The 66,289-nt window shown below is 37.2% G+C and overlaps 4 protein-coding genes across 7 annotated transcripts; 2 read left to right on the top strand and 2 right to left on the bottom strand.

Annotated features, from left to right (window-relative positions):
* The first annotated feature begins 4,600 nt into the window (after positions 1 to 4,600).
* On the top strand, positions 4,601 to 15,858 carry LOC105051552 (PHD finger protein ALFIN-LIKE 8). 2 transcript variants are annotated; one of them, XM_073243879.1, is made up of 6 exons: positions 4,601 to 4,965; positions 5,092 to 5,124; positions 5,253 to 5,300; positions 5,946 to 6,174; positions 15,094 to 15,220; positions 15,324 to 15,858. In XM_073243879.1, the coding sequence occupies exons 1-6, from the start codon at positions 4,866 to 4,868 to the stop codon at positions 15,597 to 15,599; spliced, it is 813 nt and encodes a 270-aa protein (XP_073099980.1). In that variant the 5' UTR covers positions 4,601 to 4,865; the 3' UTR covers positions 15,600 to 15,858. The 2 variants fall into 2 exon arrangements, with proteins under 2 accessions (XP_073099980.1, XP_073099981.1); XM_073243880.1 differs by lacking the exon at positions 5,253 to 5,300 and having other exon boundaries at positions 4,605 to 4,965.
* A 4,092-nt stretch (positions 15,859 to 19,950) lies between these two features.
* On the bottom strand, positions 19,951 to 21,533 carry LOC105051644 (putative clathrin assembly protein At1g33340). The gene is given in 2 exon segments (XM_010932166.4): positions 19,951 to 20,629; positions 20,632 to 21,533. Coding segments are annotated over 2 exon segments (1,191 nt in total). The 5' UTR covers positions 21,359 to 21,533; the 3' UTR covers positions 19,951 to 20,165.
* A 6,344-nt stretch (positions 21,534 to 27,877) lies between these two features.
* On the top strand, positions 27,878 to 46,086 carry LOC105051553 (protein STICHEL). 3 transcript variants are annotated; one of them, XM_010932053.4, is made up of 9 exons: positions 27,878 to 28,157; positions 28,260 to 28,433; positions 28,572 to 28,663; positions 37,449 to 39,506; positions 40,091 to 40,310; positions 41,258 to 41,830; positions 43,696 to 44,476; positions 45,494 to 45,563; positions 45,638 to 46,086. In XM_010932053.4, exons 4-9 carry the CDS (start codon positions 37,521 to 37,523, stop codon positions 45,737 to 45,739), a joined length of 3,732 nt encoding a protein of 1,243 aa, XP_010930355.1. In that variant the 5' UTR covers positions 27,878 to 28,157; positions 28,260 to 28,433; positions 28,572 to 28,663; positions 37,449 to 37,520; the 3' UTR covers positions 45,740 to 46,086. The 3 variants fall into 3 exon arrangements, with proteins under 3 accessions (XP_010930355.1, XP_010930356.1, XP_029122441.1); XM_010932054.4 differs by lacking the exon at positions 28,572 to 28,663; XM_029266608.2 differs by lacking the exons at positions 27,878 to 28,157; positions 28,260 to 28,433; positions 28,572 to 28,663 and adding an exon at positions 30,373 to 30,499.
* Positions 46,087 to 48,525: 2,439 nt separating this feature from the next.
* Positions 48,526 to 57,342, bottom strand: LOC105051554 (potassium channel KOR2-like). Its single transcript, XM_010932055.3, is given in 14 exon segments — positions 48,526 to 48,980; positions 50,154 to 50,448; positions 50,543 to 50,618; positions 51,347 to 51,535; positions 51,643 to 51,752; positions 51,755 to 51,863; positions 52,659 to 52,757; positions 52,872 to 52,952; positions 53,384 to 53,679; positions 54,750 to 55,089; positions 55,203 to 55,266; positions 56,310 to 56,331; positions 56,334 to 56,530; positions 57,083 to 57,342. Coding segments are annotated over 14 exon segments (2,184 nt in total). The 5' UTR covers positions 57,289 to 57,342; the 3' UTR covers positions 48,526 to 48,880.
* Positions 57,343 to 66,289: the final 8,947 nt, after the last annotated feature.

The raw sequence follows: 66,289 nt of genomic DNA, 5'->3' as shown, positions 1-66,289 counted from the left end.
ATATGAGTGATATATAAAATTAATTAGGATTATAAATAGAGTCGGATATATATAAAATCAAATAGGATGACAAATACAATTAGATATTTGGATATGACTTGCGTAGTTGTCTATCCATATCCATATTCATATCCATTTTTCTTCGATGGATATGTATGCGGATATGGATATTAGTTAGATGGTTGAATGTTTTATTCATATCTGGATAGATTCAAATACAAAAATCGATTCGGATGGATATTATCTAATCCATTTTTACCCCTATCCTCATGTGTGGCATTATTCTTATGAGTTACAATAATTTCCTTGCATTTCATGGTCAAAGAAATTTTTATTCATGCAAAAGATAAGCCATATCACATTATTCTAGTTAAGTTCATGCAGTCTTTCAAGATGTCTAGACAACATCCTTGTTTGTATGATGCCCTAGACATTGCTAAATAATATTGCATAGGGAGAACTAAGAAGTTCTAGATATCTCACAATTTTTAATATATCATAAGTCATATCTAAATTTGATATCTTTGGAGATTGAGATAGCAAAAATCGTCCTTGGATAGATTCTCAAATGTAGATGTGGGAAGAGATTTATTTATTATATAATATCTCAAGAACACTATAGTAAGGCATTTGAAAAGTTTTCTGTTAATATTTAATCTCTGTAAATAAAAAATGTGAGCTTCATTCAAACATTTGAAAAGAGGAATATATTTTTGGTGAGATTTTTATTTTCCAAACTTTCGTGTAATAGCAAGAACCTAGAGGCATAGTGGGGTTAGTTGAAAAAAATCATGTGGTGTAGGCACTAGAGAAAGAAATATGGGTTGGGCTTCCTATTTTGCCATCTTAATACTAATCTCAAAGAAAAAACCTAAAAATTAAAAATTCTTTTTGCTAACAGAGTCATCAGTCTCGTAATTAAAAAAAAATATGATAATTTTTTTCTTCCTAACTTTTAGAACATAGTTTTATCGATCCATATTATATGCTTATGTGATACACACCAAGCAAATTAAACATTAAGCAAGTTTATATATACATCTAGATAAATTGATACATAATTTTTAAAACATAGAGTTGATCAATGCACAATACACGACCAGACGATATATACTTAGTAAATTAATTATATAGTAACCAATTATATATCTCCAAGCAAACTAATATATAGTTTTCGAAACATTATGTTTATCGGTACATGCTATATAGCCTAGTGATATATACTCATCCACTTTCTAATGCATATTGCAAGCTTCTTTGGTACACATCCAACAATACATATCTAACAATAATTCAATACGTACCTTTGAATAAATTGATACATAGATTTTTGAATATGCTTTTTACCTGGATATATATATTGAATTACTAATGAGTATACATCAAAAAAACTTGCGGTACATATGAGGAAGTCGATGATATGTATTGCCCAGCAATATAGTATGTACCAATGAATATGATATTTCAAAAACTATGAATCATTTTCAAGCATTCTCTTTTTTCTTCATTTTCAACCATTCTCCTTTTTCTTTCATTTTCAAAATATATTTTTTACTAGTATATACTAATGGTTAAGTGATATATCTTAGCAAATTAATCATCAAACAAGTCAATATAGACATATATATAAATCGATGCATGGTTGTAGAATATAGAATTTATTGACACATAGTACACGACTAGATAAGTACACACTTAATAAATTAGTCATCTAGTAATCTAATATATATCTTCAAATAAATTGATATACAGTTTTTTGAATATCATGTCCACTAGTACTCGCTACATGGCTAGATAATATATATTTGTCGACTTTCTAATACATACTATGAGATTTTTTGATATATTTTTTATAGTAACCCAATACATATCTCTAGGTAAAAGATATATTTTGAAAATTATATATCAATTTATTTAAGATGAGTATTAGATCACTATTTGGTGTATCAAATAAGCTTACAGTGTATATTGAAAGATTGACAAGTATGATTATTTAGCCATATGGTGTGTACTAGTAAACATGATATTCGAAAATTGTATATCAATTTATTTGGAAGTGTGCATTGAATTGTTAGATAATGAATTTACTAAATATATATCATATTGCTTGCATTGTTTATTAATAAATATAATATTTTAAAAACTATATATTGATTTACTTAGATGCGTTTATTGATTTGTTAAATAGCTAATTTGTTTAGTATGTATTACTTAATTATGAAGTATATATCAATAAAAAAAATATTTTAAAAATGAGAAAAAAATATATATATATATTTTTTAATTATGGGACTGACGTCTCCATTAGTAAGTGAAGATCCTAACTTTTTAGATTTCTACTTTAAAAAAAAAATAATAATAAAAGAAAATAGAAAGCTTGCTTCACATTTTCTTACTTGGTGCCCATTTGAGTTAGTGGTATACCAAAAGCATTCATGCTAAAACATTTACTATAAATTAAAGTGCTGATATATTCTCCATAAATAATATATAAATGGAGGATGTAGAGGTGTTTTCCAGTGATTTGTTTTTGCAACCTTAATTATCAACTTCAAGCCGGTTTGAAACTTCTCGATCGGGATGATTTGGAGGTCCCATATTTTGGTTCCACCTTTCAATTTTATTATTATTATTTTTAGAACACCATGTCTTTAAGCAAACAAAGATCATACTATGATAAAGAATTCCCTGAAAAGAAAGAATTCTCAAGTAAAAGTTACCATAATTATGATATTCATTGTATCTTGATGTTGGTTTTCCACATAGTTGTCACCATTTATCCTCAAGTTGTGTTCTTTTAAATATATATTTTTTATTTTTAACCCTTTGAGAGTTCTCAAGCACGGTAGTTTGACTTCCACCCTTGGGCTGCCAATAACGATCAATCTATCTCCTACCCAGATCTTATGGATCCAGTGAGTGGTCCCCATCCATGGGCCCACATCTCTATGTCACAGCTTTTGGTGACGTTTCTTGTGGGGCTTCAATCGCTGTACGCTAGTCCTAATAATGTGATAAAATGATACAAATAAAAAAAAAAACAAAAAACAAAAAACTTTGATTAACTAGACGGACTAACCGAAGTGGACGGTGAGCAGACCGCGCTCCTCCTCCAATCTGATGGAGATCGAGCTGATATGATCCAAAAGTTTCAACTCGGCATTGCATTCGGTGAGCAGACCCAAAGTTTCGAGTAACGACGTTATTCACAATTAGCGGACCCCACTGACCCACTGATACCGTTACGACCGTTGTTAACCGATCAGCCATACATCGGATTGGTTTTTTATTTTTTTTTATTTTTATTTTAAACACATCGGATGGGGTTTATCTAAAAATAAAATACTTGTTAGCGTCACTTTAGCTGATCATATGATCAGATATTTTAACAATACTAACTACTGTAATAGTCGTTATCGATTAGTAGAATAAAAATAATATCATTTATTCTTAATTATTATGATAATAAATAATTTTTAGTCAATTCAAATTTAAGGACCCAACCGGTTAAGGAATATTTTTTGTTTGGTTGAAATGTTCAAAAGGAGATTGAAACATAATATTTTTATAAAAATAATTTTTTTATATTTTATAAAAAATAAAGATCCATCTGATATATAGATTTTTGTTTATCTATAAAATTAATTTTTTTTTCAAAAATTTTCTTAAAGTGAGGAATAAAATAGGATAAAATATTTTTTTATTAAAAATATAATAAATTTTTTTAAAAAAATAAATATTCAACTAAATATAAGCTATTTTTTTATATTCAGTCAAATATATCAAAATTATTTTTTGAGACATTGACTATAATTTTAATATTTTGATTTGATGTTTTACAAATTTTCATCAATTTTTATCTTATTATCTCTTTTTCCAAAATTGTATCTTATCTTTGTTTACAAAAATATATGAAAATAGTAAAAATTGTTAATATCGATAAAAATAATATTAATGATAAACATTATTAGATGGAAGATATTATAAACCCATAAAAAGATCACGGGGATAGCAAAGATAATATTTAAAATTAAATTTTCATAAAAAATATAAAAATATCTTTCAAATATATAATTTTTTACTGCTTTTATTATAAGAAAAATATATCAGTATAAATAAATTGCTCTTGCAACATCAATATTGCTTCTTTTGTATAACATTTAATTTTTTTATAGATTCACTTCATTTATCTTAACAAAATAAAATACAAATCCTTTAGACCGAACTGCATTAAACAACATAAATATCATTATTTTTAATTATTTGAGAATTATTTAAAATCACCGCATAGAACATGTGAAATATTGTATTAGTACTACTCAACAGGTGGGGACAGTACTGTCAGCTACAAAATCTTTACAGCATCCGTTATTTCAAACTTTTGGGTCCTCTCAACACCCCCGGTCACATAACCTCCCAGTAGAAATTAAAGAACCAGCCCCCATCGCACCCACTCCGACCAATAAAAAAACCAGATCACCAACTGGAGCGAGACGGCCAAACTAAGGAAGAGAGAAGAGAACCAAAAAAAAAAAAAAAAAGAGAGAGAAATAAAAACCAAACCAACGAAGGGAAGTAGAGAACCCTTCGAAACCCTCTCTCTCCTCTTCTTCTCTCCTCCCCCCCCCCCTCCTCCTTCTCTCGCTTGCGCTCGCTCTTCGTCTTTCTTCTCCTCTCTTCCCCTCTCTCTTTCCCATCTTTATTGGAGGGATTCCAACCCTAACTCCAACCCTAATTGTTGTCTCTTCCTCTCTCGTTCGCTCTCTCTGTTTTTGTCTGCGGGATTTCTCGGGCGAAATCCCTCCTCGTCATCGCCATTAACGAGTTCGCGAGGTCTCCATTCCTGCTCTCTTCTAGTGTAGGTCATGGAAGGGATGCCGGGGGGGTACCATCCGCGGACGCCGGAGGAGGTATTCAGGGATTTTCGAGGCCGCCGGGCTGGAATGATCAAAGCCCTCACTACCGGTCCCGCTCTCTCCCTCTCTCTCCTTCTATATTGTTGGAAGAATTGGGTATTTTTACCTATTTAAGCTAATTCTAATTGTATTTCTTCATTATTGCGATTTTTTGTTTCTTTTTTTGGTGTTGCAGACGTGGAGAAATTCTATCAGCAGTGCGATCCCGGTGAGGTTCAGACTCATGTTTGATTTGCTGATGCTAGACTTGCCAGCTTTTAGGGTTTTATGGTGTGGGTTCTTCCGTTTTGGGAATTTAAACGGTTTTTCCCTGCTTTTTTGTTTGTTTCTGTGGAGATTCGTTGCGGCAGAGAAGAAAGAAGAAGAATGAAAGATTTTTTTTTGGCAAGTCAAACCCCGCTTTTGGAGGATAGTATGCTTATTTGTTGCTTTTTGTTGGATTCTTTTTGTTGTCCTTGGATTTTGTTTTATTTTTTAGGGTGTTCTCAGGAATTTGAGAAGGATAATTTTTATCGTACAATATATTGATGTGTAATGCATGAGTTCTTTATTAAGTAATAGCTGCACAACTTTCATTTAGATTGCGGCAACATAGAAGGGCTTGCCTTCAATTGGACTATTATTTTATAGTTTTAAGATAAATACTTTGTCTCTCTCTTTTTTCTTCTTTTTTTTCTTTTTTTTTTTTGGCCTTTTGATCTGATTCAAAGCGTGCAATCTGAGCATACATTATTTTTTTTTTCTGGAAAGCTATTTTTTGCTGTATTATGATTTTTTTTTTTGAACTGTTGCGAATATATAAGTTCTTCGTGAATTCTTTTTTTTTTTCCTTTTAATTTTTGGGAGAGTTTTTTTTTTTTTTTTGTTGGGGGGGGGGGGGGGGGGTGTGGGGGTGTTGTGGTCTGGTCATACAGTTAAAAAAAAAAGGGTTGTCACATAAATTGTTGAACAGGGTTATTTGTTGGCTTGATGGGTAACTATCTGGGATTAATATTTCATGGTAATGTGGTGATATTGTTGCATGTACAGAAAAGGAAAATTTATGCTTATATGGTTTTCCAAATGAAACATGGGAAGTAACCTTGCCTGCTGAGGAAGTTCCACCTGAACTTCCAGAACCAGCATTAGGAATTAATTTTGCTCGAGACGGAATGGATGAGAAGGATTGGTTGTCACTTGTTGCAGTCCACAGTGATGCATGGTTATTGTCCGTCGCCTTCTATTTTGGTGCCCGTTTTGGGTTTGATAAAGAAGCCAGGTAGTTATTTTCTATTCATTTCCTTTTTCTTGTACCTGTTTTGATTGTTTCTTGTTGGCATTTGGAGATAGTAGCTACCTTCAAAGCATATTTACTTTTGGCTTTTGCTAAATTATGCATCAGTGATTTACATAGACGTGCGAGAATTGGTTGACTTTTTAGTTCTAGGGTACATTGATTGGAGAATTTTAGTAGCTAAACATGGCATTCCTGTTTCGAGTATCATGTTTTGTGGGTGTAGTAAATTGAACTGATTCAAAAGTCCTAGATATTTCAGAATGACTAAGAAGTCTGATCATATTCCCCTAGTTTTATTGTTTCTTTGTTAAGATGTTTATGTTTTTCATGTTTTGGTTTACAGAATTAGATATTTGTATCTCTTCATCCTTCTTATTTGGATGCAATTGATATTGATTAAATGATTATTTGATGGAGTTGCTTATATATGCATGTATTGCTATGAAGATTGCACTACATTCATCTTGTGCAGCTATCATATTTGTTGCACTTTGGAAGCTTGGCATTTGCTACCTATTGATGAAAATCCATTTTTAGATGAAGTATATACATTGTTCATTGAGTGAAAAATATGACTGCTAAGTATAAATTAGTTTCATATTTGATATAAGATTTAATTGATAGTTTGGTGTGAGAAAAAAAAATGAAATGATATAGAAGATAAAAGGAGGATGAGCAATTTAGCAGCCTAGACACCATAATTAACGTTTGTTTCTGATTCTAAGTAGAAATTAAAGCATTTCTTCATCTGTTCCCTTCGGGTATTCTTGATTTTCATTTGAATATGCAGGTGGGCATATAGATGCACATATCTAGTATTTTGCTTGCATTGATGTTATTCATGCAGTACGCTGCTTTTGAAAATGGATTTTTTGTAGCTATGTCTTCTTTTTCTGTACTTGGTAAAGTTTCGTAACACTGTGTGAGGTTGCATTCTTATTGCTTCATTCCAGCCTTATACTCTTTTATGTTTAGCATGTTTGAATATAAATATTTAACTGCATCATTCTAAACAGTAATATATTTGGTTAGTTGATCAACATATTATGAATCACTGAACTGATGCAACACAGCCCTAGTATGTACCAAAGACGGGCTCATGGTGGAAGTCTTAAGAATTTGGTATCAAAGGATTCTTCTTGAGTGGTGATTAGAAATTGATTTTTGAGTCAAAGGAGGAGCCCTTTTTTTTTTATTAATTGGCAATTGAGGTTTGTTTAAGGACTAAGATTGGTGTGTTAGAGGAAGGTTTAGTGATCAGTTGTTGTAAGAATTGTTTGTTTGGAGCCTGTTTGTTGGCCATATCTTTAAGTTTTGCTATTAGATAGCATGGAATCTTGTAAGTGTAAAAGAGTCTCATTTTTAATTTTGGGTTGCTTATGAGGCTTTAGTGTTTATTTATTGACACATTCTGGATAAATATTCTGATACTCCAAAGCTTGGGTATTGTTTAAAAAAAAGTGGAATTTAGAATCAAGAAATAAGTAGGATAACTTTGGTTAAGTTGTTGATGGGAGAGGGTATGAGAAAGAGTGTAATTAAGGAATTAGATAGGTTTTGCATACGCTTGTTGGATTCTATGGAAAAGCATATTTGAATTCCAATTGAATGGCATGCAAAAATGGGCTGATGGGATGGTTTTTTGATTGGCTGTGAAATTGTTGAGGGAGTATGCAGTTGAAAAAGGCAAGATTTTATGCCTTTTAAAAAGATGAAAAAGGTAATGACCTGGAGCATTTAGAGTTGACCTTGTAGGCACATGGGTTTGAGTCCCACATTGGGTGCCCACATTCGTCCCAATTAGCTATTTAAGAAACTTTATGTTAGTAAACTTTAGGAGGTTTTGATTTTATTAGACTTTTCTCTTGAGAACTTTTGATGTTAGGAAGGTTGATAGTTAGAGATATTTAAGTTATAATAAGATTAGAAATCCCATATTAGAAAGGGGAAGAAAAGGGGTTCCTTTATTCTACTTGTAAATACACAATTGGGGCTTCAATTGTAATCATACTTGGGTTTATTGAGTGATGAAATTTTACTTTAGGAATTATTTCTTCCCGTGTTCTTCTCTCTATTCTCTCCCTCTCATTTGGTGGATTCATAAGGTTTGTGAGCAAGCATATGAGAGTTGTATCCTTGGAATGACCACTTAAGGTGGTGATTTGGCCTTGGAAGAGAGGGGCCTGTTGCACCTCCTCCAACAACCGCCCGCCTTCATTGGAGACTATGCAGTGTGTGGATTCGCTATTGCCATTGTTTAGGCTCCGATAGCTCGTGTCGGACATGCCGTAGTGAGGTTTCTACCTCACCACAATCAGTTCTATTGACATCCTCTTCGTTCGTCTATTTTCTTTGCAAATTCAACACCTTTTGGCATCAGTTGGTATCAGAACTCAATTTTAGGCTGCCTTAACGTCTCTGCAACATTGAAGAGTGTGTTAAACATGAGCAAGATTTATGTGACATTAAATTGGATGAACTATGCTTCTAGCTCGAACAATTCCAAGAAAATTACCGGCTTCGATGACGTCAAGAGAAGCATGAATGTCGACATCATTAGGGTTCCAATCATGGCTCTGATAGAGAGTCCTTTGAAGATGGAAGCAAGTGTTCTAATTAAGAAGTTGATGATCTGAATCCTTTCTATAATAGAAGAGCCTTCATTGAGTGAAGAAGAGATTCATGCCAACACGAACAAGACCACATCACAATCATCGCAACTTTGGTATTGAAATTGTCATCGTTGAATAAGTTTTCAAGTTCAACGAAGTCACCAATGATCGATGCATAAAACTAGTCACCATCAAGCTCAAAAAGTATGCATCAATTTGGTAGAAAAATTTGAAGTGTTGTCATGAGTGTAAAGGATGTGACAAGTTCAGGACATGGGACAAGATGCGCCAATCCGTGTGCCGTGCCAACATTATTGGTACCTAAGAAGGACAGATCGTGGTGTATGTGTACAGACAGTTGTGTTGTTAACAAGTAAAATTAAGTACCAGTTTCTCATCCCTTGACTTGATGACTTGCTTGATCATCTATATGATGTGATTATTTTTTATAAGGCCAACCTCTGAAGTGGCTAGCATCAAATTTGATTATGCCCCGGTGATGAGTGGAAGACTCCCTTCAAGACTTGAGACAGCTTGTACAAGTGGATGATTATGCCTTTTGGTCTTTCAAACACCTCAAGCCCATTCATACATCTAATGAACTAAGTCTTCAAGCCATTCATTAGGCAATTTGTCATTGTGTATTTTCACGACATCCTTGTCTACAACAAGACGAAAGGATAGCACATGGCATATCATTGATAAGTGTTCTAGACCTTGAGGGAGTAGAAGCTGTCAATTCCTTATAGGCTAGTGTTTCTTGGATATATTTTGTCGAGCTGGGGCATTGAAGTGGATCCTAGTAAAGTTGATGCCATCACCATCTGGCCTATGTGAAAGACATTGCATGAGGTGAGAAGTTTTTATGACTTAGTTTCTTTACATTGGCAATTTATGAAGAATTTCAGTTCCATTGCCACGCTGAGGATTGAGTGCATGGAGGGAGATCAATTTCGATGAAATGAGAGGGCATAAAGAAGCTTTGAAGAATTGAAAAGAACTACTGGAGCACTAGTGTTAGCGCTCCCAAGTTTTGATATAGTCTTCGAAGTTGGTTGTGACGTTTCCAGTGTTGGCATTGGCACTGTCCTTAGCCAATAAGGCTGCCTTATTGCCTTCTTTAGTGAGAAATTGAATGACACCAAGCTCAAGTACTTGACATATGCCGTTACTTATTTCATAAGGAGTTTATTCTCTATCTTGACCATGATGCACTGAAGCATTTGAATTTCCAACACAAGCTTAGTTGTCGGCATATCATTTGGAGTGAGTTTCTTAAGCCTTTTCCTTTCCTCCTCAAGCATAAGTCGGGCACTTAGAGTCAAGTAGAGGACACTTTGAATCGACGACATTGACTTCATTCCACCATGTAGTTGACGGTCATTGGATTTGAAGTTGTAAAGGAATTGTACCAAAAACATCCATATTTTGGAGAGTTTTTTTTTGGTAGCATTGTGATGAGGGTTCACATTGGCAATTTCATTGCCAAGGAGGATTCCCATTTAGGGCAACTAGTTATCCACATCTTAATATTCAGTGTGTCAAGCTATTATCTTTGAAGCCCATAATGACAGACTCACTGGACATTTTGGGTGAGACAAAACAATGGTGCTTATCAAGAAAAAATTTTATTGTTCACTAATGGAAAATGATATAATGCGTCATATTGGACGATATTAAGTTTGCCCATTGCCAAAGCTGGAGAACATAATACAGGACTATTCTTGCTGTTGCCAGTTCCACAAGCGCAATGGGAAGATGTGAGCATGGATTTCATTGTGGGCTTACATAGGACTTGGTGCAATAAGGATGGCATGCTCTGTGCCTTGCTAGAAGATGCATGATTACTCTCATATTATTGAGCTCTTCTGTTGCAAGATCTTGCAACTTCATGGTATTCCTAAGACGATTACATCTGATGGAGATGTGAAGTTTATGAGTCATTTCTGGCTAACCTTATGGCAAAAGATGGATACTCAATTCCAATTCAACTCTGCTAGCCATCTACAATGGTAACCAAAGTTTAAGAAATCTATTAAGAAGTTTTGCTAGTAATCATGTGCGATAGTGGGATCTCTTATGGGCCCAAGTTGAATTTGCCTACAACAATTCAATGAGCCAAGCAATCAGGAAGTGTTTGTTTGAAGGTGTCTATGGTAGACACCTTTGAGCCTATTGGACCTTGTGCCCTACTAACGACACACCAATTCAGTTGGAGATGTTGATGAATGCGCTTATGTGATAAATAGGCTGCATGAAGTGGTGCGAGAGAGGATTCTTAGACAAACATTTAAGTATTGGCATCATGCCAACAAACATAGAAAATCTGCCATCTTCAAAGAAGGTGACCTTGTTTGGGTGCACTTGAGGAAAGAGCATTGTCCTTCCAAGAATGCCGAGTTTTCTCATCGAGCAGATGGTCCTTTCAAAGTTCTGAAACACATCAATTGCAAGGCTTACAAAAATTGAACTTCCTAGATATGGTGTTTTGTTTGCAACTTTTAATGTACTTGATCTCTTGCCTTACCATGAAGATCAAGAAGATCCGACTTAATGGTGAGTTTTCTCCAACTAGGTGAGTATGATGCGGTAGAGTTTGGGGTTGACCTTGTGCGTGCTTGGGTTTGAGTCTCATATTGGGTGCCACCTCACATTGGGTGCCAATTAGCTATTTAGGAAATTTTATATTAGTAAACTTTAGGAGTTTTTGATTTTATTATTATTTTTTTGAGAAACTCTCCATGCTATTAGGAAGGCTAATAGTTAAGAGTTATTTGAGTTATAATAAGATTTGAATCCCGCACTGGAAAGGAGAAGAAAAGGGGTCCCTTGTATTGCTTGTAAATACCCCATCAGGGCTCCAATGGTGGTCATCCTTGGGTTTATTTAGTAGTGAAATTTTACTTTGGGAATTATTCTTCCCATGTTCTTCTCTCTATTCTCTCCCTTCTCCCATTTGGTGGATCCGTAGGGTTTGTGAGTGAATGAGTGAGAGCTATATCCTTGGAGCGACCAGTCAAGGTGGTGATTGGCCTTGGAAGAAAGAGACCTGCTATACCTCCTCCTTCAACTACCGTTCGCCTTCATTAGAGACTCTTTGGTGCTTGGATTTGCTGTTGCCTCTGTTTAGGCTCCAACATCTCATGTCAGATATGCCGTGGTGGGGTTTCTACCTCACTACAATTGGTTCGATCGACATCCTCCTTGATCTTTTATTTTCTTCGCTAGTTCAACACCTCCCAGCATCAGAATTAAAAGCATTATCATTAATTATTTTTTAAAACCCGGGTGTGATTGTTGGAGGATGCAGTGCTCATGACAAACTCTTGACCGACGGGTCATGGTTACACTGTGCTTATGTAGAATTATCTTCATATGTTACATGCCTTAATCTTATGAGAAATTTAACATGCAAGCTGTATATCTGCCCTCTAGAGGGACCATGTTCTATTTTTATGATCTTGCATATAGCCAACATTTTGGTAATGTAGAATATTTAAGTAACTTCTATGTTTTAATATTTGGCTACAGACCGTTACTTTCAATGTTAAAATTAGTTGTTCTTTTGGGTGCCAAATTTAGCTTTATAAAGGCTTGTAGATGTGTCTCCTATATGCATTCATATATACTTGCATATGTACGTATGTACATACATGCATATGTACGTGTACATATGTGCATATATTTGTGCATGTGTATTTTTATGCCAGATGAAGTTCACATGACTGTGAAATTGAATGTAGATGTGCATGTATGTGCATATATGTATTTATATTTATGTGTGTGTGTGTTTCTGCCAGATGGAAGTTCACATGATTTAGAGACGTGATTGTGAAACTGGCTTCTTAGATGACTATTTATAGAATGTGGCTTTTAGGTCGCACCTTCCGTTGTGCTTATGGTACACTTTAGAAACCCTTTTTACTCCAACGGATGCTAAATCTCCTAATAGAATTTCTCCATATCACCAATTCTTCCTCTCCACTGAACTATTTAGGGTCTTTCTGATAGGTTTTCTATTTTTTTTTTTTTTACTCCATGATTCATATTTCTGTATACATAGTTTTCATTCTCAAGGAGTAAAATCTGCTATTCTTACCTTTTTATTATCATTTTTCTCGTGAAAATACCATGCCCTCAATAAACCTATCTTTGTTTAGCTATGCTGATTAGTTCCATCAGCCAGTTCTCTCCAATTGAATCTTGATTCGACCGATATTTTGTGTTGATCTATGGATTAATTAAACCTCTTCAATCTTACTCTATGAACATTATGGATGATTCTGTTCCACAGACCAGTGGTTTTGTAACGTCCACTCCCAGCTTTTGAATATATTTATTTATGTCTACCATAAAATATTTTATGAGATTGTAAATGAGAAGGATATGGTAGACTTCTCAAAGAGCTCCTTACTAGATGTGAAGAAGGCAGCTTTGAAGCATGACTTGGAATTGGTCATTTTTGAAGATGATACTGGAGATATGGTTATAGGAGCAAAACTTGGAAGGGCTTTTGGTAACTAGAGGGAGGATTACTTGTTACTTTTTGCAGAGAATACTTGAAAGGATGGAAGATTTAAGTGCGTTAGTTATTGTTAGTGTACCTAAAGGAGAAGGTAGCAGTGATTCTAGATTTGCTTCATCCAATTATTTTTAGACCATCATAATTTTAGGGCTTAACTCCACCTGCCCATCCTGAAAAATGAGGAAAGGAACAGGAAAAGGAGGGCTATGGAGGCAACTGCTTTGTTTTCCTTTCTATTTCTTATATATTTTTTTGGGAAAAATGTTTCTAATATTGTTTAAATGTACGATGCAGTAATGCAATGTTTGAAATTTGAAAGCGCTGTTTAAGAACAGGAACCTTGAAGGTTTACCATGTGATGTAAACTAGAAGCTGGGCTATTAATTTGTTTATCTATCAAAACATGGTGTGCATTAATTATACGATCTTCTTGATGCTGCAGAACAACAAACCACTAAAACCTTATCTGTCCTGTTTGTCATCATTAACCCAAAGTTCTGAATGCCCTAGAAGCCCTATAATCCTTCAATTTCATTTCAAGGATCACTCAATTTGCACCATTTTTTACTTGAAGTGCAAGCCTGGGTTAGTTGAATCAGTCAAAAAATGTTTTGAATGAAAAACTCTTTACTGTTCCATCTGTCTAGGTCCAACATTCATTGCATGAGTAAGGTTTTTGTCTCCTGGATTCTTGTATCTATCAGATTTATTATAGAGGTGTCTGATCTGACAGCTGATGCCCTTTTCTTCTATTTTCCAACTGGTTCTTTATCCACCATCATTCTCAGTTGCAATGTGCTCACACTTCTGGAAAATCAAATCAAACTTTTCAATAAGTGATTTTCATTTTCCTTCCAAAAGAGGATTATAGATTGTCTCCAGTTGGAGATTGGTTGAAATTTTTCTTCACCATCAAATTAATAATAATGTCTAGTTTCTGGTATGTTAGGCATCCTTGTACTATCTAATTCTGACATCCTTATCATGACACTGGGCACACTTGCTATTGTTGCTCCCTATTATAGCACAAAACCATTGTTGTGTTGTCAGATTAAACCTTTGAAATCTTGCTAAAGTCTTTCCACCTTTGTGTTCTTCCGTTCTTTTGAATAGTCTTCAATTTCCAACAATGATTTTTATGTGGTGAACAGCAGTTATATTTAAAATCTTGGTCTTCTCTTGTATCATCTATTCATTATACCCTATTTTGGTCATGTTCTGGTGCATTCCATTTATTATCATCAGGGCAGACTGATGAAACTCTGTTTTAACTGTTGCATCTAATAATATTGCTTCGCAGTATATGAACTGCGGGAGTTCTCTGTTATGATATGCATATGATATTGTTGATTTATCGTATATAGCTTGCGTAATGACAAAGCTATCTTCTAGACATGTATACAAAAATCTTTGTGCAGGTGTTGGATTTTCCCTTGCACTGACCTTCGAACCAAGTCCTGCCTATGCTTCACATCACCCTAGGTGTTACTTCTTCTCAAGTCTGACTCTATTCATGAGCTAATGGAACAGCCTCACAAGGCGCTGCTGATTGCCGATTTGGATCTTTGATAGAAAAGTACCATGCATACTTCATATTTTCTGCTGAAGGAAGCCCTGTTATGCCCAGCTGCATATGATGTTCTCTTTTAGTTTCAGAGCATTATTTTTTAAACAAAATGATATATCTATTTTAAACAGTGCAAATTCGAATTATGATGGAAATGGCTGATGCTTGATAATTTTTTTATGGCGCTGAAATTACAGGAAGCAACTCTTCCACATGATAAATGGTCTCCCTACTATATACGAGGTTGTGACAGGAACTGCCAAGAAGCAGTCCAAAGAAAAACCCACTAACAGCAGCAGCAAGAGCAACAAGACTGGCTCAAAGGTGAATATGAATGTCTTGCACCACCGTTGTCAATTTGTCAAAACCATCTCAATTTATTTTTCCTTTTTCTTTTGGGCATCGTTGTCCTTTATTCTACTTTCAGCCTTCACGTCAGTCTGAGTCTCATACAAAGGCCTCAAAGATGCCTCCCCCGAAAGATGAAGAAGAGAGCGAAGGAGAAGATCAGGATGAAGAAGAGCATGGAAATACTCTGTGTGGTGCATGTGGGGACAACTATGCCAATGATGAATTCTGGATTTGCTGTGACATTTGTGAGAGATGGTTCCATGGCAAGTGTGTCAGGATCACTCCTGCCAGGGCCGAGCACATCAAGCAGTACAAATGCCCTGCTTGCAGCAACAAGAGAGCCCGAGCATGATGGGACTAGAAAGCTTGTGGTTGATGTTTTAGAGATGGGGGCCTCAGAAATACAAGGGGGAGAACCATTTTGGATGCAGCAGTGAACAAACCTGCGTGCTTGAGTCTTGATCTCATTGTAGACTAAATGTAGTCATGTTGGACATATTCTTGTTGAATATTGGTGTCTATTTAGTGTTAACATACTGTAATGGGTAATTTTCTGTTTATGATCAAACATTTCTTGGCTAATCTAGTGGAGTGTGTCCTTTTGGCAGACATTTTCTACTGCTTCAGGACCTGTGATTTCTTTCTTAGCTTGATTATCAGTCTCTATTTACTGTTAACAGACTGTAATGGGTAATTTTGATTTTAACATTTCTAGCTTATCTAATGGAGTGCTTCATTTGACAAGCTTTTCTCTACTGCTTCAGGACCTGTGATTTCTTTCTTGGCTGTTTGATTGGTGGTCTGAAGTTCTCATGCTTTTTTTTTGAAGGAAAACTTTCAGTTGTCCAGAGTTTCAAGGAATACATCCCAGTCAATGTGCTTGGACAGCCTCTGAGTTGCGCAGTCTGTAATGTTTGCACAACTGACACTGGTCTCTGGTATCTCAAATTCTTTAAACTAGTTGAGTATCTCATAGATTGATGTTCCTTTTCTTCTCTTCATCAAGTATGATTATTCACTTCCAGATATTGCAACTTATCCTCTTCTTTATGAACAAGTTTAATGTGGGTGAATTTCTTTTTGTAGAGCTTTTGAGGGTGAATTTCAGTACTGATTTTATTGCCTTTTAAAGCTAATAGTGTTCTGCTGGAGTAATATATTTGTCTTTATTGGCATACACAACTTTTTGGGGCTTTTCCTGTTGCAAGAGTGACAGACATTCAAAATAGCATAGAACTGTGAAAAGCAAACTTGTTCCTAAATTAATCACAAACTAATGTTGTTAAGGACGTGCATGTATATATTGTACATCTTGAATACTTGAATAAGCATCCATATGCAATTATGAGAGATTGGAACTTTTGAGCATATAATTTTCTCATTTGCCAGAAGAGAGTGTGTATATATGTGGAGAAGGTGGTTGTGGGGGTGGGGTGGGGTGTGGGGGAAGGGAGAGGCTAGAATGTTTCTGGGGGAGAAGAGAGAGAGTGGCCGGGGAAGGGCCGGGGGGGTGGGGGTGGGTGGGCACGCGGAGGCTAGAATGTTTCTGAGATTTTTTGGTTCTAAAATATGGAAATCAATAAAGGGCTTTGCAAAATCAAAATCAACACCAGTGGTTGTATGAACTACAATATATAAAATACTTAGAAACAAAAAATTGTTTATTTTGGATCTCTCTTGCCCGCACATTTAGTCGGCAAAAAATGATTGATGGAAATATTAATGAGCTGAAGTGTTTAATTTGCAATTTCAAATACTTGATCTTGATCTAAATATATTAGAGGATTAAACTTTGGTTGATTTGGATGTTTCTTAGTTGATTTTCATTTTATGATATTTTTAATTGATTTCCTCTAGAAAATATTTGGAGCCAAATGCTCTCAAAAGCATTCCACCGTCATTATATGGAGGAAAAGTATTCACTTTGGTTTTATAGCAGTTGGTTCCCTGAGTTTTACCTTCACCTTTAGGCAGATTGGTTGGCTTCCAATGATATTATAGGTCGTGGATGATTAAAAATCTATTGAATTTGCATGAAAGGTGGAAGGGTTCTTTCTTCAAATTGATTGAAATAGTTCTCTTTTATTGTTGCTCCTTTATAGGTGGAGGTTGTAATAAGTTGCATGACATTCATCAAAATAATGAGAACCTTGAAAACTAGGTTAAACATATCTTTTATATAATCATATTTTGATCTTCCATATGTTGTTAATAATCAATCTGGTTTCTTCTCATCTTGTAAGCCTGGGACTTGACTCTTAAAGTGCGTATAGTCTTTATTGCATATGTCTTCCAGACGCAGATTGCTTGCATACATTTCACCTGTATTTGCTTGCCAGGAATTATTAGAATCTCTGCTACATCATGCCAGCTTCCTGTGGTCAAATTCTAATGAATTCTTGGAACTCTAGACTTCCCAATTTGCTATGAATGCTGTGGTGGGTGTTACCTAAGATGGTACAACACAAACTTTGGTTTGATCGTCAGGAAAATGGGGGTTGGACCTTGTTTATGAATCTTGGGCCAGCTGCCCAAGGCAGACTCAAAGGCCTCCTTACACATCCACTGGACTCAATTGCTCCTTGCTGGGGTTGACAATCAGGTCGGGTCGGGTCAAATATAAGATCAAAAAATTTGTCCATCCGAACCATACTAGTTTATCAACCAGATCAAAAATTTAGAAATAAATTCGATCATTTTATTAAACAGGTAATCTAAATCTGATCTGTAACAAGTTGAAACAAGTTAAATATGCTAAACGGTTAAGCGTTGCCATGTGTGTCAATTACCAACAGGAAATTCAAACCTGAAAAGTTAAAGGGCTCCATTAGCTTTGAGATCCATTGGGTGGAAGGCTTAACAGACAAATCTATTAAGTGGGAAAAGAATTTACATAATTTCTCCGTTATTGTGGAATTGAATTTTATATTTACATATGAAGGGGGCCCAATCCTCAGGATAACATTTAGTAAGGGTCCCACATGAAGCATAGAACATGGCCTCACGTGGTATCGCACTGCCAAGTGGTCGGACAAAGCTTTATTGTTGGAGGGTCATCTGTCCTGACTCACGCTCATCTGTTTCTGTCATCTGTCCCTGACCGATCACCAAGAATAATTCAATTGCTTAGATGGACGGTCTGTTCCCATCACAATGATTTAAAGATAACCGACATACCTCTGGATTTGCCGATCATTAGAAGTTTCGTGTTGGTAACATCGATCTCAAATCACCACAACAAGATATCTGCAACTACCCTTGCTTGTCTAAGAAGTCTGATCGAATTCAAGCATGGTTTCAGCCCTTGGAATTAAAATGATGGCTTGTACAAACTAGGCTCCCTCCTCCCCTCAAAATTTGTACCACCAGATGAAACGAAATCTTGGCAAAAAGGCTGAACCATGTTTTAATCGACAGATGCATGATGGAAGTTAAAAGATGGTTCAGACTTCTGAAATGGCGCTTTCACTGCTTTTGCTGCATGGTGGGGTTTTGTTCATAAATAACTGGAAAGGTTCAGGCTTTTCAGATGGAGCTTAAATGCTTTCGGTACAAGGTGGGATGCTGTTTCATTAATAACCGGAGAGGATTTGAGCTTCTTCTCTTTTATTGCAAGATCAGTGTCACTCACTCATGGCTTCGAACATCCAGTCTGTCTTCGATGTGCAATCTAATAAAAGGAATATTGACCGACAACCCCCTTCAAACAATAAAAGCTTACGACCTTACCGTCAACCTCCTCTAAATCAAAATTTATTACTGAGAGAAGTGATGCACAGGATGAAACCCATTAGAGATTATGCATCTGGAAAATGGTTATTGTTCAATGTTCGGTTTGCAACGCAAAGATCTAACAGGTAGAGGAGCTTCTCTATAGTAATGGTCCAACACTGGTAAGGAGGTCGTATAAGGTGCAAAAGAAAAAAAAAAAAAAATGCCATCACCAAAGGAGGAAACAAGATTCAATGCATGATTCATTATAACTGTGCACACCAAATGGAAATCGAGGCAAACTGTACAATATATGTAGAAGTTAGGAAAGCAGAGTAGAGAGAATTGAAGGACCGTAAATGACGGTTAGAGATCAGTACATAAATAAATTCAGAGCGAAACCAATAACGAATGGAATGCTGGAATAGAGCATATTGGAGATAATGTAAAAGATAAATAAGCAAGATGTTCGTGCCTTTATGAAAACACATGAGAGAATCAGTGATCGTGAAAAAAGTGTCAATTAAAAACTTGAATCAGAAGCTAAGAGGGATGCATAATTCTAGTCATTTAAAGCAAAAAAAGAAGAAAAAGGGGAGTTGACCTTGCACGGATAAAGGCAGACTAGGCCCCGCATAAAAGCCTGGCTTATTAATACAATGCTTGATTGGAGAAAGGTTCCTAGCAGCCATGGTGGAAATATTTCCGGTTGATGTTGATACAGACAACATAACATTAAATCTTCAGCACTCACTTTGCATCATTGTAGCGACTTTTATCCTAGTCAAACTGCACTGCTCCTTGTTTATATTATTGTCATCAGATGAAGCATTTAATCAACTAGATTACTAGGTCATCACTCATCAGCCAACTTCAAAGTGCTTTCTTTAATCAAAGCCTTGCAAATTACAGACAGGTTGAGAAACAAATTAAATTTTACTCACAACAATCCAAAACTGAGAGTAGAGACACAAACCTAGAGTCCATAAATATCATTTTGTTTCCTTTACTATGTTAAAAAGAATACAAATAACATCAACAGTAACAATATCAGTTAAACGAAAACTATCTTGACACTTGGAAGACACCACAGCCCGTAAACCAAACAAGCCAAAAAGAAACAGGAAACCATTCTTAGGTAGCCATTAACCAATCTCCCACTCAAGAAAAAACCCTACTGGAACTGCAGGGGAAGAACCGAATTAGGTTATAGTAGATGCATGGCTTGCCCTGAACTCTCCCCTTCGGTTGGCGAATCATCAGCAACACCTGCTAACCGATGGTCAAGCCCCGTGAGAAAGAAGTTGGAAGTTTGTGAGTCTTCTTCATCAAATTCAACCCACACTGTGCTTATCTTTGTCTCCAGTTTCTGAGAAAATAAAGTACTTGAGGCTTCATTCTTTTCTTTCACTTTGGCTTCTTGCACTATGCTCTCCCCTTCTCTGATCCTTCTCATCAACTTAGGATCCTCAGAGGCAACTGAAGCTGTTTCATTGCACTTAGTGGCCAAGAACTCTTCCATTGATGAAATCTGTGCGTCTGAAATAATTCGAACAGAAGGGTAGTCCAAGTTCCTGCCCACTATGCTTCTCTTGCATTTATCATAGAATTCATGAAGTTGGGGGGTTTGGCTGCATGCCTTTTTAAGGATGTCAATAGCTAAAACTCTTATGGATTCTTAAGATCAAAGAAGGAACTCACCACAGTTTCTACCCCTTCACGGAAGCTTTCATAGACTCGGAAGCTCTCTCTCAAGATTATGCTGAGAGCTGATTGTGTCACACAGTTCATACATGAAATGTCAACCGGCAAACAATCCATGACTCGGTCGAGCAACAATTGGCCTTTCAACAATCTATGCAAGAGCAAATCAGCTGCCTCCTCTTCATAAGATTGGAAGTCGGAGTGCGATGGTCTAATTGGCTCCAGCACACCAGCTTGGTTTATGATCCATCCCAACCTTTCTTCAAGGAACAACGAGTAGTTGAGGAGAAAAGTGTGGGAGCCATCTGGAGCTCCTGCACGCCATGATAAATCCAGATGAAGGTCTCTGGAATACCACAAGTTGCGTAAATCTTGCTCGAAGTAGCGGTCACCCCCACGAAGGAGACGATGGAGTAGGACAAGGGTCTTGAGAGCTACCACCGGGTCTCGTGCGGTCTCAAGCTTCATAGACATCCTTCTAGCAAGGAAGGTGATCGACCCGGGAGCATTTGAGACTATGAAGAGAATTTCATGCACATACTTCTCATCGATGGGCACGTCATGGTGGTTGGTGCAACGAACGATGGCAGCCTCTATGTTGGATAGGATCTTTTGATTAGAGATCATAGCTCTATTAGTTGTGTAATAGTCTTTGAGTGAGCCGAGAGCTGCCCAAAGCTTTCTCTTCTCATTCATCACTATCTTTTCAGTGTTCAGAGGTGGGGAGATGTTGCAGGAGATTTATACATAGATACACTCACAAGAGGAGAAAGAGTTCTATAGGGTGAGAGAAGGAGAGATTTTGAAAGGAAGGCTTGGATATTACCCATATCACAAAGGCCTTGGATGCTATCTTTAATCTATGGGAGTAAAGAAACACATGTCGTCCTCATTAGAAATTTGAATGAATTGCTTTTATGGATCAAGAATCTATTGCCTGTCTTATGACTAGAGAAAAGATGGCGAGCGGAAAAGTTTCCACTTTGAGATGTTTGTTAATATATTCCAAGGTCAACGCTTTAGTGAGCTTGGTGGGAGAATCCCATCCTCTCAGAATTGGATTCCCATGCATCAAACCCTTTCCCTATTGGCAACCTCGCAATGGGTTTGACTCATGGCCCTTCTTTTCTTCCTGGATTCCCACATCGACATCAACAGCATCTTGTGGGGAATGAAGGGAGAACAAAGTTGATTTTGTTACTCCCCACTTGAGTAGAAGCAGAAGCAAAGGTGATCATGTTATTCCTCACCACAATACCCCTTGACTAAAGTCTCTCTCTCTCTCTCTCTCTCTCTCATGGTATTCCACACCACAATATCCCTTGACTAAATCTCTCTCTCTCTCCTCTCTCTCTCTCTCATTCATTTGCCATGTGAGCATGTCTGATACTATGCCTAGCAGAACTTTAGTCATACTTTCTCCTCTGAAAGTTTAAGAAGAGCATTTGAGGGGATACGAGCCTGATAATAGCTAGATTAGAAAGCATCATGTTGGCATGTTCTAAATGCCTTTTCTCTTTTCTTCTTTTCCATTGTCTCATGATGCTCGTAGCAGTCGTCGCCTTTGTGGTAACAAATTGCACTGTGGATGGATGGACCAATCAAATTGCGAAAAGTGGGATATGAACAGAAATATTAAACAGTCTGAGCTAATGTTTTAATTGAAAAGGTGTTATAGGACGAAAAGGAAGGTATATGGTGCTTGCCATTAAACAACACCAACCGCAGCTTGTGTGGCTCCTCCTCATATCAGAGAATTTGACATGCTCTTCACAATGTGGCAGGTAAAAAGAATAATGCTGTTGATTCATTTGGACTCTGAGGGAGATCAATTTTATATGAAGGAATACATTCAACATTTAAGTATACAAGCAAGAATAACTTTCGCACTTATAATTTAGCTTATCATTCAATTAAATTCCCTCTTTTTGTTGTCCTCTGAACAACTTCTTGAGGAAAGAACTACTTCTATGTACTTGGTTGGCTTCCCCTGAAGCCTGCTGTCTACCCTTGGGCTGTCAAGTTGAGAAAGATGACAATTCATCAGAAGTCAGGAAGGATTGTGGAGAAGAGAAAGATATGAGAAATAAGTGCGAAAGAAACATATGAAAAATAAATGATATGATACGTGTGAGATATGAGAATAATAAATTAAAAAGCATTACGACATCAAATTCATGGTATTTGCCTCCAAAAAAAAAAAAAAGGAATAGTGATTTGAAACATCCCATGTCGAGTCGTCTTTAATAAAAAATGCAGCCATCATCAATCTAGAAAACATAAAACTACACAGAAAAATGTGTTTACCCTCGTATTTTAAACTGTCTTTTTATTCATTTCCTTTTTTAGCAGTGCCTAGGATTTAAACACTGGATCTCCTCCAAGGGCTTGGGGGATAGCGATAACCAACTAAGCTAACAATTGTTGGCAATCATTGGTGGATTTATCGGGCGGCATATTGCTTTGTTATCATCAAAAGAAATCAGTGGATGATTTATTGAAGCAAACGAAAAGGAAAAATATTTTTTCCTTAATAGCTCAAACAGATCTTGTAAATTTCAGTTAATCTTAGAATCAGATGCTTGAACAAAGTGGCATCAATCTGAAGTAGAAGGTAGGTTACATCACACTTGGAACTGTGGATAGTGTCCTGATGATACAATATTTCTTTCCTTGTGAATAATTGTATACATACCAAGGTAATGGGGAGGAGATGCAAGTTGGAATGGAGGATGGTGACAAAAAAGGGCATGCAATGCCAATGATGCTTCATCACAGCCCACTTTTGCTAAAAATTCTATCAAACAGAAATTCACTCCTTTTGGTCATGTCAATCATATTTCTTGTAACTGCTTGGAATGTTCTTAAAGCATTAAACATGGACATCTAGATGTATGCCATCCACCAAATGATCGTAGGACATCTTTATAGGAGTTTCTGAGCATGCTTAGATGGCCCACACACTTCAGCACTTGGATGAAAGCATAGAAGTTGAGTGACACCCACTTTGTCACCATACCACATCATATTCATATGCTAATTAAAGTTCTCCTTGGAGTTTAAATGTAAGAGTGACCAAAGCCAATTAAGTCACAAACATCATATATACTGTTCATATAGAAGTTGGGCTGGTCATATGACGGATTTGACAAGTGCATCTTTACTGGGCATGCTACAAAGCAGGATAATTGTTAAGCTAATCCACCACACAAATGATATTTCATCGATCCCTTTCGCAACTTGGCCAACATAATCCTTCGCTTGGTTTCAGAGCAGATCCATTCAATGTAAACACCCTCTTGCCAATGAATTCCGAGGTCGTATCTCATGCAATAGCTGCCCTCTGTCCAATTGCTGCCAGAAGATTACCATCTTCCAAATATATCTTGTTGACCCTTAAGAGGCATCACTGTTGGATTAACATGCTTCAGCTCAAGCAAGCACTAGTCTTCTGATGTTTGGGATCAATAAGGGAAATTTATTGACAAAAATCCAGCAGCGTGGCGCCACCATTTCCTTCCAAAATAAGGACCGACAACCGATTGGAACATTATAACTTCCACTGGTCTATGGAAAAGAAAGTCCTTTACCTTCCAATAGGAAATTAAGTACATTGTCCTTGGATCAATTTCTGGAAAGAGTATCTGCAATGTCAAATTGAAACATAATTTTCCTATCATTCAATATAATGCGTCCCCACTACCGGTCCACTTGAAATAAATCAGGTTCACCAGATGATGGCAGGGTTCATGTTTTCTTTATAAGTAGACAAACAGCAAATGAGATGTCCTGAGCATTTATCCACACATGATTGCTTGGCTAAGTAAATAATGCAAATTATGGTCAAGTTGGCATGTGACCACATGCAACAACCCAAGGACCTACATAAGCTTGTTAGGTAATGAAATGGATAAGCCCCATTAATTAGTTCCAATCCTAACTCTAAGACACTAACAGCAAAGCTAAGCATCTCCATAATAGTTTAGGCTTCATTGCAGGGCCTTGCATTCTTCAACAAAGGCTGCTGTCTTTTTAATTGAACACAAAGGCCATTGTCACAAATCCCTATGCTTGGTAAAGTTCCTTGTCTGCTGCTGCCCAGGTTCCTTAGACAAGGTGAGGAATGGGGTCTGTGTCCTCACGTTCCCATAGATAAGAAACAAGTTTTTGCTATTGAATATTTGAAATGCAACTAGCCTAGGTGCTGCCTTTCATATGGCATGTGCAACCAAAGAGTCAAAGATGTCCCAAAGGCCATAATTGTTGAGAGGGGACCCTCTACCCTTGCCTGAAAAAGTTCACATACAAATATGAATCCATAGCTAACTTTTTCACCATCGAGCTCACACCTACCCCAAACACTTTCTCTCACCTTTAACTTTTTTGAGAAACTTTTATTCAGAAGCATTTCATGGCTCTTATGAAGCTACCATCAGTCAAGGGAGAAACAGAGACAGGGGAACGGAAAATGAATGAATTGGAGAGAGTTGTGGATCAAGCACCCATCGGACTCCTTGAAGTCAGTGAAAAGATGGCAACAATTAGGATAATAGTGAGAATTTATTGTGAATCAGGTTGATAATGCCTCTCTCGGCATGCATTTTAACACTGATAGGACTACATGCATTTTAAACACTGATAGGACTATCCTTCTTAATCACTAAAAGCAATCACCGCCATAGCTCACCGATTTTGTCTCTGTTGTTATGAACAAAACATGAATTTATATCTGAAACAACCTGAAGGCTTTGCTTGATTCAACACTAAGCAATCATGCTGTACATTTATGTAATGAGTGCAAATGTTATCATTTAAAATAGCACAAAAGCAGCTTACATATTGATAAACTAGGATGTCTTAGGAGTTCCAATGAGCCTATTACTTTGTTACACCTAATGTAGCACACTAATAGACAGTCACCATTCATAGTGGCACTTGATGGTGATGGTCACATGTAACATAGGGCCTACAATTTAGGAGGAAATCCTGGTGACTCATAATAAAGAGATTGGTGGGGACAGAGTGGTTTTCTGCCTGTCTTTGCTTGCTAATTTTTTCCTGAAAGTTGATGAACTGGGTACACATCAAAGCCAATACAGCTTGGCATGAAGGCTAGATATCGAGAGGGATAGGGATGGATCCATATCAGATGGGTCCTTTCAGGTGATGTGCAAATGTCTACAGGAAAATTTGCAAGGGAGTGTCTTGTTGGTAGACTCCAAATTGATATGGACCTATTACCAAGAAAAGATTTATCTCAAAATTTTTTCATCTTTCATGTTTTTGGGAAGCAGTAGCTAAATCCCTGCAAAACCTTGCAGCATGCCCAAGTTTTTTTTTTTTTGGTTGTGAGAAACATGGTGAGGATACTCAACAAAAAGGGAAAAAAATACAAGAGAACTATGGTGCAAATGCCACCACTTTGGTTTGAAACTGGGACTGCACAATGTTGCTTATTTCGAAATCTCTTTCTAATTTTTTTTTATAAAAATATTTAGAAATGATTATGAAGGTAAGTATTGAAAAGCTTTGCTATTTTCAGTCCCCTTCTCTTCTTTTTCTTTTCCAAATCTATAAATGGTATATGATATTACAATCCTCACAATTTCGCAGCTAATTATAGATTTGCATGCTTTATATGTCCCTTATCATCTATTGTATTAAATTTGTAATTCTGCCTGGCTAACCGGACTAATCTCAGCCGGTTGGAGAGGTCCAAATTTCTAGGATGGTGGCAACCCCACCATATTTCTGCAAAAAAAGAAGGTCATTTTGCTGCATGAGGATGCCGTGGATGGGAGGTATTGAACGCGAAGAGGAAAATGAATTTCAACGTATATTTTATTGATTTCTAATTTTGTTTTAACTCTCAATCATTTAATCATGTTACTAGTCATATATAGACAATGATTTCTATAATTGTACAATTACAACAAGCATAATTAGGTGATCACAAGATTTCCTTTGACAAATTCTTTAACACTGCAAAGAACACAAATAGTAATTGTACAAGCTACATTGGAATAATATTTTTTTTACAGTACGCACTTAATATTTTGATAATGATGTTTCCTTGTTTCTCGGATTCTAATTGTTTCTGGTGTCCTTACAGTAAGAATCCTCCGAATCTCTAATCTTATTTAAAGCATTTTTTTCCTTCAAGTAATTTCTGAAAAATAAGGAAATGGAGCTAAGTACATGACGGAGAGAGAATGGGGGAAGAGAAAAATCTCCACCCTCCATCCCATATTATCAACATACACAAAAAAAAAAAAAAAAAAAAAAAAAAAAGGAAGAAAAGCAAGTAGAAGAAAAAGGATGAAAACAAAATGAAAATGAGAGCACCTTAAGTTAATTATAATTTTGAGCACATTAAGTTTGTCTTAATTGATACCATAACAATCATTAATTAAATTCTCCCTCCTAGACTAGTTCTGCATGCTTAATATTCTTTTACTATTTTATTGATTCTTCATTAAAGTGGCACATATACCCAAAACAATTCCAACCATGTGATCGTACTTCTCTACCGCTCAAAAGAACCTGGAAGGCCGTTTCCCTCACTAATTGACATGGTTTAATTCACAATGGAAAATTACATATCTACAAAATACTCTTATGGGTTCATATATTTAAAATAATGATTATTATAATTTATGTTATAACCATGTTGTAAGAGAGAACAAATAACAAATGTAGGAAAATAATAGCATAATTTTCAAATAACCATTCAATTAATAAAAAAATTGTTTTCAACCACCCAATCTCTTTTGGAGAAAATTGTTTAAAAATTTAAATTTTATAATAATATATTTTAATAAAAAATAATATAAATAAAAATATTAATTATTATTATTATTATTATTATTATTTTTGAGGGACTCTTGTAACTTGAAATAACTTGCTATATTGGTGGTCACCTTTTCTCCTTGTAGTGTTCAGTAGGAGAAACCATCATAATGACTGTTATTTTAAATTTTTTATATCTTTTACTCAGCAGAATCATGACCGGTGTACATCAAATGTACTATGCAACATTTTTGTCAATTGAGAAATCACAACCGTCCATCAACGGAATTTTTGTTTGAATAGGATTGATGGACGGCTGTGATCACTCCAAGAATGTTGTCTCGCTAGTATTTTTTTTTTTTAATTTTAAATGTGACCCCGCCACACTGCACTGGATTTCACGCTTATTTGCCAGATAAAGAAGAAATAAACAAATGCGGAGAGAAGCACGCAACGGGGAATCTCGGCGGGTTTGGGGGGAAGTTTTTGATTTCAGTGTGTCCGAGGGGGAGAGCGTATACAGTGGGGCGCCAGCTCAAACCCTAGAAATTCTTCCGACCGGAACATCCGCTGCATTAAATCCCCAAAGATCCCAAGATCTCCTCTTCTTTGATTCTTTGATCGCCGGTTCCCGTCACCCCCTTGAAAACCCTCCACTTTTCTCCTCTTTCTTCGCTGCATGCCCTTTTCCGAATCCGGAATTCGAGTATATTTCTTGCTCCAAGATCGGTTTTTTATCTTCTTGTTTGATGGTTGATCTCTTGCTTACTTAATAGTGTTAAATGCTGGTTTAAATGTGCCTCTTTAGGTATTCTTGGAGGGATTTGATGCTGAATCATGAAAAAGGTCATTTTTTTGGGTGGAAAGATAAGAGCTCTCCTCTGCTTGAATCCCTGTCCCTGGTTATGCTGCTAAATGTTGGAGTTTTTTGTGGATGTTCTGATGCGGAGCTATAATGGCCATAAGATCTTGGCAGTTATAGGTAAGAAATCTTGTATCCTTTCATTTCACCTATGACTTTTTTTTTTTCCTGGTTGAAATTATTGTACTATTTCGACGGGTTCTTATGATCTTTTTTTTTCTTTTTCCCCGTGGGTAAAACTTTGATGCTCAATTGTAGCCGCTAAAGCGTTGGTTCTTGGACGACTATTTTCTCTTCTTTTCTTGACTTTGAAAGGAACAAGATCCGTGCAGCTTCTGGTTTGTTTTAAGGTAGACTTTGACATACTCACATTGCAGAGTTTTCTCTTCGCCTCAAGTAGGACAATTGTTATGGTTCAAGCACACGCCTTCCGCAAGATTGTTTTTTGATGCCTAATTAATTCAAACGGCTTGATGCCTCATTAACTGTGTGATCTTCGGTTTCATTTCATCCTCCAGTCTCTCATTGGAATGCCATGCTTGTCTGATTACTTGTAAGCCAATTTTAATAATAAAAAATCATAAATAAAAATCATGTTACCTCAAACAAACTTGTGGTAGGTGTATGTAGGTAATATTCTTTTCCATTGCCTTTTATCTGTGTTTTTTTTCTTATCTAATCTGTTTTCATACCATTATCAGTTTATAATCATCTGCTCCTTATTATTACTTTTACCATTTACCATATTATTGTATCTGGTGTTTAATGTAATGTTTCTGCTTTTCATCATCCATTGCTTTAGCATTTGGAAGGCTGTAACTTCGGATGCCATATTATTATTATGGCTATTTCTATTATTATTACTATTATTTATTATTATTGTCATTAATAATTTCATATGTATGGTTACCATGATTAATTATTATTATTATTGTTATTATTATTATTATTTTGTTCTGACTCTGGCATCATGTTTACAAATTTTTATTGAAATCATACATTTCCTTTTCCTATTTTTGCTGATTTTGGTGGGACTTTGTTTATAATTTGTTGGCTAATCATCAAAACAGATGATTTCCAAATGCTTTGCCATTGTTGTCCTCTATGGACCTTATGAGAGATGAGATCTTCCTCACATCATTTTTTTAAGCTTCATGGTTTTAATTTTGGATTCCTTGATTACAAAACGCATATGTTGCTGGTGGTATAGGCTGCATAGTTTATAACTTATCTAAGCCGTTTGAAACTCTAAATCTTCATTTTTTTAATGGTTTTTGGATTTTCCGTTGAACTTTGTCCCAAATAAGTGGCCCATATTACATTGTAATGATTTCTAAGCAATCTTTGTATGTTTCTAGGCATTCTATTAGCCAATAGATCTGATCATCTAATTTACCTCCATACCTAATGCTTATATTGTAAGCTGACCCTGAATAATTGGGAAAAGGCTGGATGATTATGCTTATGCTTAATTCTTAGACGGTAAATAATGAACATCTAATACCCAATTCTTGGTGAATGAGAACCTGTATAGATGAACCCAGATAGTTGAGAATGCTTGATAGTTATGGTCATATCATATATTTTTATTTTTTTTCTATTCTAATCTCTAACAATGGCACTCATAAGGACTTTTTTTTTATTTTTTTTTATTGCATATCAAGATCATCTTTTTTTAGAAAAAATCAATTTGATGCCGTGGTTGTACTCTTGTGGTTTTGAATTGACAGATTAAAGATAATACACCAAAAATTCCTATTATCTAATTGTTACCCATCTTAATCCGTTTGTTCTGGAACCTGAAAAGTTGATCATCACACAATAAATCTTGTTCCTAGACTGCTGCTGAGTTTGGACTAATGGTGATGACCATGGATATGCAATTTTTCTGACTTGATCCATTTCACTTGGGTGTTAAGGCTTTGGTAGACTCATTGTATATGTCAAATATTATTTACACAATTCTTTTCGTCGGTTAAGAAAGCCAAGAGTGACTTGTAAATCATGTTCTTAGTAGTGGTGAACTATTGAGCTTCAGTAACCATTGTGCGTTTATTCATTTCAGTGCTGTATTTTCTGTAGATGTGGAGATATTGTACTTTTTTGTGTTTCCCAACCGCAGCAGAGCTTATCATGACTTGGGAAATGATAACTACAGAGTATAAACATGTCATATATTCGTAAAGGTAAAAAATTGCGCCTCTTAAGATTATCTAGGATGCAATGATTTATATAATGCTTTTTGAATGGAAAGTTTTGAGGAAGGTTAAGGTAGAAGGAGAAACATGATTCCAAGTGTTGCAATGTGGAGAATAAGGAGCTAGCTAAAAAGGTCAATTGAGAACTTGAATCTAAGTTGATGAGAACTTTTAACAAATATGATCAACAAAAATATGACACTATTTTGCCCTTTCACAGAACTATATAAACATTATAAGATTGTTTAACTATTATTTTTAACGTAGGACACTCGTGAGTTGATCCATACATGTCTTATATAGGCTCTAAGCCAGGAACCACGGGCATCTTTGGACCATGAAATGCCTTACAACCAGTGTGGACTATGATTGAATTTTTTTGAACATTTTTGATAATGTGCTTTTTAGAATGTCAAAATATTAAGCTAAGGCAAGTTTAAACAGACTGTGAGATATGATCCCCATGCCAATGGTGCAGGATATGAAAAGAGCTTAAATGATGACTATTTTCGTGTACAAAGTAATTGGAACTGTTATGGAAATGACTTTGGCCTGATCGCAGGATATGATCTAATAGCAACACTTTGATGTACTAAGTTATGCTCCTGTCTGTGGCATTTCTAGAGATGATTTTACAATACTTTTCTTGAAGTTGGTGAATACATTTTGTCAAATTAAAACCGGTGTCCTTGAAGAATCTATGAAGAGAATGAATAAGCTCTTGAAGCAACTGGTCATGAACTTAAGTTCACATGCATCACCTAATAGACCCAGATCTAGAGCTCGTGATAAATCTTGACATTTGGAGCCATTTCAGTAGGGGTGCATTGCCAATCTAGAACAAACCTTGACTAGAAAACAATAGAGCCTACCGAACTCCAAAATCTTCTACTTGCCACAATATTATTTGGTCGGGTTGCTTAGGTTGGATTGGGAGCTTTGTTGTGGAAATGAAGGTTAAGATTTGGTTGAATTTGATTGGAGCACTGTAGAAATCCCCATGGACTAATAGGATCAGTAGGGTATCTCCAGAGGGTCCAAGATATCACTTCAATATATTGATAGTATCTTTTCCTCAATTAAAAATAATAGATAATTTCTATCAAATAAAAGTCTTATTGCTGGAACAATGGTATCAGTTGTTATTTGGTTTGATACATTGTGGTCGGTTGAGGTTATATTGGACTGGGATTCCGCCTCAGCAGCCGACGGAGATGCTCTAGCTCTTTTATACTCCTTGTTTACCTTCAGTTCATAAATTCAACATTCATGCCGAACAGCTTCTCTCTCGTGCTATGGCTTTGTGCATTTAGCTAGGAACGACTTCCCCGAACCTTTCCCCACCAACTTGCCTAGTTCTTCGAGAACAGCCAATGAGTGCACAAGAGCTGATAGACCAAGACCCACATGGAACCCAGGAAGTGGGGATTCTATCCTATCTACAACAGAAACTGAGGTTGGGTCAAGATGGGTTAGGTTACTCAAGCTTTTCTACCCAGATCCAACTCAACTTAATATGGGGTTGACATTTTCAGCTCAAGCCTGACCAAAGTTATGTACATTTTAGCCAACCCACAGCCAAATTGCAGGTTGGGTTTGGTTGGATTTGGGTCAACCCAGCATACCTTTCAATCTACCTTTTAAGGAAAGCCAATTGTCAAAATCTGTCTATAATTCAATTTTGACAACACTCTTAAAAACCATATAAATTTAATCTTAAAGGAAAATTTTCACGTCTAGTCCTACAATCCTAGTGGGACTAGCAAGTCCAGAGCTAAATCTAATAAATGCCATATCAGTTACCTTTACCAAAATTATTTGGAGCTCCCCCATATTCTTCACTAGCATTTGTAGCTGTTCTCTAAGCTACTCCCTGTCATCTTCTTTTTGCAGAGATTATTGGTAGAGGTTAATGGAAAGAACATGTATATGACTGTCTCATGCTGATATGTGATATTTGGTAGCCAAACTTGAGTTCCCATATAACCTTCTCACTGCTACCACCTTAGAGTTCAAGTGGCAGGGATGGTTTGCACAACCCCTAACCTAAAAAAAAAAAAAAGAATGGATGGGTTTGGTATAAATTAAACTGGATTATGAATGAGCTCAATCTGGTTTAGTGGTATTTAGATTTGATCATCTTCAATTTAATCTGGTTTAAGTTGAGTCATGTCAAAACTTAATTTTGGTCATTTTGGTGACAGTTTAAGTGTTGGATGGTCAGTTCAATTTAATTTAATATTGGGGTCCCTTATAGACAGCATGGTTCTAAGGCCCAGAATTATTTTTCCTAGTGAGAAGTATGAGTGGATGTTTGAGCCTGCAACATCTCAACTAAGGGACTTCTAAACTAGCTGCTTAAGTTCAGTATTGCTCAAACATACTCTTTTTTTTTTTCGGGGGGGGGAGATTAAATATTGTTTTAAATAGAAAAATCTGGTATTTCATTCAAATTCTTCTTTTGGTTCCTGCACCCATACTCTAGTGCAAAATGTGCTACACCCTATTCCAAACTGGAGAAATTTCTTGTTTGGAACCTTGGAGGTTGTTTGCCAAGGATATGACAAAGTTAATTCTTGCAATCATGTCTTAATTGGTGGCACTTCATAATTGTTCTCGAAAAAAAAAAAAAAGAAAAAAGCTGTTCTTTTTCTCCTTATCATGCAAATATCAACATACCAGAGCAAAATTCTGCAATTGAATTGTGTTGTTGATAACTTATGAATGAAAGCTAGAAGAAGATGACCTCTTGGTAATCTTTTCTGCATATATTTTTGTATTTCTTTCCTTTATCCAATTTCTGGGAAAGTGTTGGAGCTATTTGTCCGATTTATTTTGGATTGGATGAGGTAGTAATAAGAAGAAACTGGAGGCGTATGGAAAACCAGAAGAGTGAAGAAAATGGAAGACAGGAGGATGAGAAGATTAATTTCTTTTCATTTTTATTAATTTTAGACTTATACATTGTTCGTGCCATAAATAAATGAATAGTTATTTGTAGTAGCAAATTTCAGTTCCGTAAATTTTGGCTTGAGCTTGGTTAGGCCAAGCACATGTTTGTGTTGGCTTAACATCTTTATTAGTTCTCTAAACAATGCGTTTGAGGGAACAAGAATTGCAGATTGACTCATATGGGAAGGTCTATCAAACGAGTAGACATAATCTACAAATTGATGTCCTTAGTGTAAATAGCACAAGCCAAACAATTGATGTTGAGAGAAATTAAAGTATCAAGTGACATCCTTCACTCATAAAATCAGAAGAACTCATAGCCAGAGAATAACTTTGTGCCTAATGAAGGTCTATGAAACTTAGACATCATTGCAAGATTTGAACATAATGCAAGGTTAAAGGATATGATACACTGTCCAAAATTTAGGACATGGGGTTATGGATATGCGTTCTAAAACTCTAGGTACATTGATGCACCAGTATATAAGGTTGTGTATACATGCTGACAATCATCTGTTCAACCAGAATGAGCATAATCGTCTTGGATGCTTTGTCTTCTCTCATGCTCTACTTCCATAGAAGAGGCAGGCCATGTGCTTTAATTGGATCCATCTGATCCATTTGCATCGAAAACCACCTCTTACCCCCAATTTTTCTCCCCTCTTTATTTTAATCTTTTTCCAAGATCAGACCTTGGGCAATTCTCTCTCTCTCTCTCTCTCTCTCTCTCTCTCTCTCTCTCCTCATGACAATCCCAAGTTGATTGGGAGCACCTTTTCCTCTGGAAAAGATCTGAAGGATCAAATTTACAAAAAAAATAATTGCTGAAGTTATGTAGAGTTAAAGCTTTTAATATGCACTAAAAGAAAAGGTTTAAAACAAATCCAAGCTGAATTTGGTCTTATGCATAATAAAAAGATGAGAAAATTATGCTCAGGGATCAATTTCAAGATCTGAAAGCCTAGGAAAGACTATATGCATGCACAGTCATGCCCCAGAAAGGCAAAAACTAAGCTTGAGTCAACCATACATGATTGAAAATGACATGGTTAAGATTTCATGACTCTTCTACTGTATCTCAGGGATGAGCTGACCCCTACAAATGTAGCTCCGCAGTCCTTCAAAACCAAGACTACACCCAGTCATTGAGTAATTAAAATTAATCCTGATCCTTGAACTAAACTTATGACAAACCTGAACAAGAAAATGATATTTACGTCTCTAGACCTGTCTTTGTAGTTCCTCGCCAGACAACTTGGTCAAAATAAGCATTAGTGCATTCAACACATCTAAAGGATGTCTCATTGAGGCACACTGAAATTGCTTTATTGTACATGAAACTGACACTCGAATCTTTAAGTTAGCGACGCTTGATATTTTGCTATAACTAAATCCAAGAAAATAAAAAATAAAATTAGTTTTAACAAGACTCATCTAACTTTAGACTATATCATTTCTCCTCTCTACATCTTGCACCCTTGTTTTTCTCATGGTTGCTATTGCTAGTTGGCAACACAGAATATCTGGCCATCCATGGTGACAATTTGTATAGGCATGGAAACAAATATTGGAGCTAAGATGGGAGGGAAGCTAGGATTTTGTTTTGATACTGAGGAAAAAAATGTGCTGATTCTAACTTCCAAGCTCACAATTTTAGGTTTCTCAGGATTTCTTTTTCCTGTGGGTGTCTAAACTTGACCTAGACTCTCCAACTTGTCTAAACCCACCTGAAAATTTGGTTTAGGTTGGCCTTTTAGAAACCTGAATAAGTTCCAGTCAGCCTGAATCCAGTCCGTCTAAAACACAAGTCTTGTTGGGTTGTCTATCCAGACTACTCATGTTGGCAAGGTCAGTCTGGTTAAACAGGAAACTTGGAACTTAATTGCCATTGTCATAGTCCAGCTTAAAAAGCTAAATCTCAAGTCCTAAGCTGCCTAAACCGGGTCTCTGCCAGCTGATTTTGTGTATATTTTAGATGAGAATTGCGCTTTATTTAGTAGGATGGATATTTTCTCAGTATTTATAATGTCTTTTTTATGTTGGCCTGTTTTTCTCTCCTTTTTGTGGTTGGTTTTTCTTTTATACGTGGAATGTCATGTTTTTAATGTTTTGTTTTTGTTAATTCTTTTATAATCTAGGTCGGTGGTCTTGAACTTGGCTCAAATTAGAGAGAGTTGGGTGTGGGTTTACATTGTACCAACCCAATTGAATCTGCATATTGTTAAATTTTACATTTTTGACCAACCCGAATTTGACATGATCTGAACCTGAGCAGACCTGCCGATTTGCCACCTGTACTTCTCCCTGTTTGATGCATAAGTCTTCCCATATAAATGTGTCATTTGTCAGAAGTGTGCTCAGTCTTTTTTTTTTCTTAACAAGCTTTTTTCCTTTTCTGGGCTTGATCCTCCTTTTCTATTTCCTCCTTGAGATTCTTCTCTCAAGTTCCTCCTGTAGTGGCAACAATTTTGTATTTATGTTTTAGATTTGTCATTTGATTTGATTTCTTACTAATGCCGCAAGGAAGTGTTACGAAAATTGGACAGCGCAAGTTACAAATTTTGCCTGTTTAAAAGTAAGCGCCTTAAACACTTGGGTTCCAAATAGTCCTTTTTTTTAAGAGGGAGAGAGTCTGTGTTCCTTACAGAAGAAGTGAAACTAATGGATCTGGATGGTAAATATTTGATTAGTTTGGTTTAAGTGGTATGAGTCATCATATTTAGATACTTTGTTGTCAGCCTGCTTCAAGTTAAATCAAGATATGTTGCATAGGCCCCAACTTGGTATTTAGACTATTGGTGGTGTAACTTTCTTTCTACAGATAAGCATTGTTTTCAACTCCATTTCATCCTTCTAAAAGTTACATTCCTCTCAACTATTTATTTTTCAAAATGTTTTTTTAAGGTGCTAAAAGCATTTGCTTTTAGAGCAGCAAACATAAAGAACAACATCAAAGGATTAGTTTCCAGCATTTAGTGAAGGCACAGTCATATGTCTGTATAGGCATTCAGGTAGATATATGTTCACTCAAACATGTATTTGATAAATGTGTTTTGGTAGCAATGTCCCAATTTTATTTTTTGATTTTGGCTATGGAAATTGGATTCAACCCTTTGTTCTTTCAAAATCTTAAAATTTTCTCACCAAAGAAACTTAAATTTTTTAAAATGAGGATACTAAATAATTTGTTGGATCTTATTTGCAAGACATTTTAAGTTGTTGATGCTAGAAATAGGCATGTAAGCTGAGTTTTATACACTTAGTTGCAGTAGTTGCATAATAGCTTGTTTTGATAATTTTGGCAAATCTTGTTTCTGGATCATAAAATTAGAAAGCAATCATTTAAAAAATACGAAGTGATTGTATTAAATTTACAATCTTTAAAATATTTTGGAGCCAATAATTAGAACTTTTAGTAATTTCTAATTTTATATATTGTAAAGATTACCTTTTCTCCAGAGAAAAACATACATGATATCTACGACATGGTTTTTTTATTTACACCTCAAGGTCTTATACCGCCCAATAACTGAGGATAATTTTTATTGGAACTGGAAAAAAATAGCTCAAAGGTTGATTAATACATCAAAAATTTATGTAGGATAAAGGCATCTTTGTATATATTAGACCTATCATTTTATTTAGAATATCAATTATTTCTGGTGTTAAGTGATCATTTGAATGCATGCAAACAACTTATTTTCTTTTGTAGGACATTGGTCCTTTTTCTTTCATATGAAAATCCATATGGGGATTTATTGTCTAGATTTTTGCATGTATTTTAAAAGTAGATAATTGAAATCTTAATCTGAATGTGGTTTCCTTGCATCAAATGTTTTTCTTTTAGTTGTCTTTTATTTAAAACCTTTTCATGTGTTCCTGAAGAATTCTGTTTTCCCACTTCTTTTTTTTTTCTTCTAAAAGGTCTAATTCTGCTATTTAGCTTAACCTGTTCTTTAATAGTGTGACATATTTCCTTATGCAGGTTAGCCAGTTCTGGGCTGCTTTTATGTGTTGGATTTGTGGTCTGAAGTCAGGTTCCAGTTTGTGAGAGAAAATGGTGGAGATCTGTGTAGGTCCAAGTGAACTTCACCTGAGGAAGGAGCTTACTGCTCTTCGAAAGGCACGGTATTTACGTGATCCTGAAACTTGTTCATCATGGAGGTCCCCTTTGAGTTCCAAATCATTTGCAGTGACTTCTACTCTGAACTATGAAAATGGGATCAGAAGGAAGCTAACAGGAGAATGTGGTGAGTCACTAGAACCACCTTTAAGAAGTGAAAACAGAAGGAAAAAAGTTTACCTCTACAATTGGAGGCATGATTCTGGTAAATCGAGTGATAGTGGAATAAAATTGGAGGACAATGACAGGAGAGTATCACTTGAAGGGAGTCCAGAGGTCAGCTTGAGCAATCCTCATGATTTAGATTCTAAGAGTGATACTTATCTTGAAGTTCCTATCAACATATATAATGTTGCAGCTACAAATTCAGAGACTCCAGTGATAAGGACTGCTAAACATCTGAGAAAAAGTTCTATTTCAAAACAGGTGGCGATTAAGCAATCTGCAGTTCCAAATATTCCAGACCTTCCATCCAGCTCCTTAGGAATTCTTAATTCAGTTGAACAGTCTGATGATACTGAGAACTACAGTTCTGAGGATTCACGGCTGTTGGCACATGAGCTAACCTGGAAAACTGGCTGCCTATCTCGTTCTGTCTCACCATTGTTACCTGGATCTGGATGCAGGAATTGGTCGCGTTCATCCAAAATCTGGAGTACTAGAAGAGAGGGGTCATCTCATTCTTGTACTCCTGCTTCAACTAGCTCTTACCACAGATATTATGGAGCTCGAAACCCCAGTACTGTTGGGTCATGGGATGGAAGTGCTACTTCTTATGATGGGGATGAATTGGATCCACCAGACTTACCGAGGCGCCAAGGATGTGGCATTCCTTGCTATTGGTCAAAGAGAACTAAAGACAGAGGCTGTGGAGGTTTTTATTCTCCTTCACTTTCTGATACTTTGAGGAGAAAAGGCAGCAGTATCCTTTGTGGGAGCCAGACATTGTATAATAAGAAGAGATCAACTAGTTCCCACAAGCGAAAATACCTGTCAAAGTCTTCCCAAGGTTTGCCGCTATTATTGACCAACACTTGTGATGGAGGTGATTCATCATCGGATACAGCTAGTGATGAACTGTCCACTAACTTTGGGGAGCTTGATTTGGAGGCATTGAGCCGGTTGGATGGAACAAGATGGTCTAGCTGTAAAAGCCAAGAGGGAGTGGAATTAGGCCGAACTGAAGAGGCTGAGTTGGACATCCTGGAGCAAAGAAGCTTGAGCCAGAAGTATCGGCCAAGGTCTTTTGACGAAATAATCGGACAAAATATTGTTGTTCAGTCACTTAATAATGCCATCTTTAGGGGAAGAATAGCCCCTGCATATCTGTTTCAAGGCCCACGTGGGACAGGAAAAACATCTATAGCAAGAATATTTGCTGCAGCCTTGAGTTGTCTATCCACTGAAGAGAACAAGCCATGTGGCTTGTGTAGCGAGTGCACTGCTTGTTTCAGTGGAAGTGGATCGAATTTGAGAGAAGTGGATGCCACCAATAAGAAGGGTATAGACAGAATTAGGTTGTTGGTAAAAAATTTATCTCTGGCTAAATCATTTTCGCGATACAAAGTCTTTGCTATTGACGAATGCCACATGTTATCTTCCAAAATGTGGTCAGCCTTTATGAAATTTCTTGAGGAGCCACCACCTCGTGTTGTCTTCATATTCATAACTATTGACTCAGACAACTTGCCCCGAGCAATTGTATCACGGTGTCAGAGGTACATCTTTTCGAAGATCAAAGATGTTGATATAATCTTCCGGTTGAGAAAGCTTTCTGCTGCAGAAAACCTTGATGTTGAATTGGATGCTCTAAATTTGATTGCATTAAACTCAGATGGTTCAATTCGGGATGCAGAAACAATGCTAGATCAACTGAGTTTGCTGGGAAGAAAAATCACCACTTCTCTTGTAAATGATCTAGTAAGTTCGCTTCCGAATATTTCTGTTGTTTAGATCATGTTATATTTGCATTTCATCTTTGTTTTGAGATTCAAGTTAATTTAAACTCTGATTCATTTATAAGCTTCTTATATTAGTCTTGACAAAATAATACTGACCTGATTTATGGAATACTGGTGAAGTTGATCATTAGCTCGAAAGGTGTTAATGATAATGAAATATGGATTCACTCCACAAGTCTAATCATACCAAATGATATTACTAGGAGATATTTAAGCATTTGGTCAGGCTTTTGATTTTCTGGAGTCAGTAATCTAGAAACAGTATTAATCATTTTACTTTTTAGGGGAAATATTTATTGAGCATTTGTGAGTTTCTGTATTTGTTTTATGATGAAATTTTTAGATCCTTATCTTAGAATTATCAGGATTTTGGTTTTTGATTTCACCAATGCTGTCAATAGTAGCAACTTTTTATAGTCAAATAGGCATCATAATTTTTTTAGTGAACCTAACAATTGTTAAATATCGTCTTCATTTATGGAGAAGTTTGTAGTAGGATTTACTTCTTTTATATCATAAGCAACTTATTTTGTAAACTTCCAGGTTGGTGTTGTCTCAGAGGAGAAATTACTTGATCTTCTGGAGCTAGCCATGTCATCAAACACCGCAGAAACTGTCAAAAGGTCCAGAGCTCTGATGGATTCTGGTGTTGATCCAATGGCCCTGATGTCTCAATTAGCTGGGCTCATAATGGACATCATTGCTGGAACTTACCGGTTGGCTAACTCACAATGTGGTGGTACAACTCTTGGCAGGCGAAGATGTGAGTACATATGAATGCCTAGTATATTCAAAATCTATGTGCAGAATATGTGATACCTCTATTCATTGATGCAAACTGCTCAGTCAATATGCCATTTCAGTTGGACCTTTGCCATTCAACAAAGGAGAATCATTTCATAAATGTCCTTAGATGTCTTCAACTTATCGCAAGAATGAGTCATGTAAATCCATATGGTGGTGTGGAGAAGAGTGTCATTTTGATTTTTCCTATGGTGGTGTTATATTCATCATAAACTCAGCAGAATCCTGCATACCTGATTAATATTTCTTGTTACCATTTATATACTATCAACATTTGCTTGTATTAATATCAGTCTACTGTGGCATCCTATATCTTTAAGTATTTAGCCACTTGTTTCTAATGCCATTATCATCAGTGATTGTGCCATAGTCTCAGATATTGGTGGGACATCCTGTAGGATACTGGGATGGTACTGTCTTGACGGTTGGAATAGGACCTTCCGATCATTGTCCCAACATCCTGATTGGCATGTTTTGTGACTTTCCCTGTCCCAAGTGTTGGGGTTAGGTGGAACAGTGGTGTGTCCCATTCCATGGGCAAACTGGGACAGCCCCAAACTGCTAGATTTAAAACTTTGGCCTGTACTGATGTGACATAATTCTTTGGTTTCTCTTTCGTTATTTCCTGTCCATCAACTGGTGACACATATTCTATTTTCAGTCATTAACTCCTAAATCTTATGCTATCTGCATCTCTAAATATCTTACTCCTGTATCTTTTACATTTTTATGCAGCAACAATTTTTTTGGCTGAATTTGAAATGCCATATCAACTATATCAGTATGTTTTACATTTTATAACCATATAAACTGTATCTGATAATGGTGGTGTATGTTCTTCGATTAAATCAGATTGATTCAAATATCTGATTCTTAATATACTTTGTCCCTGGGTTTGTTCTCCAGTAACGGAAGCTGAATTAGAGAGATTACAACAAGCATTGAAGATTCTTTCAGATGCTGAAAAGCAGTTAAGGCTTTCAAGTGAGCGCTCAACATGGTTCACTGCAGCTCTTCTTCAGCTTGGCTCTGGCCATAATTTAGAAACTAATGAATCAAGCAACAGCAGCAAACACAGTGCTAAAAAATTGAATGATAGTGCATCTGAAATGGTTAAAAATCCCCTATTTATCAAGAATAAGTCTCATCCTTCACGAATGCTGCAGGGATCAAATTTAGCTTTGATTCCTAGAGCAACCAGTGGACATCCTAGCCCTCATGGTTCATCCTCGTCACATAGAATGACAATGAATGAGAACTTAATCTGCGATGTGCTGCCTGCAGACAGTAGATTTCTTGACAGAAGCTTATTGGATTCTACTCAGACAAATGACACCCCAGGAAAATCATTTGTAAGGTGTGTAAGCGCTGACAAGTTGGCCGATATTTGGAAAAGGTGCATCCAGAGATGCCATTCAAAGACATTGAAAGAATTACTTGGAGCTCATGGACAGCTAGTATCAATCACTGAATGCGAAGGTAAGCCATATTTATCTTAGACTACCATCTGACTTCTAGATAGTTGATTGACATGCTGTAGACCTACATAGGTAACCTTTTTCTGGTTGACCACTCATCTACCTCTCTTAAGCAGTTATTACATTTCAGAGGACTTGTTTGTGATCCTGTAAGCATGGATTGTAGGTGTTGACACTCAGTGGCATTCTGGCCTGGCACTAGCCATGTATGTACTATGTCATGCCAAGAGGTGTAGTATGCTTGGCATGCACAGGCACAGTAGCATGCCAGGTTCTGGTATGCAGCCAGTATCATGCCAGTGCAGTGTGCCAGAAAAGCGCTGATGCTATATTTACCATGCCATGCTCTGCCATGGGTGCTGATGAGCACTACAATCCATGTGTACAAGTTGGCATGTGGAATATATGACATTGGCCACCAGGCAGAACTCAAGACCTGATTGACGCTCCTTGGAACTAATAAAGAACACTCCTTTAATCTGCTTCGGTTTTACTAAACTGCACATGATTTTTTTTATTTTTGATTAGGGCTTCAAGTGGACTGAATTAACCCGCTTCCAATCGGAAACTAATCCACAACTAATCTGGTCCAAACCGAACCGAAGTTATTTGGGTTTGCTTAGATTCAAGAACATGATCTGTTTTTCATATGGATTGGTTTTGGATCCTTAGATTCCCAATTCAAACCAAACTGGCCTGAACTGATTCAAAACTAGGATACTAAATATTTCAAAACTCTCGTTGAATATAAGAAATTCATCTTCTTATGACAGAATTTTCAATAATTTATGTTGATGATTATAATCATGCATGATTATCAATGAAATCTCATGTAGAATATGTTTTTGATAATGTTTACATGTTGCTTAATATTATTTTATTGCATGAGATGTTTATGATATAATTATATAATCAATTTATATATATTTATTGTGAATCATGTTTGGATTGTTTTTGACCTGGTTTGACCCAAAAATCTGATGATTTATAGACATAATATTAAAACCCAAAGGGAATTGGATTAGGTTTGGGTTCAAGTTTTTGACCCGATCCAAATATGGATTGTGCTCAGGTTTGTTCCCATCCCTGATCGAACCCAACCTGCTCGCAGCTCTGTTTTTGACACCTTGCTACAAGTCAGTGAGTGATGGTTTTGCTGTGTGGAGATCTTTGAGGCAATAGCATCCTGCAATTGGAATTAGCAGAGGTTCTATTATATATTGTAATCTCGAGGGCATGCCTTAAAATCAAGTAAACATTAACTTGTAGGGGCTTCAATATTGCTAGAAGCTTTAGCTTTATATATCCTGTTACAGTGCTCCATTGCTTATTACATATGAGATATTATATATGAGTGGAGGTTCATGTACATGCAGATTTTGAGTATTGATAACTCTTGAAAACTTGTAAAATGTTGAGAAATAAAAATAATAATTTTATGTAACTTTCAGGTAATAAAATTTTGTATGTTTAGGGAAATTAATTTTTTCAGAGTATGTTCCCAAGAATTCTGACATTTTAGGATTTTTGATATAGCTAATGCCTGTCTGTCATTTTTTATGGTTTGCTAAAGCCAGTCCTTTCAATACCTCATCAACTTCATGTAACACGTGTGCAGGGTTATAGAATTTTGTTATCCTGCTTCACATAAAACACAAGTCAATCAACTCATATTATCTGGATTTCCATTTATAGTGGATGTTATATTCAAGTGGAATATTAAAAGCTGTTTCTTTATATTACTTTTACATACCCTTCTCTAAGCAAATACTTTTTATCTACAAAAAGCAAAATGCTGGTCAGCCATTCATCTTATTTATGAAGTTGTTCTTGTGTAAGATATAATTTAATGCTACTCTTTTGCAGGCATTTTGTTTGCTTTCATAGCATTTGAGGATAAAAATATAAAATCCAGAGCTGAAAGATTCTTGAGCAGTATCACAAACTCAATGGAGATTGTGTTGAGACAGAATGTAGATGTCAGATTAGGTCTTGTGACTGAAACATTCATGTCAAAGTCTCTCATCAACAGCCAAACAGAAATAATTGGAAACTTGGATAAGGAAAGGAAGATAGAATCTGGGAATCTAACTGATTCTTTAGATAAAGATGGACTCAAAGGAAACCCCCACATGGCTAGCAAAAGTTTGGATTATTCTGATGGAATGCTGCAGAGAATTCTAGAGAATAGCTCTCAAGCGGCAGACAAAGACTTCCAGGTGGCAAATTTTTCCACGTTTTCTTCAGAAGGAAATAATGGAGCCAACAACCCTAAAGAGAAAGGGCAGGAAGCTTTAGTTCAAAGGACACAGACATCACCTACTGACGAGCAAAGGTTAGAGAGTGCATGGCTTCAAGCTGCAGAAAAGTATACACCTGGACTGATTAGTCTTCCAAAACCTGAGAAGAACCAAGTTCTACCACAAAATGGTGTCATCTGTCAGAATCAAGATCAGTCTTCAGCTGCACTGGGTATGTCATCAGAACATTGGGAAGATGAATTGAATCAGGAGATCAAAGCTTTAAAAATTGGCAATACTCAAGGGCACAACAAGGACCAATTTGTTGGGAGGGTCAATCAGCATGCCATTTCGCCTAGTTTATTGCACAGTAACAACTACACAGCCAATTTTGACGGAGAGAACCTGTGAGTTGTAATTTCTTTCAAAGGATTTCAAAGCAGACAAGTGCATTTATCAAATTCTCTGTCCATCTGCTCTTTGTTTTTTTTAATTTGTTAAAAGATATTTTGAACAATCAAGAACTGAATCTTAATGATGTAAGCTTCAAATTTTGCAGAAATTATTGTAAACCTGTGAAAGAAAATCTGAGCTGCAATCATTTCTTGTACAGCAAAAATAATGTTTATTAATTTAGGAACTGACCAATTAGTTTAGACTTGTATCTCTGTTGTTGAGGTCCTTATGTTTATTATTCACATCCAACTGCTTAAATTTGTATCTTTCAGCTTAAATTTTATACGATATAAACCACTAGTACATTATTAAACAATCAATTGAGTAGCTGAGCAGTGTTTGTTGCTTGTTACTATGTTTTCACATTAGTTTTGTAATGCAACTAAAGATGTGCGAAACAAAACAGTAAATTCTGTATGGTACTTCATGTTATCAAGCCAATATCTTTCCAATGTTTTCTTAAGTAGATGTTCTTTATAGTTCCTTGTAGCATGGGGGTATAGATCAACAACTTTCCACCGTGGAGAATGGAGATAATGGTGGATGTGTTATTATACCAATATCTAGGATGTAGAATTAGAGCTTTTTGCCAATTTTATTTTGGATATATTATTTCCTATGCAGACCATATATAGTGGTATCAAGCGTTAAGTATTTAACTAATAAGGCAAAGTATTTGTTTTAGTTTTTAGTTTTGTCTTTCTCTTTTTGTTTTTTTTTTTTTGGTGGCTGTATATGCACATCTATTTTTAAAAGTTAAACTGATCGTGTAGTTTTCGTTGCCTTATAATTTGCACCAACACTCAATTTCATCTGCATTGAGTGAAAATATTTGGACCATTTGAGTTTTGATGCTTTATGATCTGAGATCCAGTAATCAATTTTATAACACATTGATTCAATTTATTTTATATTATTCAATGTTTTCTTATTTTCAGCTGGCCATAATAATTATCACCATATTGCAGGGGATATGAATCAGGATCTGGTTGTAACGGGCTCTTTTGTTGGAAAACTCACAAACCCCATAGAGGAAAGGTAAAGGTTCTCATTCGCATTATTCTTGGAGAGGATTAAACACCCAGAATGACCAATACTATTTTTATTATCAGGTGAAACAGGGAACTCATGTACGATCACAAAAGATCAGCCGGCTTTCATTGTTTGGGCAGTGTGGGAAATCGAGGTCAACAGAAAGCAGATTCAAGAAATGATTAAACAAAATCAGAAATATAAAGCCGCATGCCTTCTTACACCTTCCTGTATATTTTTGTAGAGCCATTCATTCTTCACATATGGAAGGTAACTGGATGAGTCCGCCACCTCTTCTGATTTGCTAGACTAGCCATTCCCCACAGGTAATGGGATAAAAAGGAGGGCAAACCCAGATGAATTCCTTTCCAATATGTTCACTTTAGAACTGGTGGCTGATCAAGTTGGTTATTCTGAAGTGAATATGTTTACTTTCCATCCTGTTTACTTTAGAGTTTAGACAGATGCTGTAGTGTTTAACATTTATGAATTTCTTCAATTAAATTTTTGCTTTTTTTTTTTTTTTCCCCACCTTCATGGTTGTTAAATTACATTTACCGTGATGGGATTTGTGTCATGGCTCGAATCACCAACTAAAATGCATTCTCCCCACTAAGTGGAAAATGGGACAATAGAGCACTTGCACAGGGTTAAAATGAACAAAAGATGGTAATCTTTGACATTAATGTGGTCAGCTGATATATCCCATTTTGCAAGTAGTTTGATATTTCCTGGAGTTTATTGAGTTGGGACTATGTAATGCGGAAGACTGGTCTGCCAATGATGAGGACCCATTTGATGGAGATCAAGTCCATTGTTTCTTGGGCATATCAAAGATTCTAGCAATTGCTTTGCAGTTATATGTTTATTTGATATGTATGGTCTATGGTGACGTTCTTTGTGAGGAATTCAGTTTTTCTGATATTCCTTTTGTATAAACCTAGCATTACAAGCCCTCTCCTGGAATGTTTTTGTATATTTCTAAAATTTTGTGGTGGATCAGGATGAGAATGAATCTGGGAATCCAGGATATATATGCATCCTGGAGCTCCTTCCCTCAGTGGAGAAGTTTTTTTAGAGAAAGAGGGGTGTTGAGGTGAGGGTAGCCTCCTGCTTTGCTTGACCGATTCTTTGGAGTTGGAGGAAGATTGACCTTGAACAAGATGGAGCTGTTTTCAATCAGAAAGCAGCAAAAAAAAAAAGCTGCCATTTTTTCCCCTAGAACAGCAGTCCCTGGATAAGAAAAGCCTAAACTCAAACACACACAATGGGCTCGATACAAACAAAGAAAAGAAACAAGAAGTGATGACCCCATGTTCTGTTCATGTCTGCCTGCTGGGAAAAACTCTCCCTTCGAGAACTTAATGTAACATTCTCCAGCAAATTGCAATATAGGAACATATAATTGTTGTCTTGATTTCCTGCAGCGTTTGGAAAGCTCAAGTCTGACCTGAGGCTCAACTATTCTGAGGAAATAGATAAGCATATTATATTCTAGCAATATGCTAATATATGAATTCCTTTCAAGTTTATACCACTTCTTAAAATTTTTAAAAGAAGTAAAATTAGCAGAAATTGTTGTCATTGCTGCATGGGAGCCTTGGATAACTGGAAGGTTACTCAATTTTGTATGAATAGGGAGATAACCATCTTAATCTCGTAATCTATACAAATGCAGGCAACAATCATTAACCGCGGTTGTTTTGAATTATTAATGTGGGTTGGAACAGTGACTTGAATGGCGATGCAGTGGTAGCAAAATTTCAAACAATCATTAGAGACTAGATGTTAAAATATTACAGGAATAGCTTGTGATAAGGTGAATTAATTTTGTTTTAGAGGCTCTGGAAACGGAGACAAGTGGCCATTGTAGGGTAGACAATTGCTGCTACATCTAGGTGTTGGACTTAGCAATCAAAAAATTCTACATAACACATGGGAAGAGGTGGCGCATTTGGTTGATCCTCCAGCATGTTTTATAAAAAATAAAGCAACTTCATATAGGACAAGTCTGCCCTCTTTGGAAATTATTGAGAAGTATAAAAAATAGAATTTTTAAATTAGCAATCCGGTTATGAAGTCTTGTTTTGAGTTCGATGGCTAGCATAAAGCAATCAGAAGCAGTTTGAAAATGATGTGAACCTTAGAAGGGTTTCAAGCATGCGACCAAACAGGATTGCGTTTTTTTCTGTTAAAAATTTAATTCAAGGGAAATAGCAGAATATTTTACTGCACTAATTTACTGCAAAGCAACACTACTTATTTTCCATTCTTTAATGTTTCATTGGAAGATAACTTTATTCCTAAATTTCATGACATGTTATTGGATTTCACTAATGTTAATCACACTTTGGCTGCATTGCAATTTCTTAGTTGGTTATAAGCTTTTAATATGGATGTGTACATCTTCTCAACATATTTGCTGTATCATTTATATAATTTAAACCTTAACTTCACACTTAAATATTTTTTTCTCTTTTGCCTACTTTTCAATTTGTTTGGGGACTTTTTTCAACAACTATTAAGCAAATTACGTTGGTGACTGAGTTTATTAATTAGGAGAAACTTCGAAGGATAGAAGGAAGTCACCTAAAAATAGCAATACCGATTTCCTTGCTGATTGTTTGCTTTAGCAAGTTAGAATATCCAACTCTTGCAGTACGTGCAGTAAAATTCTGCAAGTCTTGTTCATAAAAAATTTTGCAAGCTTTCCTATGAAAGAAAAAAAGTGAAAATGTTCATGTTTTTCTTTTCGTAATGTGACATATGTAAAACAAGCTTCTTGCCTGCCTGTCGTAAGGAAAATATACTGAGTTACCAATGTAAATTGATTACCTGTAAATTTAAATCATGTCACCATTCATTTTCATTTTAATATAGCATGGTAGCTAAGAACAGACACACAAGAACTTCAAAATATGATTGGTATAGAAAAGGTGCCAAAATATATCAATCATAAATAATTAATTATCTGAGTACCCCTTATAAATTTTAAGAACACCATCCATAGAAGCCTGTAGATATGAATGTCTCTGATAAATTAACTTCAATTACATAATGGGATTGCTTTGATGATCTCTATCAACTTTAATAAAAGCTATTTAGTACTCTGGAAAAATCTCTAGAACATACAATACTAATGGAGACAGTGACCAAGAGAAAACTTGCTTATATGCTTTTTGAGGAAAGTAAGGATATTGGAGGAAGCTTTCAACAATAGGATCCCAATAGTGATACTGTGTTGTATGGTATGAATGTTGAGAACAAATGGACAAATATTTAGTGATTGCCTTTGAGGAAGACATCATGATTTTTCAGAATGATCATTGGTTGTTCGTGCAATTCGCTCTAGCTTGTTCCAAAATCTTAACCAGTGGTTTGCTTCCGCATCTTTGGCCTTCATCAAGGGGAGTGTTTCCCCACCTACCATGGCATGTAAAAGCTTAGCAAGGACACCCATGATGAATAGTTTTATAAAGCTAACTTTGATTTCCTTCAGAAACATCTTTCCAATTTGCAGTTATATAGATCTCTTGAATACTTATTAACAATTTGCTAAAGTTACTCATAACTGATTCATGAGTGTAGACTAGAGGCGAATCAGTAACATATTTTACAATATTTTTAACCTTCATACATATAACATTTCTAGATTAGAATTTCCATGCATTATTCAAAACTTTCAAAAAATAGCTGCATGGAAGAAAAACTGACATATGCCTACTGAAGTAATTCAACTATGGAACAAAGTTTATCTTTAAGGACTTTTTGAAGGCATACATTCTTGAATCATTAAAAAAATTTAACAATATTTTCTCGTAAAAGAAAAGAAGTTAACAAAATGGAACATTTGTGAGAAATATTTTTTAATTTTATTTTGATTAGTATTGTTGGTCAACACTGATTTATTTTAGTAAAAGCTGAGCTATATATTGAGTAGATGTGGACTCTTCTGCACTTGAGTTGATGAGGCCTCAATAAACTCAGTCAAAATCAATCTTAAGCATTTAAAATGATGACCATGTTGTTAATAATGATATGGGTACCTAAAATGAAATATTATCCATTTTGGAGGTCATTTACCTATGCATTAATTGGCTCAAAAATTGACAATCTTAATGGCTCAATATAATGTTTTCATTTGATTTCAATTTAGAGGCAGTCCAACACATTGGATTTTATGTGTTTTGAAAACCTTTAGATCGTAATTAATGGCTTGCATTTAAAATTTAACAATCACACTATTTATACCATCTATTTTTCATCCACTCGATGCATTCATAGATGACTTCCAAATAACATGATTTTTCATTTGTAGGTGTTTTAAATATTGTAGATCATTATCAGCTATATGGATCATCATTTAAAATTTTTATGATTGATTTTACATCAAGTGTATAAGTTCAGTATAGATTAGTCTACATCTATTGATCAATTAATAATATGCTTGGAAAGTTAATATCACAAATCAAGAATACCAATTAGAGTATGAAAACCAAGAATGAACTTTTCCCTAGAAATATAAATTTCACTTGTAAGATGCAGCTTAGGAAATAAGACTAGTTTATCTTATAGTTCATAATGATCAGCGAGTACCTATCTTCTGAAAGTACATCTGCTCCAAACTCTATTAATAACTTGGCCACAAGGTGCAAGCCTTCTGAAGCTGCAACATGAAGTGGTGTCCTCTGGACATAGTTTTTGGAGTTTGGATCAACTCCATATTCCAACAACCGTTGCAAAATGTCAATTTTGCTATCTGTCACTACTTTACAAAGATAGCTTCCAGCATCTTCCAAATTCAGAATTGCACCGTTTTCCACAAGAATAGCAGCAATCCTATCATGCCCAGCCTTTACAGCATCCAACAATGGAGAATTTCCAAACTTATCTATCATGTATTAAAAGAACACTTATCCATGATTACTTAGGCACAGAAAGCCAAAAGAAAACATATCATTTTATTTAGCTCTCTCTTTACTGACCTATAGAATTGACATTTGCTCCCCATTGTATCAGAAATTTCACTATCTCTTCGTATCCTTTACATGAAGCCATATGCTGATGCAGAGAAATATAAAGAAAGAACATGTATAAATTTAGGACTCAATCAAGTTATCACATAATTGTAAAATCAAATTTACCAAGGACTCCAAATTTATAATACATACAAATAACCAGATTTGTAAATGTTGTTTCTGTTATGTACCCATTTAACATCTTCAACATGTGCAAAAGGCATCTCAATGCATGAGGCTCCTGCCATTGTAGGGTCTGGGGAGGGGTCAGACATATGCTGCTTAATGCTTGCAGCCGTTAACATGACAAAATTAAACACAATATAGTCTTGTGTCCATAAATTTGTTCTTGAGATGCAACACATACCAATATTAACTGTTAGCTCATGAATCAAAGGTAAAAAAAAGTGCCGTCTAAGAATGATCATGCACAATGATAAACATAAACTGATGGTAAGAATAGAAATTTGTACATACATGAGTTAAAATTTAATTTGAATTAGTATTCTTTTCCCTTTTGGCAGGAGCACGGGGTTCCCCTACGCTATAAAAATGACAACAGGTATCGACCAAAATAAGATGCTTCAGGTCGACGGGATGGTAGTTGGTCCAAGCAGCTGAATTGTTTGAGTCTTGTTGCAGCATTGGTAAGGACTAAAATAAATTCTTCAAACTAGTGATATGTAATGGACAAGAAGCCATAAATAGATTTTGGATGGATTAGAATAAAATTTATAGGATCAAAAGTTGGTCAAGGTACAGAGAAAATACCAATGCAGTCCTTCCATCATAATCAGTTTTGCTTGGATCTGCTCCAGCATTTATCAAGCCTTTGAGATGATGCAGATCTCCATGATAAGCAGCATTATTTACCCCCAATGCAAGCTCAGCCTCTTGTTTTGCAATAAGATATGTGATATCAGACTCCAGTTGCTTGATCCTTAGATCAGTCTCCTTTCCCTAAAAATCCGAGATTAGAACTCCATATAGAAAATAGAAGAGGAGCAGTTCTTGCTTGTTACTAGTTTCATCATGGCAAGAATAAAGTTCATATTTAAGCATCAAACCTCTAGTAGATTGTTTAGTATTTGACGGCTATCCTTGAAGTAAAGTTGCAAAATGCTTGATAGAGATTGTTTCTCCATTCGTAAAAGTCTGCACAGTTCACAAGCACGAACGTATATGGTTGTGGAATGTTGCATAAGACTGCAACATCACCAAACACGTTGTAAGGAACGAGTCCTGCAACGGTTTCCTCCAAGCCATCCATTCCAATAACGACCTCCTCCTAATATAACATAGTACATGAAATCACATTGTAAGCTGCTTGAATCACTTAATTTCCATTATATTTAATCTTGATTCACTTTCTCCTTCACTGCATATGTTTGTTATGTTGATGTTTAAGAAGGTATTTAGAAGCCTTCATTCAAAATATGAGATGCAAAAGCTACAAGTAACATATATTGTCACCTTGTGTTCAAATAATAAATATAAATCTAGTAACAAGCTGTAAGATGACAACCACCTTAGTTTGGGGACTTCAAACTTAGTACTTATGGATTCTTTTTACATGATATGCACAAAATTGCCTCTTTGGTCTTAAAAGAGATGGTAGGAACTCTGTTATAAACATGGATGACAAGTTATAATACATCAGAGCCATGAGGAGAGAAGGTTCATAAGGACTAGACTTCAGATTCTTATTTTTCTCCGCCAGCATATGATGCTTGCAGCCTGATAATCCTTGCACACCAAACAAAATATTCAAAAACCTGATGACTTAGCAAAGTTGATCATAAAGCATATGCTTAGGCAAACTAATTAAGTGGCTAATTAGGTAGTAAACTAGAGAAGAGAATTAGATTGAGACCAAGCCAATACGATCTTTTCTGCCATCTTATAACAATAAGATAATACCTCATGCATGTATTCTGAGTGGAAATATTATTTTGGTTCAAAGAGTGGGAAAGAGAACTTCAGTCAGTTATCTTTTACTTCTGATATATTTCTAATGTCTCAGTATGCCACAAACAGGTTTAGGTAATCATTAGATCAACTACGGCTGGGACAATGTTGCTACCAGATACCCATGGGATACAATGTAGAGTTGGTCCACCGCACTCCCTTGTTCTAGTATTACTTCTCCTGGAAGGAAGAACTCTTCATTTAGCTTCATTACCTGCAATTTTTACTTAAATAAGTAGTTAAAAACCTCTATTGCATGCAATGAATCTCTAATACAGTGACCAAATATAAGAGAAACAACTTCTGAAAATTTATGATGGAAACATACAATCTGGTTCAGGAATTCATCCGAACACCATTTGAAAAGTGGGACTTGCTGAACCATGTCGAAGTACAAGGTTTGAGATATCTGCCACAATATGATGAATAATGAGTCAATTAACTTGCACCAATCAAAACAATGTTTCATAATGATGCAGCTTGTAGTAGGACAATAACACTTCTATAATTTGTACCATAGATTACTTTTATAATGTCTCAAGTTTCCGTGTATATGTTATTTCTTCATGGACTAGAGTAGTGATGATATCAGTAGATGAAAGATGTATCAAACTTGAGTGAATGATATGCAAAATTCTTCTTCTAAATTTCTCTAAGACAAGAAATTGCATTCTGTAGAGATATAAAAATAACATCAAACATTTTTTTCCAAGCATTCTGATTGTATGTCGGTAGTGAGACTGAGCCTGGTATTCTTTTTAAACAATGTCTGAAGATCTGGTGAAACTCTATGATATCAGTTTATCAAATGAAATATGTTCAAGTTGAAAAAATAGTAACCTTGGATCGAACAGTCACCGGAATGTCTTCAAGAATTGTAGCTTTAGTATAGCTGCTTTCATATTGTAGCCGCAGGTGGGCCTTGATTTGGGACCTGATATCTTTGCCAAGCTTATTTCTATTCATGTATTTGATAAGATCTGTCATCTTGTCTCGGAATCTCTCAGTCTTAGACCCCTTAACAATTAATGCAGTCATGTTGCCAATCAAATAGGCCCCAAGTATCATGTCAAAAGAGATGTAGATCATGATAAAAATCATTTCTCTAGCATTCACGGCATGTATATCACCATAACCTGCACAGGCACACAACATTTATATATATATATATATATATTTGTGTGTATATATGTGTGTGTGTGTGTATCCACTAATTTAAAAATATAATAAATTACACGTAATGCATGTTAAGATGATCAATCAAGGAGGGGACTTTAAAATCTCGTTCCTATGCTTTAGGGATTCTGAAACTACATAACTTGTCGCATCATGAATTGTCTTTCTTCTTCCTCTTTTTTTTTTTTTTTTTTTTTGAGGGCGGGGGGATGTGGGGAGTTTGAAAATTCGATATCTTCGGTATTAATTCCTATAGGGAAATTTTTAAACTACTGTAACAATGTTATTGACTCCTAAAGTGAGTAAATTAGCAATTAAATATTGTCAATATTTTCCTGTCCCATTTCCTACGGTATAAGAACTTGTGCACCATGTAAACGGAAACAGGAGAAAGGCAGTATAAACTATATACCGATGAGAAGTCAGCTCAAAAATAAATTTTTGGATGTAAATCCTTATGACAGTTGGAGGCCTACTTCTCAAGAAATTTTAACAAATGGCAAGCAAAGTCTTTTTTCTTTTTTTTATTAAGCTTAACATGAGGAACTAAGGCATGTATGTAGTCTCACATCACCTATGAATTAAGTAGATAATAGCAATGCTTAGCCCATGGACCGTCCATGAGCTAATCGTGATGTTTGTGATTGAATTTATAGTACTTGTGATTGGATCCGAATGAATTTATGTCCTTAGTCTAGCAAGGATGCTAAGACTTAATGAAGAGAGTATGTAAAGATCTATGCAGATATGTATTTGATCCTAGGATGGATCTTAGATACTTATATAGTATCAAGGAACACAACCAAAATTTTCTAGCTAGCTTTTTAGGATGAGTTCTAGTTGTTGTATTTGACACAACAGCTAACCTCCTATGCTGATTCACCGAGTACTGTAGGCAGAGAAATAAGGATCCTGAAGTCCAACATGGATTAAGCAACCAATCTTGTCAACGGATTATAACCACACACATCATTAGATAGCATTGAAACTTAATCATTGCAAAGGAATTGGCATGTGGTTTAGATCATACCAACAGTTGCCATGGTCACGATCGCGAAGTACAACGATGTAATATATCTTCTCCAAAAGTCAATATCCCTGAAGTTAATGTACTTGTAGTCCCCCAGTGATAGGCTCCCAATCCATGTATATCCTTCTTGCGCTGGTGGCAACGTTGTTGCAAGGTAATAGAAAATGCATGCAGCTGTGTGTGTGCAATATAATTCCACTGTGATGAGCTTCACAATCCTTGTAAAAAGGTAGTTGATGCGAATGTCTTTCTCCATCTCCTTGAAGAATTGGATGATCTTCTTCACCCGAAACAGGCGTATCCAAATTAGATATCGAATTGCTTCCCTTCTTCCAGTGGCCTGAGACAAGGAAAGATGAAGAAAAGAATAAAAAGTAGTGGCAATATTAGTGCATTCAGGTACATATATTGAAGTAAGCTTTTATTCTTTCGTTCTCTCCATTCTAGTTTTACCTTGTAGATGGCATCCCAAGGAAAACATCCAAGAACATCAACAGCAAAACTGCTCTTCACATAGCTGCATGACAAGAATCATGTTGTTGTAAACTCTCTAGCTTTGTGTTTTATTATTCCATGGTCACAAGTTTGGCATTCAAGAATGACTAGCTAGAGATAAGAGTTCAAAGTTCAGTACAAATCTAAAAATGTCATCTAGTATTTGGAAATGATTCAATATTTTTTTTTAAAAAAAAGATAGACAATGTTAACAAAAATAAAGAATATAAAATTTGCAGAGAAATATTTATAGATTTATTATGAGAAATAAGCAATGGAGACGTAAGAAAAAATAACTGATAGCAAAAGTAAACCCGATCCATTGGTTAGAACATGCATGTAGCGCCATTGAGCTGCATCACAAAAAGCTTTCTTGAATTAGTGCATTTAATAAAATTAATTTGAAGAATCATTGGACCAAAGATAAAATCAATAATAACACTAGTTTTTGAATATTGTTGCTATAGTCTAAACATCTCCACCATTGTCACTGCACTCCATAGTGATGAAATGCTTGACAATCATTGTTTTGCAGTTATATCTTTCTCCACATCGAAAAAAATTGTAGATCTTAATTTGAATAATATTTTTCTCAAATAAAACCTTAATAGTGTTCTCACCATTATTTTCAAAACAAAATATGCCTAATGTCCATTGAAATAATTAGAGTATAGAGATTGAGATTGATGACCACCATGAAGCGATCCACCATTATGATCGGTTAGGTGGATTGAGACTTGATTTGCAAATGATTTTGCACTGAAGGTGTCCATCCATGACCAAGTAAGACACGTACTGTATTTTGTTGGTTATGTATTTTATATTGTTGGACCCAACCTGATGGAACTGAAACAGACCCAGCTAGATCCAGCAAGAAGTGGCTAAAAATCCTGTTCCAGTCCATTCAACTTAGACATAATCCGACCCGATCCGACCGACCCGATCCAGCCGGATTCATCGAGGGAATGGGTCTGAAAGTGCATGCAAACTATGCTGTAGAGAACATGCATGCAAGTCTTGTGCCATGGAGAGTGATGTGCAGGTCCTCATGGATGCTGTCCTCACCGCAGAGCAATGATTCTTCTATGTAGACCATCTTGTAGGTGTGGAGGTCTTTATAAGCCACGAAGAATTGTAGCACCACATCGGCGAGGAAGATGAATTGCACACAGTCGAGGTCCTGCAACCACCCCGGCAAGCCTTGAAAGAAGCCGAACTCCAATGGTGTGAAGAAGGCTGAGTAGATGGACCACAGAAATATGATGTTCACCCAAACCCTATATAATCTGAAAGGATACCAAAACATTAGTTGAAATGATGGTAAATATGAATTAATTCATATCATATAAATTCGACATCCACAGCTAATACGCCTGATCAAGAGATTTTGACATTAATTATGACTCTATGTTTTTCTTTTATGCTAATAATATCTTAGGAGATTATCAGAGTGTTACATTAATGGATGGTTGCGCTTGGTAAATGCTTAAATTGATGCTGTCATGCCTGAATTATGTACCAATGTAAGTACGTAGAGAGATGTTTATATGAACCTTTTTCTCAAATACCATGGACATGAGATTGACGATCTATATGGTCAAAGGCCGAGGTTAGGAATGCATAGTAATATTGTTCGCATAATTATAAAATAACAAGCAAAAAGAATATATATTGTTCTCTCTTTGGAATTGGAGATTTGAATGTAAATTAACTGGATGAAGGTCGGTTTGTGTTTATGCTTATTGTTAGTCGATTTGTACCTTTTCCACGCTAAATTTTGCTCATGATGTGGTAACACAATTAATGAAGTAGCAAAGCTAAAAGGAATGGTGGATTACCTTCCATTGGGATGTATGACAAAGCTTCTATAGCAATCTTTTGGTATTTTTAAAGTGCTGCTACCATCCCACTTGCCCCTTCCAAACCCAAACTCTTTCGAGACCAAAGCCAGCCTGCTCCCCACAGACCCATGCAGGGTGTCTACCACCTCATTCAGCTCAAACTCCTCATGGATCTCTCCAGCCATCTCTCTTATGCTCTTCATTTCACTAAGAGTGGAAGGCTTAATATGTTGCAATCTCTCTCTCTCTCTCTCTCTCTCTCTCTTTCTCTAATGTGAGTGTTGAGTATAACGGGAGGATGATCCTATATATAGCTTTTAGTGACATGTCTCACTAGCATGAATGGTTGTATGGAAGTCCTACCCCTGAAAAGAGAGAGAGAGGAGATGCACCAATGGCCACTAGCAAATGAAATAGGTGGTTAAAGGATCATAAGTTTGTTCCGCTTTGGTCACGCTCTCACTTTAAACGTGACAAGAGCATGATTTAAGGAGGACCATACCTAACATTCATCTCGAACTCCTCATGAACCTCTCCACCCATTTCTCTCCTATTCTCTATACTTCATTAAGAGTGGAAGGCTTAATATATTGCACTCTCTCTCTCTCTCTCTCTCTCTCTGTATCTCTGTCTATCTAATGAAAGGTGATTGGAGGATGCACCGGTGGCCACTAGGAAATGAAATAAGTTGTTAAAGGCTCATGCGAGTTTGTTCTGTTTGTGTCACCATCTCACTTTAAACGTGACATGGGCATGATTTAAAGACGCTCATACCTAAATTTGGTCGTCACGCACCCAAATTCAGGGACCCCTTTTTCACTGTATTGGACAGTACAGTTCCCCTTCATTGAAACAAATTGCTTCTAACATTGTTCCAACTGTGAACATAGAGTATATTACAAGCTCCATTTTTCGAATACCATTGATTTGTACAAAAGCGCCTTAGATAGCTCACATAGTTTCACGCTTTCATATATATATATATATATATACATACATACATACATAAACTAAAATTTGATTTCTAGTGAAGTCTCTTATTTGTACCAGAAATTGGAATTCAATACCACCTACTATCACAATCTACCATTCCTATGATATCTAGTCCTTCAAATGTCACAATTCACAAGTATATGAATCCACAAGAGCTACTATAATGCATGTATCTGGTCATTGTGGCTATCAGTAGTATTCACGGGGATGACAGGACTGTTCATGGCTTTAAGAAGTCTACGATGGTGAAGTAAAACTGGGAGTTCCATAGGGTCACAAGTTAGAATTAATGCTGGCGTTGGCAATGGCCCCATAGATTAGTCTAAGGAGTTGCGTCCTCCCTTGATACACGAAATATGGTCCAAAACTTTTATGTGGAAGGGTTTCGATTAATTAGCTTTCTTAAAAGAATATTTTATTTTATTTTATTGAGAATTCTGGTGGATCACGTAGAGAAGGATACCAATACTGGGCTAAGATAAGTTGGTCAAATTTTTTATTAGAGGATGATAAGATATACTTTATACCATATGGTTTTGATTGGACATGATAAATTTTTTAGATGCATTAAACAACTGAAATTCATACACCTCGTTAGGATTCAATTTACAAAAATTGATGACTTATTATATTTTTAGCTTTAACTTTTTTGATGGATTAAATATTTATTTTCAACTTGATTTGATCTAATATATTTAACAAACAAGTCACGTGAATCAAAATAGTTTAACAATTATAAAAAAATAATTTTTACTGTGCAATTGAATAGTGGAAGCGGCACACAAAAATTCAGGCAATAGTCTAAGATGTAATGATTAAAACTTGTATGAAAACCAATTTAACCAAGAATTTGGATCACTATTCCAATTTGATTTGTATTAAAAATACATAAATTTAAAATTATTTAAATAAAATATACAATGTAAAGTGTTAAAAAGTATTCTGTATTAGATATCATTACTTATTAATTACAACATAAATAAACAGAGTCATGAATTATCTATTTTGAAAAAAATTTAGAAAAAGTAGATAATTATACTTAATTGGTAAAAAATATAATATATCATAATATATTTGAAATAAGAATATTTTATATTGTAAAAGTTTTAAATAAGTATAATAAATCACAATTCAAGCTAATGTTGTCATAATGGCAAAATGATAGGCAAATATCTAAGAGATCTTAGGTTCAATTCAAACTTAGATATAAAATTATATATTCAACTATCAATACAAATAGAGATTGTGTAGCCATAATTGACTATAAAACCATTTTTTTTTGATTTCATCACTAATTATATCAGCTTGTTGTGACCAATAAAAATTTGTTACAAAAAAAGTAGCGATAACATTAAATCCTCATTAAAACTTATTTTTAATCACCAATTCCTTCTCAAGTCATTATTTTTGGGCTCTTTAATGAATATTTTTGAATCTTTTGCCACAAACAAAATCACCACTAGTATTTATTTTAATGATCATTTGCATTTGGTCACTAAGTGTAGTAGTATTTTTTTATGACTTTATATTTTAGTTAGTAAAATTTTTAGCTATGGTTGCTTTAGTGACTAACTAGTGACAAAATATTTTCGATCAGTAAAAAATTTTGGTGCTTTTAGTTTTCTAAAAAATTATTTTCCATAAATTGATATCATATAATGCGTTATAGTTGTACCAACATCTATAATATAATTGGGATTATTTTTTTGATAGGCATTATTCATCACCGTTGTCTAATTTTAAGAAATTTCAAGATATTATTTTCATTTAACCAATAAAAGAAAATATCTAGAGATAATAAAAAATAGAGTTAATTAGCAGATGGCCAAAACTGGTTGACAAAGTTCTAGTTTTTATTTTATTTTCCTTTTTCTTTTCTAAAATTTGATCTTAATACTAGACCTACATATCAAAGAACCATGTATTAAGCCATAAAAATTCAAAATTAAAAGAATACAATAAAATATTGAGTTGTTAGATGTATCTATACTTAATAGGATTTAATACCTTACGAAATCAGCTTTCACAGGAATAGCAGGTTCAAGGGAAAGCTCTTGAGTAAAGCCTGATGGCTTGAAAGAAAGTGGCTAATAAAAAATGCCTCGTAGATGTGTATGGAATGAAATTTAAGAAATTAAGCAAACTTTACACCATCTTATTAGTTACTTGGAAAATAGTCCCCCAAAAGAAAAAGAAGAAAAAAATTCTAAGAAGCATATCTACTTAATTATTTAGGCTGTAATGGGAGAGAATATTTATCTAAGAAGATAAGGAAAGAGTATGATAGGATCAAAAATCCCCCTGCCAACAGTTGTGGGGTTTTACAAAAAGGGCCAGTAAGGAAATGTTGTAGTGAGTGTTGGAATGAAAGGAGGCATTGGCAATTGTGGCAATCTGGTAGAGCCAAAAACAGGTTAAGTCAAAAAAATTCATATAAAACCAACTTATTTATTAAATAGTTCAGAAGATTAGATTTAAACTTGATCTATTTATTAAACAAATAACCAAACTCAAATTACATAGCTTGTTTATTAAATAGGTCAATCAGGTTAAAAAGGGTAAACATAAGTGGGTTTCTAATGGATTAAACATGTTAAACAAGTCCAAACAGGTTACATGATTAGGTCATGAGCCAATCCACTTATTAAATGGGTCAAAATAGGTTTAATATGTCAAAGGTCTAAATTTGAATCTTATCTATTTAATAATTGGGTCCAGATGGCTTGAACCATTTATAACCCAAACACATCCATGTCAAACTCTAACCTACTTAAAGCTTGTCACTATGGGCCAAGTCATAAATTGTCACTCTCAGGCGTTGGCCTTCTCGACGGCTATCACCTCTACTCCCATAAACACTGTAGCAAATTATAGTAGAATGAAATTGACAAAGCGTTCTTATTCTAAAACCTTAGATAACGTCCAAATATTGGATGGAAACTTAAACCATCCATGATAGAAATTCAGTTAATGCAAAGTATTATTTAGTGGTGTTGGGATATACCGACGGACGATCCCGACTGACGATCGACGGACGACCCCGACCGACGACCGACGGACGACCCCGACGGACGACTCCGACGGACGACCCCGACGGACGACTCCGACGGACGACCCCGACAGACGACTCCGACGGACGACCCCGACCGATCCCGACAGACGGCTGCCGACAATATCTGACCGAAGGTGTGTCGGATAAACCGAAGGTGTGTCGGCCGAACCGACCCATGCTGTTTCCGACCGACCGAGCGGCCGAACCCATATTACCGACTCACTGTCGGGGGTGGCAGCCGACGTCCGACTTAAGCAAGACACCAGACCAGCCGACGGTGCCGCCGGATCATCACCCGACGTCCAGGCAGCCGAATACCGATGTATGATCGGCCAGCCCTCCCAAATGCCGTACGACCGCTATGGGCTGCTGTCCTATCAAGGACGTGCTGTGTGACCACCCTGAAACATTGTCCTGCCAAGGACATGTGTTGATTCTGACAACCCACGATGATTTGACAGCCCACGGCGACTCTGACAGCCTCCGGCGATTTGACAACTCCTCCCATTGTCTGCGCCATTAATGACGGCGCCATGCCGCGCTCTACTATAAAACGGAGAAGGCAACAGTGCTGGAGGAGGTCCCTTCGAAACTCTTGAGCTTGCTCCCTCTCTCTCTCTCCCTCTCTCGTTGAGCTCCTTATTTTCTTTTCACTGTTGCCTAGTCTCCTCTCTGACTTGACCGTCGGAGGATCCCCGCCGGAGCCGCCTCTGGTCAGTGCGGATTTCTTTTGCAGGCGCTCGTTCCCGGCGACCAGACGACGAGGGGATTGGCCGCAACAGATTGGCGCGCCAGGTAGGGGGGATCGATAGCACCAGGGATTGTAATCCCCGCGGAACTCGAAGCATCTCCTAGGATGACAAGAACGAGAGCTCAGCGGTCGAGGGTCACTGGATCGGCGAGGTGCTCTTCCCATCGGGAAGAGGCCTCTCCTCCACCCTCCATGGCGGAACCTAGCTCTCCGCATCCCGCGGTGACCACGGAGGCACAGATCGCGGCGATCGTGCGGCAGATGACCGTGCTGACAGACGCGGTCAAGAGCCTTCAGCAACAACCGATCCGGTTGCCGCCCTCGCCGGTGGAGCAACCGACGGCACGTCCGGTGCCCTCCCAGAGCAGTCGCCGAAATCCGCGTCGGTCTCCGTCGCCTCCTCGGGAGCACCTGCCACAGCGCTCCCACCGAGAGGAGGAGGGGCGGCTGCGGCGTGACACCCATCGGTCCCGACGGTCATCTCCCTCCCAGCTGAAACGAGCGAGGAAGGAGAAGCGGCCGCGAACACCGTCCGCCTCTCTCTCGGACTCATCGGGAGACTCCACCCCCGGGGTCTCTCGGCACCGACGAATCGACGACTACGAACGTAGGTTCGAAGAAATCGACCGTGGGCTTGCCCAGCTGCAGGTAGACGGACAGAAGTCCTCAAACGACGTTGACTTCCAGACCGCCCAACCTCTCTCCCGACTCATCCTCGATGAACCGATCCCCAATCGGTTTAAGATGCCACACGTGGAGCCTTACGACGGCTCCACCGATCCAGTTGACCACTTGGAGAGCTACAAGGCTCTCATGATGATTCAGGGGGCAACCGACGCTCTTCTTTGCATCGGCTTCCCCGCCACACTCCGCAAAGCTGTCAGGACCTGGTACTCTGACCTCCGTTCGGGAAGTATCCACTCCTTCGAACAGCTCGAACATTCCTTCGTGGTCCGTTTCAGCACCAGTCGGAAGTCGTCACGAACCTCGGACAGTCTTTTCTCTCTCAAGCAGAGAGAAAATGAGACTCTACGACACTTTGTGACGCGATTCAACGCGGCGACGCTTGAGGTTCGGGACCTCAACGAAGACATGGCTATCTCGGCCATGAAGAGGGGGCTAAGGGGGTCCCGTTTCACATACTCCTTGGATAAGACCCTCCCCCGGACATACGCCGAACTGCTGGAGCGCGCGTACAAGTACATGCGTGCGAACGAAGGAGCTTCCGACCGGTGCCTGACTTAAGGCACGGGCCGAAAGGAAAAACGGAAGAAAGGTCGGGCCCATGCTGAACCCAGCAGGCCCTCCACCGATAGACGGGTCTTGCCCCGATGATGGAGTCCGAGACCGACGCATCGCAGGTATGACTCCTACACCCCTCTCCCCGCTCCTCGTACGCAGATCCTGATAGAGATCGAAGGAGCGGAGAATCTACGACGACCTCGACCTCTGAAGGCAAAAGGCCTCGACCAACATGGCTCGATCATCGATCGCCGAATCAATGGCTCGATCACCGATCGCCGAAACCGACGGTCTCGGCCTCTGAAGGCAAAAGGCCCCGACCAATACGGCTCGATCATCGATCGCCGAATCAATGGCTTGATCACCGATCGTCGAACCGACGGCCTCGGCCTCTGAAGGCAAAAGGCCCCGACCAACATGGCTCGATCACCGATCGTCGAATCAACGCTCGATCATCGATCGCCGAACCGACGGCCTCGGCCTCTGAAGGCAAAAGGCCCCGACCAACATGGCTCGATTGCCGATCGCCGAATCTACGACTCCGTCGTCGGCCTGATCGTCGAATCGCCGAACCAACGGCTCAATCTACGTCTCGATCGTCGAGGATACATCGGATTCTACGACGGAGATCGAAGGGACAGAATATCTATGACGGCCCCCATCTCTGAAGGCAAAGGGCTTCGACCAATGCGGCTGGCTAACTTGCCGACTTAGCTTGGACTAAGAAGGGCAAAACGCCAAGACGACCGCAGTCGCATTCGCGACATACCGATCTGGTCACGACCGGTCGAAGGATATTCGGCTTGCCATCGTTTATCATACATCCCGACGCATACGTCCGACCAAGGGCCGGATAATGGATATTCGACTTGCCATCGTTATCCTATCCGAATACGTCGGACGTTACTCGACTATCAGATTCTGCGGAATGATCGTGTCGACGAGCAACGTTCGGAGGTTGGCCGACCTCCGACCCGACGTGCATGCTCGACCTACAGTCGGGACGACCAATATTGGATCGTTCATTGATATGATCGCCAGAGTCGGGCAAGACGAGACGGAAAACTACTCCTTTCGTCCGAAGCCGTCGCCCACGTGTTCATGCGAGCCAACACGATATCGGACTCAGGAGTGGGGGGGGCAACTGTTGGGATATACCGACGGACGACCCCGACGGACGACCCCGACTGACGACAGACGGACGACCTCGACCGACGACCGACGACCGACGGACGACTCCGACGGACGACCCCGACGGACGACCCCGACGACCCGACCGACCCCGACGGACGACCCCGACGGACGACTCCGACGGATGACCCTGACCGACCAACGGATGACCCCGACCGACGACCGACGGACGACTCCGATGGACCGATCCCGACGGACGACTCCAACGGACGACCCCGACCGATGACCGACGACCGACGGACGACTCCGACGGACCGATCCCGACGGACAACTCCGACGGACGACCCCGACCGACGACCGACGGACGACTCCGACGGACCGATCCCGACGGACGACTCCGACCGACGACCCCGACCGACGACCGACGAACGACTCCGACGGACGACTCCGATGGACTGACCCCGACGGACGACCCCGACTGACGACCGACGGACGACCCCGACGGACGACTCCGACCGATGACCCCGACAGACGGCTGTCGATAATATCCGACCGAAGGTGTGTCGGATAAACCGAAGGTGTGTTGGATAAACCGAAGGTGTGTCGGCCGAACCGACCCATGCTGTTCCCGACTGACCGAGCGGCCGAACCCATATTACCGACTCACTGTCGGGGGTGGCAGCCGACGTCCGACTTAAGCAAGACACCAAACCAGCCGACGGTGCCACCGGATCATCACCCGACGTCCCGACAGCCGAATACCGATATATGATTGGCCAGCCCTCCCAAATGCCGTATGACCGCTATGGGCTGCTGTCCTGTCAAGGACGTGCTGTGTGACCACCCTGAAACATTGTCCTGCCAAGGACATGGGTTGATTCTGATAATCCGCGACGATTTGACAGCCCACGGCGACTCTAACAGCCTCCGACGATTTGACAACTCCTCCCATTGTCTGCGCCATTAATGACGGCGCCATGCCGCGCTCTACTATAAAACGGAGAAGGCAACAGTGCTGGAGGAGGTCCCTTCGAAACTCTTGGGCTTGCTCCCTCTCTCTCTCTCCCTCTCTCGTTGAGCTCCTTATTTTCTTTTCACTGTTGCCTAGTCTCCTCTCTGACTTGACCATCGGAGGTCCCCACCGGAGCCGCCTTCGATCAGTGCGGACTTTCTTTTGCAGGCGCTCGTTCCGACGACCAGGCGACGAGGGGATTGGCCGCAACGAGTGGTAAACATAACCCCACAAATACCTTCAAATTGGAAATAAATAATTCCTTTCATTACTCTAATTCTTTGCTAAAGTTGATACATGTTGTTTATGCAAGATCTTTGGAGTTCCACATTTATTCATCAACATTTTTCTTGAAAAAAAAAAAAAAAGTGGCACATTCAAAGCAGCCTCCTATTATGGTGAAAATAGGACCTGAACATAAGCCACTCATAACTACTTTCAACGGCCGACAAAATTACCATTAACACCTCCATGCCCTCGGTTTGCTTTGGCGCCCGCATTTGTATAGCTCAGCATTTTGATGCATTGTAACCAATCCTAGAAGGAAGCATCGAGTAATGAGTTCTATAGAAAATCATTAAATTTCTCTACTTACATTTTTTGACATTGATGGGATTCTCAGAAGACTATTTGATTTTTACACGCAACAAGATGAGTTTTCTTGAACTTAAGCACTTCTCCATGAAGTACTTCATGTCTCAGTCATCCACTTAATCAACTCCATTGATCTTTGCATTCATTTATTTTTCTGCAATTGAAAGTCTTTGCCTTCATTTGTTACTTAGAAGAGGCTTCCCAACTTGCCCATGTTTTACAATTCCTGTACATAACCAAATATGAAATATCACATTGGCTTTAGTGCAGATAATTTGGTAATGCATTCATGTAACTCATGGTGAAGGAGATAAAGGAGATAAAGGTGGAAAATATTCCGCATGACAGGTCTGGAACTAATAGCAAACCTGGTTCAGAAGAAGACCACTGTGGATCTCACCTCTTCCAAGGAGACTTCTTTGGTAAGGG

Source organism: Elaeis guineensis, chromosome 9, assembly GCF_000442705.2.
Source record: "Elaeis guineensis isolate ETL-2024a chromosome 9, EG11, whole genome shotgun sequence".
NCBI classification, from domain to species: Eukaryota; Viridiplantae; Streptophyta; class Magnoliopsida; order Arecales; family Arecaceae; genus Elaeis; species Elaeis guineensis.
Note: the sequence above shows the minus strand (reverse complement) of the source record. Positions and strands in the feature narration are given on the sequence as shown.

Excerpts from the sequence above, each read along its gene's own strand:
- LOC105051552 (XM_073243879.1), top strand. The coding sequence starts at position 4,866 with ATGGAAGGGATGCCGGGGGGGTACCATCCGCGGACGCCGGAGGAGGTA. Across the intron at positions 5,301-5,945 it reads GAATGAAAGATTTTTTTTTG|AAAAGGAAAATTTATGCTTA; the intron begins GCAAGTCAAACC and ends TTGCATGTACAG. Across the intron at positions 6,175-15,093 it reads GGGTTTGATAAAGAAGCCAG|GAAGCAACTCTTCCACATGA; the intron begins GTAGTTATTTTC and ends CTGAAATTACAG.
- LOC105051553 (XM_010932054.4), top strand. The coding sequence starts at position 37,521 with ATGGTGGAGATCTGTGTAGGTCCAAGTGAACTTCACCTGAGGAAGGAG. Across the intron at positions 39,507-40,090 it reads CTTCTCTTGTAAATGATCTA|GTTGGTGTTGTCTCAGAGGA; the intron begins GTAAGTTCGCTT and ends GTAAACTTCCAG. Across the intron at positions 41,831-43,695 it reads ATCAATCACTGAATGCGAAG|GCATTTTGTTTGCTTTCATA; the intron begins GTAAGCCATATT and ends ACTCTTTTGCAG.